The 72,089-nt window shown below is 28.1% G+C and overlaps 6 protein-coding genes and 1 pseudogene across 6 annotated transcripts in view; 3 read left to right on the top strand and 4 right to left on the bottom strand.

Moving 5' to 3' along the window:
• Positions 1-8,691: 8,691 nt before the first annotated feature.
• On the top strand, positions 8,692-10,584 carry LOC113558119 (annotated as a pseudogene).
• A 5,509-nt stretch (positions 10,585-16,093) lies between these two features.
• LOC113558118 lies at positions 16,094-17,766 on the bottom strand. The gene is made up of 4 exons (XM_026963630.1): positions 17,655-17,766; positions 17,414-17,599; positions 17,143-17,333; positions 16,094-16,930 (listed from the first exon to the last, which is right to left on the bottom strand). The coding sequence occupies exons 1-4, from the start codon at positions 17,764-17,766 to the stop codon at positions 16,094-16,096; spliced, it is 1,326 nt and encodes a 441-aa protein (XP_026819431.1).
• A 521-nt stretch (positions 17,767-18,287) lies between these two features.
• On the bottom strand, positions 18,288-18,629 carry LOC113558970 (putative nuclease HARBI1). The gene is made up of 2 exons (XM_026964564.1): positions 18,574-18,629; positions 18,288-18,507 (listed from the first exon to the last, which is right to left on the bottom strand). Exons 1-2 carry the CDS (start codon positions 18,627-18,629, stop codon positions 18,288-18,290), a joined length of 276 nt encoding a protein of 91 aa, XP_026820365.1.
• Positions 18,630-28,491: 9,862 nt separating this feature from the next.
• On the top strand, positions 28,492-28,887 carry LOC113558117. Its single transcript, XM_026963629.1, has one exon. It carries the CDS (start codon positions 28,492-28,494, stop codon positions 28,885-28,887), a length of 396 nt encoding a protein of 131 aa, XP_026819430.1.
• A 1,822-nt stretch (positions 28,888-30,709) lies between these two features.
• On the bottom strand, positions 30,710-39,935 carry LOC113558116 (CCR4-NOT transcription complex subunit 1-like). The gene is made up of 25 exons (XM_026963628.1): positions 39,904-39,935; positions 39,661-39,829; positions 39,375-39,557; positions 39,081-39,308; positions 38,608-38,742; positions 38,377-38,533; positions 36,435-36,691; positions 36,036-36,176; positions 35,823-35,978; positions 35,616-35,756; positions 35,307-35,522; positions 35,032-35,229; positions 34,375-34,526; positions 34,037-34,312; positions 33,852-33,957; positions 33,280-33,408; positions 32,984-33,214; positions 32,761-32,907; positions 32,564-32,698; positions 32,178-32,417; positions 31,949-32,104; positions 31,632-31,884; positions 31,276-31,408; positions 30,881-31,015; positions 30,710-30,803 (listed from the first exon to the last, which is right to left on the bottom strand). The coding sequence occupies exons 1-25, from the start codon at positions 39,933-39,935 to the stop codon at positions 30,710-30,712; spliced, it is 4,200 nt and encodes a 1,399-aa protein (XP_026819429.1).
• Positions 39,936-62,812: 22,877 nt separating this feature from the next.
• LOC113558115 (cyclin-dependent kinase 9-B-like) lies at positions 62,813-63,162 on the bottom strand. Its single transcript, XM_026963626.1, has 2 exons — positions 63,096-63,162; positions 62,813-63,034 (listed from the first exon to the last, which is right to left on the bottom strand). The coding sequence occupies exons 1-2, from the start codon at positions 63,135-63,137 to the stop codon at positions 62,813-62,815; spliced, it is 264 nt and encodes an 87-aa protein (XP_026819427.1). The 5' UTR covers positions 63,138-63,162.
• A 5,717-nt stretch (positions 63,163-68,879) lies between these two features.
• Positions 68,880-72,089, top strand: part of LOC113558762 (Y-box-binding protein 2-like) — a 3,759-nt gene continuing 549 nt past the window's right edge. The window contains exons 1-5 of the mRNA XM_026964289.1: positions 68,880-69,203; positions 70,388-70,451; positions 70,673-70,706; positions 71,367-71,622; positions 71,712-71,851. Of these exons, the coding sequence (XP_026820090.1) occupies positions 69,128-69,203; positions 70,388-70,451; positions 70,673-70,706; positions 71,367-71,622; positions 71,712-71,851 (570 nt within the window). The 5' untranslated portion in view covers positions 68,880-69,127. The remainder of the gene's footprint in view (positions 69,204-70,387; positions 70,452-70,672; positions 70,707-71,366; positions 71,623-71,711; positions 71,852-72,089) is intronic.

The following is a 72,089-nucleotide window of genomic DNA, read 5'->3' on the forward strand; positions in this document are numbered from 1 at the left end:
ATTTTAGATATCTTCTCAGCTAAAATTCCGGGCAACTTATATTGCTCTACCTATAACACTTTAGACTTAAACTCAGACCACTCTTCCGTATTAATTTCGATCTCTGCAATACCGTCAGTTCGTATAGAGCCTCCCAAACTATTCTCCCCCTTAACTAATCGTAAACAATTCCACGATCTAATTAATGAAAAAATAAACTTAAATATTAAACTTAAGTCCAGCACAGATATAGACGAAGCAGTCTATAATCTAACAAATCTCATTCAATCGACAGCATGGGCAACCACCAAGCCCGGCAAAAATAGAAACTTAAATTCCAAGCCACACCTTCTCCCAGAAGAAATCTGTAATCTGATTGTCGAAAAACGCAGGGCAAGAGCAAGGTACCAGGCCTCCCATCTCCCATCGCATAAAATAAAATATAATAAACTTGCAAACTCATTAAAAAAAAGCTCTTGCAAAACATAAATTAAATACCTACTCAAACTACTTTAGCCAACCTTTCAATGTATAAATCAACTAATTAATTCTAACTATTTCTCTTGTACTTTTTTTTTTTTTTTCTGTTAAGTATAATTAATTTATATGTATAGTGATATGCTAATGACCTAGTAGTCGAAGCAGAAATTACACAGCTTGTCGGCTGTAGATGGCAGTCTCTGGCGTGAAACCAAAAGGTTACTAAATTATAAATCTATCTCAACCCCTCTCAGGAAAGAAGATAACTCCTTAGCTATTAGTGACCCAGAAAAAGCTGCAGTGTTTCAATCACACCTTTCAAATATTTTCCAACCCCACGCTGATATTGTTGATAACCAACACATGTGTAACGTTAAAAAATTTCTAGATTCCCCCTTATCAATAGGACCTCCTACAAAATACTACACTCCTAACGAGGTGAAAAACATAATTTTAAAATACTCTAACAAAAAATCTCCTGGCTTCGACCTAATAACCGCAGAAGTCGTCAAGTGTCTACCGAAAAAAGCAATCATACAATTAACTTACATTTACAACGCAATTCTAAGACTCTCTTACTTCCCCTTACTATGGAAATTCTCTCACATCGTTATGTTCTCCAAACCCAATAAACCACCCGACTCCCCTGGCTCCTACAGGCCTATAAGCCTTTTACCGTTCCTTTCAAAAATTTGTGAAAGGCTCATACTTCAGCGCATTTCCCCATATATTATCACCAATAACATCCTTCCTCCATCTCAGTTCGGCTTCCGTACCAACCATAGTACAATCCACCAAACACATCGACTAGTTGATGCCATCTCAACAACTCTCGAACGCAAACAATACTGTACCTGTGCATTCCTAGACATATCCCAGGCATTCGATAGCGTCTGGCACGATGGCCTCCTATTCAAGCTTCGTAATTTTCTCCCCTCGCCACTAATACTTCTTATTAAATCGTACTTAACAGATAGATATTTCAAAATTCGCCTCGGGTCTTGCATTTCCGATTTAGCCCCAATCAATGCAGGAGTACCCCAAGGAGCCATTTTATCGCCTCTTCTTTTCAATATATACTCCTCCGATCAACCCATTTCACAAGACACCCTAGTCGCCGATTATGCCGATGATAAAGCTATAATGTTGATCCATGAAAATCCAGTTACAGCCTCAGCCAATTTGTAATCCCATCTTGATCTACTCTCCCAATGGTATACCAAATGGAGAATTAAACTTAACCACAGTAAATCAGTTCACACTACCTTCTCTCTTAAACATGGTCTTTGCCCGCCTGTCACAGTTGACAATATACCAATTCCTATGTCCAACTCAGTAAAATATCTTGGCATCATACTTGATAAAAGACTAACTTGGAACCAACATATTAAATCAAAAAGATTAATTTTAAGCTCTCGCTCCCGCTCACTTAAAAATTTAATTACAAATAATAAATGTTCAAGCCAATTTGGTCATACGGACTACAGTTTTGGGGTACAGCCAAAAAAACGAACCTAAACAAAATTCAAACATATCAAAATATAACTCTAAGAAAAATCACAAACGCCCAACCTTACATTTCTAATCTTACCCTTCATAACGACCTACGTATGAAATCTATAGAAGAAGAATCTGTAATCTTTTACAAACGATTCTTCTCACGCTAAACAATCACGAAAATCCTCTGATTCAAAGCCTAAATTCCTTAACGCTCCCGGAAAACCCTTGTAGGAGGCTAAAAAGAAAATGGTGCAGAGACCTCTTAAATTAAAAATGAAAAAAAAAAAAATGTGCACCTTACCCACTGCTTAATAAATTTCCTGCCTTCTTACTCCCACCTTCCTATCATCAATTTTATAGGGTTACCATAGGGTGATTTCTTAATCAAGTCTTTTCATGTATAACTACTCTTTTCACATATACTTATTATGCTATATTGTATAGATTGTATATTATCTCTTAAAAAATAAAAAAAATAAAAAGTTTTTTAGTTTTATAACAACAACTTATTAGGAAATTTGTTTTACATTTTCAAATATTTTTACCTATTCATATATTTTTATCGGTATTAATAAAAAAATCAATTGCCTATAAATATTATAGCTTAAAGCAGTGGTCTCAAACATACGGCCCGCGGGCCACATCCGGCCCGCAATAAAAATACATTTTAAACAAAAATATATGAAAAATTGTAAAAATGTTAATTTTTTTCTACGCATCATAAATACATAGAATATTATCTGACGTCCATAATGTTTTATTTTTACATTTATCGTTCAGAAATTCCATATTATACTCGATAAAGTATTTGAAATGCGATTAATCTAATCTACAAAGATAAATATCATTTGTATTTCGGTGTAGGTGCAGTAATAGTGGGTAACAGTTTGACTGTGACCAGTGTTGTTTTGTTTGTACTAGTAACTAGTCGCTATTAGAGTAATTTTAAATATAAGTGTATACGCTTAATTTGTTCGTTTCAATGTCTCATATTAAACCGATGAAAAGTAAAATTGACCAAGAAAGGCGGGCATTTCAAGAAAAATGGTGTTATGCATACTTTTTTACTAATACTAATTCTCTTCCAATATGTTTGATCTGTAAACAAAGTGTATCTGTCATGAAGGAGTACAACATTAAAAGACATTATGACACAAATCATCGTAATATTTACGATAAATTTGTAAGAAAATTACGTGAAGAAAAATTTGAAGAATTAAAAAAAAATCTTTCACATCAAACAAAATTGTTTGACAATATAAGAAAAGAAAATATTGATTCGGTTAAAAGTAATTACGTTATATCAGAAAAAATCGCACGAGCGTCAAAACCTTTTACGGACGGTGAATTTATTAAAGAATGTATAGTTAGTGCGGTGGAAGTATATGTCCCGAAAAGAAACAAGCGTTTATGAATATAAGTTTAAGTGGAAATACTATTGCTCAGAGAATTGAAGAAATGGCTAACAATGTTAAACAACAATTGCATGAAAAAAATAAACGATTTTTAAATTTTTCTATTGCTGTTGACAAAAGTACCGATATTACTAATACCGCCCAATTAGCTATTTTTATTCGCGGAGTTTTCGATAATTTTGATGTAACTGAAGAACTCTTGGACTTGATTCCTATGACTGACACAACAACCGGTAGTGATTTATATGACTGTATTGAAAAGTGTCTTAATGAATTAGAAATAGATTGGAATAATTTTTCGAGTATTACTACTGATGGAGCTCCCGCAATGTTAGGTGTAAAAGCAGGATTGGTTTCTCGATTAAAATTAAAAGCTAAGACTTATGATGTAGATTTGAAAAGTCTTCATTGAATAATCCACCAAGAATCTTTATGTTCAAAAAAAATTAAAATGGAACATGTTATGGATATAGTTATTAAAACAGTAAATTGGATTAGATCCCGTGCATTGAATCATAGACAATTTAGTACACTACTCGATGAAATGGATGCTCAGTATGGTTGTTTATTATATTACAGTGAGGTAAGATAGTTAAGTCATGGAACAGTTCTACAAAGATTTTTCAATTTATTAAAAGAAATTGACTGTTTTATGAAATATAAAAACAAGATTGTTTCAGAATTAACTAATAATGATTGGATTAAAGATTTAGCTTTCCTTGTTGATATTACTACACATTTAAATATTCTCAACCTACAATTACAAGGAAAAAATAAAGTTATCACAAATATGTACGACTCAATTCATTCGTTTACGATGAAACTTCGATTATGGGAAACTCAACTTTCATTAAATAACTTGGTACATTTTCCTACATTAAAACAGTTATCAACAGATAGGAATGATAGTAAAAAATACAATTCCAAATACAAGTCCAGAAAATATATTTTTTTGGTGATCATTTCGAAAAATGCATTCAAATTAGGTTGTAGGGATGTGTCGTTCACAAACGACCTAGTTCAATGAACAATTAGTTGATGAACGAACGAACGATAAGAATAATTGAATCGTTATAATTTATCGAAATTTAATTTTTTGCTTGAACTATCATAGTTTTGAACAGATCAACTGTACAACCACACCACTATAATAGTTGTACTATTGTACTGTTAAGACCAAATGAATGATGTTTAATTTTTATCAAGCGTCACTGCAGTACTGATTCAGTGATTCGCACGGATTTTGAATTGAATTTCTAAATTAGTTATCGCTGACAACGCATTGCAGTCGGTCTTGAGCGACCGTTCCCTACAACTCATTGCTTTATTCATTTATTTTTCTTCAAATTTAAAGGTATGTTGAAGTTTTTTTTTATATCTAATTAAATTGTATTGTCTTTCATTTTTTAAACAATTGCCGATGTATGCAAAATGACTTTCCGAAGCATTAAAAAATAATATTGATTTTGTTATATTTTATTACCTATAGTTACAAAAATTTCACACAGAGGATCTATCTAATGAAGGATCCGAGCCTTTTGATTTCCATTTAAGTGTCAGGCTTGTCAATAGGGGGCGAGGTAGATTCCTCCTAGGCCCGAACGTTTTAAGGGGCCCAAAAAAAGAGGCACCGTAATTAATTATTATAAATTCGAACAATTTTTTTTTGATTATTTACAAATTTTAGCTGACGGTATGTTAACCAAATGATAAAATAATATTAAATGTGTGTATATTTATATAGTTTTCACGAAAAAGTAATTGGTATAAAATTATTTGTTATCGTGTCATATTCGTATCAATACTCTATTCATGCTTTATTTACGGTTTTACCCAGCGAACAGTACAGACTTTGTGTCTTCGATTTCTACGAGTTACAACAATATTATTGAGACATTACGATTTAGGATAACATTATAACAAAATAATAACCAATATTAAATACTGCATTTTAATCGTCAAATCGTGGATTATACGCAATTCATAGCGTATAAGCCATAAACAACCTAAAAATCCGCTCTTTTTCATATGACTTATATATTTACTATTCGACTAACAAGGGAAAAATAAGGATATCTATTGAATACAGTAAGGAACTCCATATGATTTTTGTTGATTTTAAGCAAACTTGAAATGAATAGAGAATAGAGATCAATTATGGATTGCTTTGACGAATCTAGATCCTAGATATTCCAAATAAATTAATAAAAATGATTAAGATATGTAATCTGTAAATTCCGATAAAAGGGGGAGCTATCCCCTCATTTCGAAGTAAAATTAATGGTTAAAACAGGGAGATACCTTTTCTCAATAATATGGAGTGGAATAGTGGATATAGTCCATATTGTTTAATCTCACTCTAGAAAAACTGAGTAAAAGAGCTCAATGAAAATATGACAATGTTGGTGTATGTGAACGACATTGTTATAAAACTATATTAGATTTGTTTCATAGATCGATTTATTTTAAAAATACAATGAAATAATATGTAAAACAGGATTAAAACGGGACCATCTTCTAAAAACGGGATAAAAATCGACCCGTTCAAAGTTTGTCGAGACAACGGGACATGATGATCAAAAAAGGGACATCCCCGTTGTCAGGAAGTCTGGTCACCCTACGTCAAAAGGTGCTACTTATTGTGGAAAAATTAATTGCATCCAGTCGGAATATGAGCCTTATAATTAATGAAGCAAATACAAAATACATGATAATGGCGCACCACACGCCTATTAAGAAAGATTTGATGGTCGGACTATAGACCTTTGAACAGGTCGATGACTTTAAATAATTAGAAGTAAACATCAATCATAAAAACTATATGCACAATGAAGTTAAACCTACCTAGGATAAACTCGGTGATAAACAATGACCATTGTAAATGGTTTTACAGATTGTGTTTTGAAAATAAATGTTTAAAAAAAAATTTTAATAATGTAATATTAATATAATAAATTTTCACTTTTCATAACTACCAGGTTTGTAATTTATATTTTTATTCGATCTACAATTTAATATAGAATCATAAAATAAAATAAATTGTACATAAAGACAATAATATATACAGTGGATTCCACTTAATGTGGGCACGTCGGGACCAGCCTTGTTTGCTCATATTAAGCAGTTGCCCATAAAAACCTACTTGGTTGAATTAATTATTTGTATTAGGACCAAACCAGTTTGCACGTATTAGGCAGAATCCACTGTATTATAAAAAAATACTTTTATTATTAAACAGGTTAAACAATTTGTATTTGATAGTAGCAAAGGATTGTTTTACTTTTGATAGTAATCGAGGAAGGCCCTACTATAATAGTGTTTTAGTTATAATTTAAGGATTTAATTAACTATTGAGAGTAGTCGAGGAAGGTTCCTACTTATTAAAAAATGAGTGTAATAAAAAAAGTTAAAGAAATAGTCCACTTCATTCAACAAAAATATCCAACATTGGAAGTTGGCAGCATAGGTGTATCTCAAGAAAATGAACTAAGCGAGAGTATATTGGTGTGTGTAAAGAGAAAATTGTTTACAAGCGATTCTCTTAAAAAAGAAAAAAATTATATGTACATCCAATGTTATTGCAAATGATTTATGACATTGGTTTGAATGAAAATGTTCTTGAAATCAATAGTATTCCTATTCAAATTGAAGATAATCATCTTGAATACGATGGAAGAAATTGATTATAATAAGAATACTGTTTCTGATAAAGAACTTAATATCAATGAGGAAATGTTTACCACTCATAAACAAAAATCAGTTATTCTCATTTATGGTTCTACAAAAAAATTATTTCGAATCGGTAACAGTTGATAATATTAACATAGATTTGATAAAATAAAATGAATTTTAAATTGATAGACATAGTTTTGACACTTCTATACCAATCGAGGATAATGGATGTTATGAAACAGAAGAAATTAATGGCACTGAGGAAAAGTTAACTACCTCTAAATGTAAATTAAATATTTCCTCTACTGGAGATCATTTGTATAACCCAGAAAAGATGCGTGAATCTATAATTGTTTGTAACAAACCAGAAGAAATCGGCCATAATATCAATACGGTTACTATTAGAGTTTAATGTTGCTGAGAAAATATTAACCACACCTAAATATAACCTACTTACTAGAGATTTGTTTACCTCGAAAAATAGATTTAAATCTATATCTGTTTGTAATACGCCTGAAGCAGATCGGAAAGCGTTGCCTAAGAACTCAAAGAATGTATATCCCTTAAAGATAAGGTCGTTTAATGAAGGTAATAAAATGAAAAATATAATATGTTATAAAAGTGTACTGTTGTGAAAGGAATCAGTATTTTACAAGACGAAGAATTGAAACAAATAGTTGATACTACAATGCAAAAAAATCAAGATATTTCAAATGAAATAAATGATTTGTTAAGTGAAAAATTTGAAACTGTAAATAACTCTTGTGTATTGATGATTAAAAATAAAAATATTATCAAGAAAGGTTTGGCATGTTATGGAGTTTGTCGGCATGAACCTTGTAAGCATTTTAAACTAGTGGTGGAGAAAAAAACAACTGACAGATTAGCAAAAATAACAGTTCTGAGTAACAGCCACAATTACAGCCACAATTACAGCCACTGGGGTAAACTGACTATGTTCTTGAAGAGAAAAAATCGATAAATACAAATGCAAATATCAAAGTACTGCCCACCGATGAGTTTAAGACGAGTAAAAAGTCTTGATGATCTAATGGCTGAAGACAGGGTTGATATGCATTTATTGAAAGATGAATGTTCAGAATTCAATCAATATGTATCTGATTAAAAAGAGAAGGATTTTGAAACTAATTTATTTAGTCGAGATCAAATTAACGTATTAAGAAAGATAAGTTGTGTTACAATTCATATTAATGCGACTGATGGCGTGGTAAGAGAATCTACGAGAAATCATACACTGTTCAAAACAGGAAAAATTATTATTGTATTATGCGGCTGTAACCAAGTGCAATAAGAGAATAATTCGAATAGCAAAATATTAGACGACTACACAAATTGCTAGACCGATAACAAATTGGCTAAAGCAGTTTCGAAACATCTAAGAATGACAGCGTAATACAAAGTTCACGGCACACGTTGTCGGTGACTTTTCAACAGCAATACTAAAAGGGTTTGTGAGAGAATTTAATCAAAGTAACGAGGTCGTAGAATATTTAAATAAATGTTATGAGCTCATGTATATAAAGGGAAAATATTTTATTGCAACGCACTAACTAGTCTTTGTTGTTGTCATTTAATAAAACATATATCTGACGATGCTCATAAATATTATAAAGGAAATGAGAAGATGACCAATGGATCTTTGGCGTACCTGGCAACGGCTTGTATTTCGCCATCATTCAACATGACCATCACGGATTTGTCTGGACAAATGGTTCACTGCAGTTTCAACGATGTTGTTGTCACCCTACAAGACTGTTGATGTGGAAATCTAAGCAGTGTAGCTAATAACAAAACATGAAACCGTTATATTAGATGAACAAATAAAAGATAGGTTAGGATTTTACTAGTATAAAGATTCTATGTTCTTGTCTCGTTTTAAAAAGATAGTTGTTCAGGTAAAAGAAATATTAAAAATGTGTACTAGCTTTGAAGAAAATCTATTGTATAGTGTTGAATTCTACAATTATATGATGGGGTCTATCGTTCCAGTGATTCCAATGTGGACACAGGTGTGATGCGGTTCAAAGTATTTGGATCGACAGACGGAGCAAGCAATGCTCCAGCAGAGTTGGTTTGGAAATTTAAAGACAAGCAAAAATTTCTAGAGCATTAAATGTGAATAATTTGTTCAATTTACTAAAAGTATTATACTGAGTAGATGTAAGGAAGTACTGCTAGATATACCATTCAATTATTGTGCACTTCTTCAGTCCCAAATTATACAAAAAAAGAATGTACGTCATTCATCAATTTGATTTCGTCATAATCTGACAATGACGACAAAAAAAATGTTGGGGACCAAGAAAGAAAAAAATTGTAATACTTTAAGGGTCTTTTAATAGTTGTTTCAAAGCAATTTAAGGTTAGGTTTAGTTTTGAACCAATTGTCTCCGATGAAAAACGTAAAAGATGATATTATTTGTTTTACACCAAATGTAAATATACTCTCATTAGATTCCAAAAAAACAATTGACGAAATTGTAACTCCAAATAAGAATCTTATTAGATTCTTATATTTCTATAAAAAGTTACAAATGTCCAGTAGATGGTCTACGGTATAAAACGGATTTAAATGAAAATAGATTACCAAAGGATAAAAATAATTATAGTTTCATCTAAAAAAAAAAAAAAACGGAAGACAATTGAATTATGATGTTGGAATTAGTGTTAAAGACATAACTCAGTGCTATGAGTTATTGTTAGGAAAATAGTACACTATCAGTATATTATACACCTAACACCTTTGATAATTTAATGATATAGCACTGGGTGTAATGAGAGAAATATTTTGCGAGTTTAAAAATAAAATTAAAATATTGAGCTGTGGTGTATCGGGTCATTTAAATAATGATCTTTCAAAAAATATTTCAAATTTGGATACTTTAGTTCTTCCAAAAGAGAGTTTACTTGCAATGCCATTACATGTAAATAGAAATCACTGGGTAATTATGTTTGCGGACTTTGAAAATCAAAAATTATTTTTCTTTGACCCATTCGAAACAACTGAATATAATAAATGTAGAAATAATTTTGTAACCTTATTAAGTAAACTGAAAAAAATTGTGTGCACGGAGAGGTAGAAAATACGTGGGCAGAGATGATTTTTCAATTATTTTCTGACTATCCTATACAAACTGATGGTTATAACTGCGGAGTTAGTGTTGTACTATGCAGAGCGTATGATGAAAAATAAGACTGAAAACGTAAAATTCAATAAAGATTTCAGCCCAATGGTATATAAAGAGGTGTTGAATGATATTTTGTTGGAAAATTCTGATTTCATGAGATATTTGTTTGTATTGTGAGCGTACAGACAAAAAACACAAAGTGATAAAAAAAGAACAACATTGATTGGGTAAAGGTCGATTCACACATATCAGTCACGAGACAGTGACGTATCCGATCAGAGACAGTCAAGTCGCCGACGATTTTGACTGATCAGTCAAAACAAGACAGATGGATAATACTGCAATGGTTGTCAATACATTCGATGAATGCTTTTAACATTTTTTCTTAAATATTTGTATATTATCAATCATTAAGTAGGTTGTTAATTGAAATAAGTCCAAATTAACTTAATAATTGTAATATAGCTTCTACATGACTATATCTATAGCCTGTATAATAGGATAAAAGAAGAAATAGGCTGGTATGGAGTAAATAATAATTTAAACAATTTGCATGTTTTGATATATCTGAGGCAGTACATGCCGTGGTGTCCATAGTAATAAGTTACGATATTGTGTTAGGCATGTAGTAAGCCATATTATCGTTCAAGTAAAGATTATATCTTTTTTTTTAATTCAGGGACATAATTCCACTTTTTATGTTGGGCTTAATATTTCTAAGCTTATTAGACATAATATGTCAAATTAGAATTATCATCTACATTTGTTTAGCGTAATATTTGTGAAACTCATGTCAGGGCGTCATGAAATCAGACTTTTATGTTTGCAAGGTATTTAAATGTTTATATTTCCATGATTATAAAACCATACAAAATTTGGCGAGTACACGGTTTTAACATCGTACAAAATGCCGTTTTACTGGACACTATTACTCAATGGTACAAACGTACAGTTTCTTTTTTTATTTCAACACAATATTCAGTGTTAGCACAGTTGTTTATTTCATCATTTAACTGTAATAAAATAGTAAGTCACGCGGTGTGTGAACCGACAATAGCAACTAAAGCAGAGCATCACCCATGTAAAACTTCGGTTTTCATTTTGACCGAAAACACGATACACATGATTTAAATTGAACTGACATTCGAACCACCGAACCACGCCAATGCGTCGTTTACATTTTACTCATTCACTGCGCTGTATTGTAGTGACGGTTAAGCCTGCAGTTTGCGGGATGATAATGGATGAAAACGCTAGTGGTTTGCGTGTGAACACTCTTGACGAACTACAACACGTGAGCGGCAGCAATCATAACGATCGGTATCGCGCGGGTGAAGAAAAAAATTAGGTCACAATTTTGGCGCGTTAAACCTTGTGCATGTGGTGCGGAAACAATTTATAAACTATTTTCCTTTACGTCACCAATCCACGAAACGCCAAGTTGAGACACTCCGGGTAAGAAGGTGAAATAAGAAGAACATTTTTATGTGCGACGCGAGAACACAAAATATTTAAGCATATATTTTGAAGCATGAGTTTGCGAAAGGACAAACGCGGTAAAAATAAATAAAATGTACAAAATGTAATATATGTTCGGCAACGTTTGGATTTCGAAAAGGATGATCAATAAGAACGTCACGAGGCGAAAGCGTATGGAAGCATAGAAAAGTAATAAAATCACTCGGGCACTCGGCAAATACTTGTTGACGCAATAGCGCTCCCGATGAATTCTCCCCCAACTAACAAGTAAACAGTAGATAGCGCTTTTTTCAAAATTGCATATACCTATAATTCTATATTTTTGTTGCTATTAATTTTCTTAACTTTTATAGTTTACTATATTTTATACATAGGACATTAAGTAGTACTTAATAATTATATAATAACCAATTGCTAATTTCCTCTTCATAACAAAAGAAACTTATTTAATAGATATATAAAATGTATTACTAAGAAAACCTATAGTAACAAAAAAGATAGGTATAATAGAACAACACTTCACAAAAATATTTTAAATGATTTTTTTTTATATTGATCTTAAATACGTTGGCTGCAAAGGCCATTCGTTACAGTTTTTTTTACATATGTACATTTAGGTAAATTGAGATATACTTAAAAATAAAATATTTTTTTTTTATGGTTATTTTGTATTGAGTTGTGTTGTGTTCCTCTAGATTTTTTTTAAGAATTTGACCATGTTGATGATATATTCTGTGTTGGGTCCTAAACTTTCGTCTATGTTAGATGAGATGTTATGTTTTTTTGGTGTCTTCTGTGTACTTATAGCATTCAGTTATTAAGTGCTTGGCTGTTAAGATGTCACCGCAGGATGGACATTGAGGAGGTTCTTTAGTCATAAGGAACTTTTGGGTTAGCCTGGTGTGACCTATCCGGAGGCGATTGATAGTTTTTTTTTCTCTTCTATAATTCTGTTGAGATTGAGATTAGGCCATTGAAATATTGTACTTTTGATTTCACGGAGTTTTATACATTGTCTGTAATTTGTCTCAGCCAGTGTTCCTGACATCTAATTTCGATGGAGGCTTGGATTTGATTTTTTACATCCGCGTAAGTTGTTAAGTTTATTATAGGAGTGTATTCTTCGTCTGCCTTTTCATTCCCTTCTATGTTGCAGTGCCCAGGGATCCAGATTAGGGATATGTTTGATCCTCTGCTTGTTGCCTGGTAGATTTTTTGTTAGGCGAGTGTTGTTATGTCAGTTGTGTTTGTTTTATTTTTAAGACTTAAGAGTGTGCTCAGAGAGTCTGAGAGTATTATATTGTTTCTGAGGAGGAGCTTGTGGTCAAGTATGATTTTGAGTGTCTTAAGGATAGCTATGGCCTATTCGGTGTAGATGGAACAATTTTCTGGAAGTCTTAAAATGGATGTGAAGTTTTCTCTAATAATTGCTATATCCACTCCTTCTGATTTGGAGGCGTCTGTAAAAAATAGGTTGGTATTTTTATGTCTCTGTAGTATTTCGTTTAAGTGATTTTTAAATATAAATGGTGGGATGTTTTCTATCTTGAATTTTGTTAATTCGAGATTGATATCAAAGTTAGTGTTCTATGGGGGTAAAGTGTTTGGCTGAATTTTGAATTATGAACTGAGATTTATTTCATGTTCATTGGCGCATTCTGTGAGATCACCAATGTGCTTATATGCTGGGTTATCTGGGTTTCTAGGGATGCTTGCGCCGTTCATTAAGCTTCTTTCGATTTTTCTTAGCTCGGAGGAAGTTCAATAGCCAAGTTTCGGATGCTTTCAATGGGAATTGAACAAAAAGCTCCTAAGGCGAGTCTTATGGTTGTGTTGTAGGTGGTATATACTATCTTCTGGTGGTTTGGTTTGGCTGATTGGTAAATTGTTGCACTGTAGTCCATTTTTGCTCTGATGAGGTGTTTATGAATTTTTAAAAACGTGTCTTCGTCGCCTCCCCATGTGATGTGACTTATCGTTTTCATGATGTTGCGGCTTCTAGTCAATGAAATTTTGAGGTATTTTAGGTGTTCTATCCAGTTGATTTTTTTGACAAAGAAAACTCTGAGTATTTTGACTTTTCTTGTTAGTGAATAAAATGCATTGAGATTTTTGGCTAGAGATTTTGAAACCGGTTAGAGTTGACCATTTTGCGATGTTGTTGGTTGTATCTTATAAGAAGTATTGTATTGTCTTGAGATTTGGGCTTTTGCACCAGAAATTAAAGTCGTCTGCAAAAAGATTTGCTTTGACGGGAAATTGTATGGTTAGTTGTGTCATTTATTGCTAGAAGAAAGAGGGTGACCGATAACGACGAACTTTAAGGGATTCCATTTTGCTGGGTGTAATTTTTTGATTGGGTATTTGTGAGTGAGACTGTGAACTATTTCGAGTTGAGAAAGCATTTGATGTAGTTAAACATGTTGCCATCTGTCAGCATTTTTGAAAGTATTTGTAACACTCTGTGTCTGCATACCGAATCGTAGGCTTTGGAGATGTTTATACTTATCAAACCGAGGAATTGATTAGAGTTGAGTGCGTTGTTTACTTCTGACTTGATGATGGTAAGGTTATCGATTGTGGATCTGTGATTTCGGAAGCCACTTTGAAGGTCAGAAATAATTTTTGTTGCCCGTATCCCATCTTATGGGGACCTCTCCCTTTCCCATATATGGTTATATATTTTGAATAGGTGTTTTGTTGATATACCTGAATTGTGTAAGAAGCTATAGGGAATTGTGTCGGGGCCCGGATTTTTACTGTTGCATTCTCTCAGAGTTTGTTCTAACTCATCCATAATGATTTTGAGATTTAGGTTTATCTGGTCTAGGTTGTTTTTATCGATGGTTGACTTAATTTGTATTTTCTCGTTGGGGATCTTTATTTAATTTATAAGTTTCTTTCGTATACTTTGTCACTGAAGTTTTCGTGTAAGAAGTTTCCTATTGTATCTGCTACTACTGTTTGATCGGTTATGGTGCTCTGGTTGATTTTTATAAATATGTCGTTGTTTTGGATTAAGCTTATTAATGATTTTATTTTTCTCCATACTCCTGATAGATTCGTTTTTTCATTGATGGTAAATGTGAATGTGTTCAATGATTCTTTTTTACTGTTTTTTATAAGGAACTTGCTTTTGGATCTGAGTCTTTTAAGTTCAATAAAATTTTCGGGGGTTATATTTTTTTTGTAGTTTATTAGTGCTTTGTTTTTGTTGAATACTGCTTCTTTTATTTTATTGTTCCACCAGGGCACTCTGGGTTTTTTGTTTGATTAGTTGTGCCTATTGACTTTTTTGCGCTGTCAAGGTTTGTAAAAGTTTGGATAGTTTCTTCTATATCAATGATGTTGAGGTCAAGTATTTTTTTGATTTCTTCTTCTAGTAGATCGGTATAAAGTTCCAATTTGGGTTTTTTAAATTCCATCTTTGTTTATTCGAGTATTTATTATTAACTTGTCTTGGTAATATTTTAATTTTGATTAGAACGTGGTCACTGCTGTACATTTCTGGTAGTACTTCTCATTCAAGCTTCTGTGCAATGGATCGTGTGCTTAGAGATACGTCAATGTAGGAAAAATTATCATTTCCTAGGTTTAAATGCATAGGAGTTGAGTCATTGAGCAATACAAGGTCTTCGTTTTGTTTAAGTTTTTCTCCTAGGATTAGAGTTGTTTGAGCCCCAAATTATACTGTGTGAATTGAAGTCTTCTACTAATATAACGGGTTTAAGAAGTTGTCGTATAATATTTTCCAAATCTGGTAATGAAAAATCAATTTGATTTGGTAGGTAAATGTTTCATATTGTGAATGTTTCGCTGTGTTCAACGGATATAGCTATTGTTTCGAGGTTACTGTTTATTTTTATTTCTTGCTTGGGATGTAAGATTTTATGAATATAGTGACTCCTCCGCTGGCTGTATCTGATGTTTTATTTTTGCTGAATCCTTCGTAGTTTTTGAGAAGAGCGGTGGAGTCAGGGCCGGATTACGGTCATAATTTAAGGGGGGCTATTACTTTTATTGAGGCCTTTCACCTAAAACAATTTCCTTTTTTCTTCTGATTTAGCAATTTGTAATAAATATAAATTAAAATAAGTATAATATTGTTTTTAAATAACATTTTATTCTTATATTATATTATACATTTTTCGGCATATGCAATAAAAAAAATATATACATATATTTTTAATCTTATATAATATTATGTTTGAAAAACTTTTTCCTGGATTTTTCCTGAGCAAATTATTTTATAATATTCTCAAATGAAATATTCATGGTCAATTCACACTCAATTGAAATAATAGATAGAGATGTCAGTATTGATTTACCCATCATTCAACGATATTTATTTTTAATTATTGTTAGTGCAGAAAAAGATCGTTCACTTTCACAGTCAATAACTGGTATACTTAAATAAATTCAGAACGCTACATAAATATGTGAAAAAACGCCCGAGAGATTATCTTCAACAATCATTTGTAACATGTTAACCGGGTTTTTTATTAATTTATTATCTTCCTTCACTTTAACTATACCAATGAATTGTTTCAAATCGTCGTATAGACTTTCTTCTAGATCACGAAAGTAAACTTTGACTAAATTATTTACGGATTTTTTCAATAAATTATCATCAATCACGTCCAAGCGAGTCAAAAATCCAAAAAAGTTTGTTATATTGTCATAAGCTGAGCTACGTTTTTTTAATTCGGTTTGCAATTTATCAATGATAACAAAAAAAGTGTTGACTCTAAATGTATCTCTACCTTTTAAACTCTCATGACCTGTAGTACCATCCGAATATTTTTGAATAATTTTACGTTTGTTTTTTCCTTCATTAGACCATTCTTTATTAACTGAGAGACTCGATATTTTTGCTTTATTTTCAATTGCGTCAAAATCATTTCTGAGTTCATCAACAAATGTTATCAACGATTGTAGCATACTATTACCAGTAACCATATCAATTTTAATTCTTTGTAAATAAACACTTGTAGCATTGAATCTGCCTAGAACACATTTCCAAAAAATAGTCATAAAAGCTATTTCTAATTTTATTAACTTTTTCTTAATTAAATTGGCATCATAACGAGTGTAAGCATTTTCATTCATATCTTTAGAAATGTCAGATAACGTATTGTATATCTCATCATAATTACCAGCTAATGCTTCAATAGCATCATTACGACAAGAACACCGTATACTGGAGAGACTTCTTAAAGTCTTACTACTTTTTTTACTGTTTCTTAATAATACTTCCTATCGATGCGTAGAAGCTGCAAAAAACGCATATAATTTTTGAAGAATTTAAAGAATGTGCGACACATGAGACATAAAATGCTAAATCATTTAGATCTTTAATTTGAGCCTGTAGTCCACGATATCTTCCAGACATATTGGCAACATTATCATAAGTTTGCGCACGACAGTTGGCAATATCGAATGCCACTTCGTTTGAGAAATTCTAAGACATTGCAGCCTAGAGCTTCAACAGTAAGACTATGAAAAGAGACAAAGCCAAGAAATCGTTCATGTACTGTACCATTCAAACAATAACGTATGATTATCGACAGCTTATCAATATGGGCAAGATCTGGAGTTGAATCAACGACAATACCAAAATACTTAGATTTAATAATTTCATCAACAATGTGATCAAACACTTTTAAAGACATAATACCAATAAGTTCCTCACATATGGTTTTTGATATGTAAGACACACTGCCCCCCCCCTTTTGTTACCATAATTTTCTATGTGTGCTATCAACACAGGATCAAATTTAGCAATCAACTCAAGTATTCCTAAATAACTACTATTATCCGTAACTCCAATCACTTCATGACTACCTCGAAATGCAAGACCTCGTGTCGAAAGAAAACGAATAGCTTCAAAAACACGTTTTAAAATATCGATCCAATAATTTTCTTCTATTTTTAATTGTTTCGTTAACTGTTTATTAATATTTGTTTTTTTTATTTAAACGATGAAGCCATTTCATCGTGCATACCTGGTGTACAGAACTGTTTTCATGACCACTAATTCTTTCATCGCCCTTCTTCCAATTTGAAAATCCATCTTTTACAAAAGGATTCATTGAACTATTACTATTGAATAACATACAGACAAAACAAAATACGTCCCCTGTTGATTCAGAGTACATCAACCATATTATAGATCTAAAAAGAAAAAAGACTACTGCTGATTGTTTGGGTGAAAGCAATACAGCTGCAACTAGGTTGGGAGATATAGCACAGAATAAATTTGATCTAAAAGAAGCATTCTATCAAAAAAAAAAAATTAAACTTTTGGAAGAAAATAATGTATTGTTGAAAAACCTTGGAACCACTTTTGGAACATTACTGACCAAGCTTACAGAAAAATGACTGAAAACAGAACTTTAAATACTGAACTATATTTTATAAAGACTTTATTTGTTAAACAAAGAAATTAATTAAAAAGGGTATTATTTTATTATTTGCTATAATTAGTTATAAAAATTGTTATTACTAAAGATTGTTTTTTTAATTTTATATTGTTACTTATATTTTTAAATAATATAGAATTTACTTTATTTTATACACCACTTCTATGAAATAAGTATCTTACAACTTTATCTCATTGTTGTCTCCCAAGAGTCAACTCTATATTGCGATTGCTATCTTCTAATATTTCTTGGTCTCCCAGCATACCTAAATTTTCATGTTCCTCAATATCGTATTCATATGTCATAGGGACATTGTTTGCGATACACATATTATACAGAACTACACACGCATTTATTAAGGACGATACTTTTTCCGGTTTGTAATGTAGTATTCTATCCTTTAATAAGCACCTTAAAAAAAAAGAATGTTTTTTGGTAAAAATTATATAAGACAATAAAATTTAAAACTATTGTTACCTAAATCTCATTTTTAACACCCCATTGCAACGTTCAATAATACATCTGGTTGACATTTGTTTTGAATTGAAAAATTTTTCAGCATCTGTTGTAGGATTGGTTATAGGAGTCAAGAACCATTGCCACAAGGGATATCCAGAATCACCTGATTTTTTTCAAACAAATAAATCATTAATTAGAACAACAGTGTTGTAAAAAATACTTTTTATTATATTTGAATATAATCAAAATACTCTAAAAATTTACTTTAGAACAGTGTCTTAATTACTTTAATAAAAGTATTTAAAATTACCACAAATATATTTAAATTCAAATATTCAAATACTTGTGTTTTAACACTTTAGAACACATTATTTATTCATATTTTAAATAAGATGTTAAGAGAAGACTATTTTATCTAGTAAATAAAAATTGTCATAATTGTGTCGGTATAGTTCCTGAAGTACTGGTAAGACCAAACTATTGTTCCATATATGTGTGTCATGAAATTTTTTATAAACAATCGATCTGTTAAAAGAAATGGATCCGAAATTATCTCAAGTATTCGCGTTTGTCGTTCGTTAAGTAAGTGTTCATGATCTTCAACATTATTAATTGCTAACAACATAGCCATTTCGTCAAAGTTAGCCATTTTATAAAACCAAAGGTGAAAGGTTATTAATTTATCATAAACTTCATTATTTGTAATTTTAAAATGAATTTTTTAGAAAATGATTATCAATTATTGGAAACTATACAACTGTTACATCACATATTACACATTATCATGCGAATAATGTTTGTCACCGACTTATACCCAGTCGACAAACAGTCGAATGTTTTTCATTCGACTAAAGCCATACATTTATTTCAAGAATACCAATTATTTAATTTTTAAATAAAGTTTTTATCGCATGCGACAAACTATATCACAATTTCAAGAATTGGCTCCCTGGTTGTTTATTTTTATGAAAGAGTGAGTGTCTATTAAGTTATCTAGGATTTGTTTGCTAAATAGGAATATGTAGAACCGGCTGTTTGAAATTCTAGACACGAATGTGATATTTTTGGGAGAAAATATTTTCCCAACTGCTAACACATATTCTATTTGAGGGATGCCGTCAATAGATTTAAAGACTATCGCTTGGTCTCTTGGCGGTGTTTTATCGTTTGCGGTGGTTGTAGCAAATGTGATATCACTTATATTGTGTTTTGTAATATTCAACATACATATGTTGTATGTATTATTTGAAGCCGTGAGAGTCGGTTAGGTTAGGTTATCGATACTGCAAATGGGTTCATTAACGATAGATCCATTATGCATTGTAGAAAGGAGGCGGAGGTACTGTGATTAGCGACCACATCATCGCTCACTAATGATGTACACCGGCTGGATTGTTATTTTGTGGTTTGCTTATTGAATTTAATTGGCGATGTGATATTTTTAGTAGGCTTGTGTTATATTTTTGGGGGGGATTTTGAGCTGTTGCACCTATGTCTGAAGGTTTTAACCTAGGTGAGTTCTCTTTGGTGGAGTTGGCAGTCATATTGAGGGTTTTACGGTCAAATAATGTTCATATTACCTGAAGAATCGAGACGATTTAGGAAAGTTATGGGAAGCTTAATAAAGGCGCACTCACGATACACACGTGTTAAACGTTCGAAGGTTGAACACGTACTGTTTAAATGATTTATTCAACAAAGTTATACTGTTAATATTATATAATTTTAAAATATCTTAAATATATTATTAATAAAAAACGAAAAAAAAATTGTTTGCAATATTATATAAACAATACAATATTATTCAAATACCTACTCAAAATATAATAAACATAAAAAAGATGAACATACAATAGAACCTCATTAATCCGGACTAATAAGGACTCTAGGTTGTCCGATTTAACAATTTGCTTGCTGTTGATGATATCGTATCCATTGCATCTATTGTTTTTACATTACCAATATATTCATTATCAGACAGAAAAAATGGAGCCAGTAATAAAATACGTTCTCTGTTCATATTTTTTTTCAGTTTAGGACATATCATGTTAATAATAAATTTCGCAGTTTTATTTTACTTTGCTATGCGGAATAAAAATTCCAAAACTTAACAAGGAATCTGATGAGCAGCTGTTGTCTAGAATGATTTTACCTAATTTTGGATGTTGTATAGTTTGTCACGAAATGTATTGCTATTCTTGAGAAATAGAATTACTTTCCCAGAACCTTTTTCATTTAAATCGACATGGTCATTTCCTGGCTGTGGCATAAGACATAATTCAGCAGATCGACATTGTGATATAGTCGATAATTTTTGTTTTTTTTCGCCAATGTTCAACAGCTTCACATTCTTTAGCTTTCTCGGCGCATGTTAGACATATCCGTGATTCTCCAAATCCTTCTTCGCTGTGTATATTCTTTACGGAACAACCAAATAAATGCACTGATTTGTTACAAATTTTACATCTATTTATGCCCGTTGGAAAATCCATTTTCACATGGTAAACAAGACATTTTAATAGTGATTTTTTTTTTAATTGTATTATTTTCATTTTTTTCATAAGGTTCAATACGTAGTGTTATTTTTATCAATTTCGTGTTTATCAAGTAGCTCATTAGATTTTTCTATCATTTCTGCATCTGGGTAATAATTTATACTTCTAATTTCATTTGAGGAATAATTTATATCAACTAATTCTTAATGTACTACACTTCCACTGTATTTTTCAATAATATTATCATCTGTACAATAATCTTTACCAGACACTGTTTGATTGTGGTTCGTCGATTAGTAATTATTATCTTCACTTATATACTGTTCTATGTATTCTTCATTATTAAGGTCGGATGTTGTAGTCAATGACTTCGAGTCTTGTAATAGTAAATTATCTCTATTATAATATTGTAATAGCTTTTCCGTAAAATAATCTACTCTTATAGGTAATTTATCTGCTTCAAAAACTCTATTTTTTAGCTGATTAAAATTGCATTCAACATGACTACTTGAAATGGTAGCATCTCCATACCCAAAAGTTGTTCGGGTATAAATTGAGTGTTGTCGTATTCGCCTTCAATTATCTCAACTTCTAATTTACAATTATTTTCCAATTCATAAACGAACTATCACATTTATCATTACTGTTTTCATCATGAGACTCTTGATCATTTATATTATTTAACACATTTTCTTTGATTAAATGATCAAAAGTTTGTATATATGATGATTTATTTGAAATTAGGGTCTGAAGATATATCTTACTTATAGCGTAAGGTGTTTCTACTTAAGTATCTGTACGTACTAAAATTGGGCCATCATACATATTCAATCGTATTTTAAAAATAGCTTCTAAAATTTCTTTTGTTTCTTTCATCGACCTACAATATATCAAAAGAGTCATTGATCTCACAAATAATTGTTTCGTTCTGAGAAATTTTGATTTATTAGGTGGACTCCATTACGTTATTAATTTTACAAAATACTAACTGTTTTTTTCCAGTATTATTTTATTTTTAAATTTGATTATTTCACTGTCTATAACATTATTGATAAATTTAGGTTCTCTTCCTCTAGTTTCTTCCGCCATTATAAAATCTATTACTTTAAGTTAATAAAATACATTTTACAGCATAATAATACTATGATTATAATTTATAACTTTATGAGTTAAATAAATACGTAATAATATAAATAACTCTTACCTTATTACGTCCAATATCAATTAAACAACAAAATATTATAAGTTATAAATTATTATTGATTCGGTGACAATAATAAAATTAATCAATGTCGACCGTTTGAATCAACTGTTAAAAACAATATTTATTTTTATTTTTGTGAATGATCATCTAAAAAACCATCTATTATTAAATAACATGGTTTACAATGTTCGAACAAGCTTCTGGGGTTTTTCTATTTTGTATTATTGATATTTGCATTCAGCCACCATATACTATGGAAATTTGTAGTGCGGGGAAGACTAATATACGTACAAAAACGTACAGTATAAAATGTATACTGTATCTTATATCAAGCATATTTTTTTATAAGACTATAATAATTACTCGTAGATATATAAATGAGCACTAGGCGTCCCTATATATTATACTGCATTACAATATGCATGGATAATACAATTTTAGATCGCTTTAATAATTAGAGGTAATTGATTTGACGGACGTTTTAACATCGTGCTATATGTCATATTTATTTACGATAGTATGCGCATAAAAAACGATTTTGGTCGTGTTTGAGGGGGTGTACAAAATAGGTTAGGTTAGTTAGGTAGTTGTACAAAATTGTACAAAAAAAAGTGCATAATACTGTATAGTTTACAAATTCAAATTTTCAAATTTTCGACATTGGCAATGCTGGGGGAACGTTTCCCTAGCACGCGCATAGGAAAAACGGTTTTAGTCGTGTTTGGGGGTGTATAAAATTTTGTTTTAGTTGTACAAAATTGTACAAAAAAAAAGTACATAATACTGTCGATGTTTGATATTAAAATTCGAAAGCGGCAGTGCTGGCGAAACGCACCTAATCTTTTCGTTAATTATTTACTATACAATCGAGTAGAAATTTAGTTTACTATTTTCGATAATTATAGAATTATTATCGAAAGTACTTTATCGTTATTTCTTAATCTTCTCTTATCGTATTTCAACTCGTCGATAGCCGTATGTAGTTTTGATTCGTAAGCGTAACCTTGCTTCAGTCAGAAATCAATGTCAAAGTTTTCAAGCATTATTCACTATAGAAAAAACTATTGAATATTTGGAACTAAGTTTAATGAAGCAGAAATCAATCGCAGATTTCTTGAAAAAATAAAAATTAAGTATGTAATAATTTAATTTTCATAGCACTTATAGTTATACTTATAGACTATAGTTTAATTTACATTTTAAAAACAATAAATATACATAACTTTAATACTGAATAATTTGTTGAAATATTTAATAATTATGTATTTATGTATGTACAATAATAAAAAAATAAAGGTTTTTTCTTATGTCTCAGTAATTCGAAATTTTTTAAAAGCCCCACCAACTTCAAATTATTGAGAGTTAACTGTAACTCATACTAAAATAAAATAATTCCAATAAATATACATATATAATTATTTTTATAAATATTTGTATTTCTAATTTGGAAAAAATAATGTATTTATTTATTTATTTATAATAATTAAACGGATGAAGTCCTTATACAAAATTGTTTAAATCACAATAGTAAAAGATTATAATTGATAATAAAATAGATCTGGTACACAACAAGAAATATAAAAAATTATTATGAATATTAATTATAAAACTATTAAGTTAATTAATAAAATACAATAAAAAAGGCTGGTGTCAAACAATATAAAAATAAACTTAACTAGTCGAAATCAAAAGAATAACTATTACCTGCTATCATTAACAGATTAGCAGGACAATTAAATTATAATTTTTGACAGAATAAATAGGATATAAAAGCTCAAGATTTCTAGTGTTAAAGGAATTAATTTTAAAGTTGATTAAATAAAATAAATCTAGACAATCAATCCAGCAAGAAATTAATTTATGGAAAAATTTTGAATATCAAAAACATTATTCACAGAGGCATAAAACGTATATGTATATTATAAAATTTACTATACACAATAACATGTTTAAAACAAATTGATTAATTTTAAGAGGATGTCACACCGGCATGTGATGTCTCCATCTAACATATATACAACATAGCAAGTTTTCGTTCAATAAAATATATTTTATGTTGTTAATTTTAATATTAGATTAATTTTACTTATTATCAAACTTAAAGGTATGAATATTATGCAGGTCATCAAATAGGATTGTATAGATATTATCATTTTAAAGTGAATAGTTGCTATGTAAAATATTACTACTTTAAAATTATAATATCAATAAAATCCTTTCCTCTTATAATTTAAAACATTTAAAATATTATAATTTTCTGTATTGCATACATTTTGATATAAAACAATCAACTGTCACCAATCTTCTAAATACATCTGTGACATTATTTCAGTGTGTGTGGCGTCTTTGAGTCTAATAATTACGATTGCAGTGTAATGGGTTTTATAGTGATAATAAAAGATATTGGCTTAAAATATATTTTAAAATTAATTCTCTTTTAAAAAAAACAGCTTAGAACTATGCATCACAAGAAGATCAGGGTTAAATAGATTAATTTTTAAAAATAAACTTTTTTATTAAGCTATATTGTTTAATTTACTAGTTATACATTTTTAAAACAATCATGATTTTTAAAATAAAATAAATACTTTATAACTGTAACCTCAGCATTTGTTGAATTCCTAAAAGAACTAAATTTAGTTAAATAATGAATATTATATTGTGTTCTGACTTCTGGGGCACAATTTCAATAATAAAAACTGAGGTTGCTAGAGCCCCTCTATTTTTTTTTTTTATGATGTTATCTTATAGTTATAAATACCTGTTACTATTAAAATCTAGATCAATATAAAACAATTTGAAAGTGCTAAACACACCCAAGCCGGGGGAGCTTTAAGGGAGGGCTAATTGTGCCTATGATTGTTTTATAAACTAATCAAATATATTTTGAAATGTAAAAAAAATAATTTTAAATTTTGAATACACGAGTATTAGGTGAATTTCAAAAAAAGACAAGATGCATGCAACAAAATACTTCCTATAATTTCAAAAGTTTCTATTCATATTTTAAAATAAAATATACATAGAAATTACATAAAAGAATTATAGTAAATAAAAATTGAATCATCTATTGTATAATTGGAATAAATTATATTATATTTGTTGATATAAGTAAATTAATGTATGTTATTCTATTATATAGTTATATTATACAGTGATGTTTATTTTTAATCATTAATTAATATGATCAGTTAGGTAAATAAAATCGTCAGTTTTACAGAAATTAAATGAAAGAATAATAACCCATTCAGATATAGAGTAATAAAGTGTCCAGTTGTAAATACGGTGAAAATAAATATTTGCTTCATCCTCAATACTTATGAAATGAAGGCTGGAATATAACCTTTCATAAAAAAAATGTTATAAGCTAAGAATACCATTTATAAATAATTAATTATTTTTAAAATTAATTAAATATTTAATACTAATATAATTATGCCAATCAATGATGGAAAAACATGTTATTGCAAACAGCCTAAGATATTGGATGAACCAGATATTTTACTTCATTTATTTGGACGCAAAGCAGTTGAAGGTGTCATAAAAACCTCCAAATCAAGATGCTTAGGATGCTTAATTTAATTTTTAAATTCTAATTAAAATTAAATAATTATACAATATTGTTTAAAGAACTTTAAATTTCTATTACATTTTTAACAATATATAATTACTGAACTCATAGTTATGATTCAATATTTAATAATCAATATAAAAACAATATCAGTAAAATATTTCAATTTTCAATTTAAAATCGAAATAATTATACAATGTCCATTGTCCGTATAATCTTCAATCGGCAATATTGATTCATTAATTAGCACTCAATATCCATTTAATAATGACATTGCAGAATTATTGCTGTCTGGGATATTATTTAATGATTTCCATTTTTAAATATTTCAGATACTAAGAAATTTCTTTAAGGCCGGCCGCATACCAAAAGAGCAAAACTGTTTTAGTCATCGTTAGTCATTTTTGTCTAAAGTCAACTAAAAACAATTTGTTTTGGTCGTTCGTACACCAAAAGAGCAAAACTGTGTAAGTCATTGTTAGTCGTAAAATTGTAGTTCAGTATTTCAGTCACCAACATGTCTTCCGACGAAGAAGAAGTTATTGTTCCTATTTTGTGGTCTTTGTTGTTAAATATCGAAGAGGATGAAAATCAAAAAAGAATGTGGGTTCATCCTTTAAATAAAAAACGTACAACAAATAATTTAATCAAATGTTTTTTACGTGAATTACGTAATGATGATTTAAAATTTAAAAATTTTACGAGAGTAAGTCCTGAAACATTTGATTACATTTTGAATATAATTTTTGAAGAAATTCAAAAAGCTGATACTAACTTCAGAAAGAGTATCAAACCGGATGAACAATTATTAGTCACTTTGTGGTAAGTAGAATTTAATTTAATTAGTATCGAATTCAAGCTTTAGAGGAAAAATAATTTTTTTGTAGACTAGTATTACGGGTACCTATTACACCTTTATTTTAATGTAATAATCTAAATTATAATTTTATATAATTACTTATGAAATACATTCAACTTATTTATTTTTAAATTATCATATACATCACTTAAAAATTATTTATATGAGTTCTTGATATGAGTTTGAACTTTCTGAAGAAAACAATAATTCTGGACTTTGAGAAAAGAGAAACTATGTAGTTTGAGGTGTGTTTTGATTTAATAGTTGGGACTGAATAGTATGCTGTTGATTTGGCTGTACATTGTTTGAATATAATGTCGAAAAGTTACTTGTATATATCGATGTTGCAGAAGATGAAGTTTCTTGTTCATCAAGTAGTTGATCCAATGTACTTAAAACAGTGTTTTTAAATCTACGCTGGTTTTTGTTATTGAGCTTTTTAAAATCTGGTACTAAACTTTTTAAAAATAATAGTTCTGATGGATCTTCAATTGGATTGACTTTTGGAGTAGTTTTTGATTTTAAATAGCTGATCATTGGTTCTGCAATCATCTCGCTTGTCAGAACTTTTTTAATTTTTTTTGGTTTCTTAAACTCGCGTGAACTTGAACTTTGTTCACTATTTATTTCTTCATCCACATTTACATCTGGGTTCAACTGAAGTGTTACATCAGGTTCTTCCTCAAAATTTGGAACTTCAGATTCTTCAACATTTTTATAGGTTGTTTCATCCAAATCATCCGCAGTAAGGTTACTTGTCATAGTTTTATGTTGCAACATATAATCTTTTAAAAACGCCATGTTATCGTATAAATACCATTTCCTTTTTTTCGTTGCACCGGAGCCAGATGTAAATTTTTTTTCCTCACGTAATTGTCTAGAAAACGAATTACGTAAAGTTGTCCATTTGGTTTTACATTCTGAAACTATAAAAAAAAAGAAAGTTGAAGACCTTATAGTATGTTTTATTTATAATACATTAATATGTACTTAATGAATAAAAAAGTTACACAATATGGGTACGTTTAAAAATTAGAAAAAATGTTTTATATTAATTCAAAATGACTAAAAAATGTAATGGATTTTATTTAAAAAAAATTACTGCGTAATATTAGAAAATTATGTCAAAAAACGAATTTTTCTATGAATTAAATGTATATAAAAATAAAACAATATTGTTGAGTGTGCACAAGTGTGTCACTTTTCCAGAGTTTTGTATTTGTGTAAAAAATGATCCATTATTATTTTATTTTAATTTATTCCTCATAATTTATGTTGTAATAAATGTTACAGTTATTTAGCGTCTGGTGAACGTTTTCAACGATTGCACTACCATTTTCGTTTGGGAGCTACAACCATTGGAATAATTGTTGATTCTGTATGCTCGGCGATATGGAAATTACTATCTCCTATTTATTTGCCATCACCGAAAAAAGAAGACTGAATAAAAATATCGAACGATTTTAATGAAATATGGAATTTTCCAAATTGTGGTGGTGCAATTGATGGTAAACATATTTCTATTATTTGTCCTCCAGGTGCCGGATCGGAGTATTACAATTATAAGGGCTATCATTCAATTGTACTACAAGCGGTAGTCAATGCTCACGCAAAGTTTGTTGTAATAGACGTTGGTGATTATGGTCGATCTAGTGACAGTGGGATTTTTAAAGAATCTTTATTTGGTAAAAAATTAATTAATAATAAATTAAATTTGCCTGAACCAAAAAAAATTGACCAGAATATAAACGAAGACGTCCCTTTTGTATTTGTTGGGGACGAAGCTTACCCACTTTTACCAAACCTAATGAGGCCATTCCCTCGCAGACAGTTAACAAATGAAAAACGTATTTATAACTATCGTTTATCCCGTGCAAGAAGAATAGTAGAGTGTGCATTTGGAATTATGGTAAAACGATTAAATGTATTGGAAAATAAGATGTTAGTTGGCCCCGAGAAAGCTACTAAAATAACTCGGGCCATATGTGTACTTCATAATTTAATTATGACAAGGGAAGTAAACCTTATAGAAATTCATAATGAAATTGAAAATCATCATAATCAAATAGAAATAAGAAACGAAGCAAATATTGTTCATCTTAACAGATCGTCTATAGCAGCTATCGAACAACGTAATAAGTTTATGGATTTTTTCAATTCAGAAGATGGTTCAGTTCCTTGGCAAGACAGATATTTAGTTTAAAAAAATAATTTTAGTTCTAACTTTTAAAATATAATGTAAATATGATAATATGAATAGATTTAATAAATTTATTTTTTTTTAATATAAGGTTAAAAAGTAAGTTGAGATCCATTTTTATTTAGTACATTTGAAGTGCTTTATTTTATTTTTTCTATACTTTTATTTTATAACTATTCAATATAATTTACTACCTACTTATTTCTATAAAAATATATTGACCAACGATCAATTTTATTTTGTCCTATTTACTTTACTAAATTATTTGTTTAATTATGTAGTGTGTATCAGACATATTTCATACCATTAAAATGGAAATTGAAAAAGTGAATTATTAAATGTAAAAAAAAAATCTAAAAATATTTGATAATATATTCGGCTCAGCGGTGTATACCTACTATAAAATATACTATATGCATGCGCAGGCGTGTCGCATTATTTTGTACAATAATAAGTAAATAATTTTGATTTCATATAAAAACATAAAATAATTCAAAATAACATAAGGGCTTGAGCAGGAAGGCGCTCAGCTGCGAAACCTAGAATTATATTATTACCTATAAAATATTATAGGTACCTGGAGCTTTTAGTATTCTGGAGATTTCTGTCCATAATTTTTCCTGAACATCTCGGTTGCTATGTTGTTTGTCTTTATAATTATAGATGGTAGATCTTTGTTGAACAAGTGTTATGAGTGTTTCCAGGTCTATATTTTCAGTGGTCATAGTTAAGACTGAGTAGAAAATTTAAAATAATACGTTACATGTTTATTATTTGTTAATATATTATGTAATATGTGGAATATGTGGAATATAAGTATACAAGATGTATAACGTATAAAAAAATTTTAAAATATATATGATAATATGAATTGTAATTAATTATATTAATGATATTAATTCTGCAACGACTGTGGTATCCAACTAGTTAACCATCTAATACCGGTGAAACTGGAGGTTTGACTGATAAAAATTGTTTTGTTTTGACTGACGGATTAGAGCCTGTTCTATTTCGATAGAACACGATTAGTCATAACTAGAATTGACTGAAGAGCAAAAATGTTTTGTTTTGACTATGACTTGTCAGTGTGCGGGTTTCACTGAATTACATGTGTTCTATTTTTAATTAGTCATAATAAAGCTGCCTCAGTCTGCTTTAAGCAGTTTTGCTCTTTTGGTGTGCGGCCGGCCTAAAGAGTAACTTACGAGTGGAGCAATAAATGTATTTATTTTCATTTATAATTATACAATAATAAATGAATAAATAAACATTTATGTAACTTGTTTCACATACATTTTAAACCAAATTCATACTTTAAAATATACATAAAATTAATATATATTTATAGTTATGAATATTAGCATATAAATCTGATCCCTATAGAAATGTTGCTTCTCTCAGCATAAGTTAATTAAATCCTGTTTAAAATATTACCTATTTACATATATTCTTAATTAGGTGCCAGTGTGTTTATATAATATAATAATTTGTTGTATGAAGCCAAATGTATGAAACAGCTCAAAACAGAGTATGGAGAAAATCAATATTTTATTAATTACAAAAGATAAAGCAAGAATTGGGACGAATAGGTAGATAAATATGAAGTATTAGAAATTTGTGATATTAATAATTATACTCACCATGATGGACTAAAGGAGGAATTGTAAAACATTAGAAAAATTGATACTATTATATTTTGTATTATTTATTTACAAAAAAAAAATTGTATTGTAATTACAGTGATTAATAATAAAAAGAACTCGAGTAAAAAAAAAAAAATAAACTAAAAAAGCTAAAAAGATGATCAATGTGTCTTCCTGGTGAATCAAAGTGGTAATTTTGCAGAATTGCTATCTTGGAAGCTTTCATTGTCCATTCCAATTACTACCTTATATGAGCGGGCTATAGATTTAAAAAGTCTACAAAATCAAATAAGGAGTATAAGAATACTTTTTTACTATTATTTATATTATTTTTTTTTTTTATAAAAGCTTACTTCTCAATTTCAGGCGTACAGTGTATAAATTCATGAGTCCAAAACTTATAAGCTGGATTTTTAATTAACTCCTTGAATGTTAATAACAAACCCCAAGGATGAGGCTGGTATACAATTAATCTTTCCAAAAGAACTCTGAAAATAGATTTTAAAAGCATATTATAAAACATTAATAATAGTAAGTTAACAATACAAAATATTCATAAATTAGTTTTTGGTCTTACACATAACACATATAGAATATAATGATAAATTAAACTAATACTAAAAAAAAAAATGTTTAATGAGAACATTTTGAATAGCACATACAAGAATGTAATAAAATAGTTATTAAAACTAATGGGTTATTAGTTAAATATAATAAAATGATGAACCAATGAAAATATTATACTAACCTTGTTATTTGTTCTTGAATAACTTCATTTTTTGCCTCGGAAAATAGGTATAGAAGGGTACAGCTAAAATAATAAGTATGGATATTTGGGTAACGCAATTGATTAGCAATTGCATTCAAAAACAAGTAACGACCTAAATCAAAAATATTTAAATTAGTTATGTTATGGGTGATACCTGAAACTCATATTTCGATGACAGTTAACTTTAAACATATAAAATTAACTTAAATAAATGGGTTTTGAATACCAAAATATGTATTAATTAAGTTTTTATTATTGAGGCTTTAAATAGATTTTCTTTAAATAATTTTTTAATTTCAGAATTATTAATAGATATGCAACCAAAGTAAATTAACCTTCTGTATCAAGATCAACAGATAAATATTGAAATATATCCATGTGAGCAGAATGAGTAATTGTAGATGTATTAAGTGCTAAGCCTTTGTTGCGTATTTGCTGTATCGCTTGAGTTCCAACATACAAAACAATGGCATTTAAAAGTGACAGATCATAGCGCATGCCTGGTTCACAGCAACTTTGTTGCACAGCAGTTTGAATTTCAGACAAAAATATCGCCGGTGACCGAGTTTTCAAATAAAAGTCTAAATCCTATAGAAAAATTAAACATTTTAAATAAAAATTAATTATTTTATTTTTATTTACATTCAATTACTTTTTTAAAACTAATAGGCTGAATAAAACTCTGGAAGTCTGGGATAATTTTTGGCACCACAGATATTTCTTGAAGAACATGAACTTTCATATTTAGTGTAAATGGGTCTGGAACATGCATGTTACGTGGAAAAGCTGATAATATTAAATTTCTCATCTGTAAAAAAAATTATTGTTATTCAACAGTATTTTTTTAATATCTATGCATAAATAGATATATTGTAACTTACTTGAATGCAATTTGGAGGTATTGCATCACAAAAACCATAATAATACTCGCACAAGAATTCTGGAAAGTCGTGTAGCAATATTAGAATCACTCTCAATGTTCCTTTATACAACAGATTAACAAATTTGGCAAGTTCGGGGTTGCGTAAAAATGGTGCTAGGTATTTAAACAAGTCAACTAATAGTTGAGCATAGATAGTCCATCCTTGATGATCATTAGTTGATGTTTGTTCGTAAAAACACTAGTATAATAGTATAATATAAATATATGTCTTAATGTATTATGTGTTATATAATATAATAAGTTTTACACATATATATAACAATACATGAAAATAAAACAGTTATTCAATTTTAATTCTTATTTTTTTTATAAATTAATATTTACTTTTTGTTGAGAATTTAATCCTAAAAGACGACCAATAAATATACGATGCGATATGAGCTCCAGCCATGCGTATGTGAAACCTGGTACTTTACTTGGACGGAGAAGATGAAAAGTATGACAAAAAATAGCAAGTATCTAATAATAATAATACAATTATTATTAGTTTAATATTTTTCTAAGCAGATCTTTAAACTTACAGGGTAGTTGATTGATTCAAGTACTGGATCAGGTGCATTCAAGTCAAGAAATAATGTAATCAAAATTCTATGGTATGGTAAATGATGAAAATCTGTTGCATGAACATCTTGATCATGGAGTAAGACATCCACAATAATCTGTAGAATCTGTAAATTATTTAAATTATTTAAAAAAAAAAAAATTAAAATAATCATATCACTTATATAGAAATGATTATTATACCTTGTTCAAAAGATTAGTTTTAGTAGTAACATCATTTGCATCACCCGAATGTTTAATTAATAGTACTATGAGTTTAACGTAAGCATCTATCGTATGAAAAAATTCAGCTCGTGTAGTAGAAGAAGATAGTGTTTGATTGGGTATTCGCCTATAATATAATTCTACCATCATCTGGATACTGAAGTGGAAGAAACGAGTTATAATACCATCAGATTTCAAAATTCCTTGAATCTATAAACATTATAAAATAATATTACTAACAAATATTTAATATATAATTTTAAAAGTTAACAAACTTGTTGAATATAACTGCTAAATGTTTTGCTAGGAACTGTATTAGGAGCTGTATTATAAATGATCAACCATTCTTTCAGTAAAATTTCAGTTTTTTCTAATAAATCTGGGGGATCATCATTGTCTCTACCCTAAAAATCAATAAATAATGTTAATTCTTCAAAATAACAATAAATTAAAAGAAACCAATGTCACAAGATAAATTGGTTTAAAAAACTATGAAATATAAAAAAAAATCACTTGGAAAATATCAAATTTTAAATATATCATTAGTATTTGTTAAATTTAGTTAAATCAAATTAAATTAATACTAACAAAATATTCAGTAGGGAAAATTATGTTGTTTTGCTTAAAAATAATATTAAGAAGAAAATTATTTAAAAATGTATTGATATTAAATTAATAAAAGCAAGAAAATTTAACAAGTTTAAAATGAATACATTTACCGTTCAATTATTGTAATAGATGTTTAAAATTATAGGTAACTTAAATATTCATTTAATGATATACTATGTGTAAAAATGTATTAAATTCATTATTTTAATTATATTTTCATTTGTCATCAATAACTCACTTGTAATGTACTATGCGATATATTAGTGGATATACTAGCTACCAACTGATTTACAAAACTATTATCTGTCTGTGATGGTCTTATCATTTTCAATAGAACTGTTAAACTATAACATAAATTTATAACTTAGAAACAATCAAAACATACATTTAAAATCAGAAATATAAAAAAATATAAAAATATACCCATCTGGAATAAGACATCCACTAAACACAATAGTATTTAATGCTTCAATTGTAGCTTGAAAATGACTTTCATTAATCAATGAATTAAATCTATTATCTATTAAATAATGTTGTAAAAACTGTTTAACATAAGCTATGGATACATAATTAGTGCCATTATCCATTGACATAGCTAAATGCATATCATACATGCCAATATTCAACATTCCAGCACAAATAAATATATCAATTGCTTTAATATTTAAACGTATTTCTTCTCTAGATTCCATAACAGCTCTAAAAAGAACATAAAAAAATTATTATACATTCATAAACACAAATATTTTAAATAAATATACTTGGTTAAAGTTGTATTAGTCCAATGCATATTGTAAGCACGTGAATCTTGGAATGCTCTAATTATATTGAGATGTATGTCACAGAATCTAATACTCATATTTAAATCTTGGTTAGCAGGTGGACAAAGTCCTTCAAGGAAACTTTCAACAATCTAATAAAAAGTTCAAGAGTATATTACAAGAAAGGGTATATAAAAAGTCAATTGCAATCTTATATCTGGTTTTCAATACTTCAATACTAATTCAGATAGTGTTATCAATATTTTTAAACGAATAATCTGATTATTAAATTAATACCTACTATATTTTATACGGAATCTAAAATAAATCAAAATATCTAGTTACAATGCTATAAGAGCACTGGAAAAATACCAGCTATAATAATTAAACTACAGTAACAAAAAAATTTGAAGTCTTATGATGTAATTATTTACCTATTTGTATTATTAAAATATTGATGTTTTAATAAAAAAAAAAGACAACTTATTAAATTCTTCATTTTTGGAAAATAAACTTTAAGAAAGAAATGATTCGTTAAATGTATTTATATTTTCATATTTTGGAAGAAAATATATTTAGTAATTGTTGTATAAAAACAATTTATAATTTCACAAAATATTCAATGTATTTGTACTATGTGTAATTTGTGTACTTTACTTTGTGGATAATATTTGTTGCATTATCAATACTACGAGACTTTCTTAAAGAAATCATAGCTTCTAATACATTATGAAGATTTGCTGGTTGTATTGTATTGTTCATCAGTCTTTGATTACTCGTGAATAATTGTAGAAGCACTTCAATTTCATTTATAATATTTTCATACAAAACTGTCATTTCGTCAAGTTGGTTTGTCTAATTTAAAAAAAATTCACAATGTATTAAAATTATATAATCAATTTAAAATTATATTTTAATGAAAAAAAAATTACAGTTTTTGGCAAAATTAATGATATAGCTTCTCTGTCATGCGTTAAAAATCCAGGAATGTTTCTAGCAAAATCTTCATATATTTCAATTGTTTGGAGTAATGGCAATCCTATTTTATTGTGAAAAGAATCTGGAAGATATTCAGCTTGGCCAATCATTACCACTGGATCACAATACTGCTGTCCTTTCAATCTTGATACATTACGTCTTTCAAATTCCTATATTATTGAAAACAATAAAAAAATTTAATTATTATTACTTAATAAAATTGTAGGTAGTCATAATTTTAAATAAATATAAATAATACATACAGTTTTCAAATATTTATCTATTTCAATAACTGCTTTTTCAGTAGCAGTTTTCTGTACAAGAACACAAGCTAACTCCAAATTATCGTTAGCACACATTGTACAAGCCTGATCAATCATTTCATTTTGACTCGGGGTGTGTTCCTAAATTCAATATAAAAAATAATTACAAAAACTCAAAACTGTTTTAATCATTATTATTCAGGATACCATTAAGACACTTAGAAAATATTTTTTCAAGTTAGTTGTTAATAATTGTAGAATTTGCTCTCTGCAGGATATCATTGCTAAGCCAGAAGTCAAATTTCTAATCATACAATGAGCTGCTTTTCGTAAATATGATTCGTCTGAGTCCATACCAAAATCCTAAACATTCATTTTATACTAAGTTGTTTATGTCATAAAATTAATAAATTAACATACTTTTTTGACAATATTTTCTGTTGTAGTAGCTGCTACTTTTACAGATCTATCTACAACAGGATTTAACCAATCTTGAATTGAACATTCCATGACATATGGTACATAATTTTTTAATGCCGGTTGATAAGTAAATAATGGAATCTAAACAATAAAATTTATAACTTGTAATAATTCGATTATAGTTAACAAATAAATATACAGTTATGTTCAATAAGTCTAAACCATCAAATATTTTTTCAATAACTATTTTTAAAATTAAAAATGTAATTGTAATTTAACAGGAAATTTAAGATATCTTAAGATATATACCTATGTCAAAAACAAAGCGCAATCTAAAATATCATTATTATAATGATATGATGTAAATATTTTCCATTTACTTTTGTAGAAAATACTAACTTGAGGATTTATGATGATCATAGACATTAATTGTGCTGAATTTTCTGCGTTAAAAGCCACATAGTTGTATTTAGGCTCAAATGAAGGTAATGTTGGAGATATTTCTGGCATATCACTTATATCATTACAACCATTTGATGACATTGATGTAGCACCACCTGTGGACACGACATGACCAACTAGTTCATCACTAAACCAACTATTAGAATTCATTGATGAAAATTCTGAGATCATATTCTGTCGTTGAGAAGAAATTGCTAACAAATTGTCTGTAAATAATAAAAAATAATATAACTTCTAGCTAATTATTGTAGATACAAATATTAGCTATCTGAGGCTCTTATATAATCAATTTAATCAACAAATGATTTTTTTCAAACGCTATCAACCTCAACTTTTTTTATTTATACAACAAATTATTTTGGTTTTTTTTCAGATTTTTTATACAGACATACAGTCATAAAATTATTGCAGTTTGTTTCTAAATATTATGTGTATACTAGAACACCAAATAATTCCAGACATTCTTGTATAGATCATATTTTTGTCAAAAATAATAGTGTAATAAATAATTTTGAAACAAGGGTTATAGAGGCAAATATCACTGATCATTTTTTAACAGTATTAGCAATACCAATCAATATAAATTTAAAATATAAACTCAATAATAATAATAAAAATACAATTGAAATAATTAATCATGGTGAAAACTAAATTACAATTCGAACAATGGGAAGAGATGTGTTTAGTAATAATGACATAAATAAAAGTTGTGTTATATTTTATGACAAAATAAAAAATGCTATTAGCTCGGCAACCATGACCAAAAACTTAGGCTTTAAATATAAACGTATTAAAGAATGGATGACAGTCGGTTTACTATGCTCTGCACGTAAATACAACATCTCTCAATGAAAATTAAAAATACCCAAACAATACAATATAATATCTTTATTATTATATTATGCTAAATATAAAAATATTTTTACTAAAATATTGAGATTCACAAAAATAAATGAACAATGTTGAATCTAATCCAAAATTAATTTGGAAATTAATAAATGAAATCACAAATAAAAATATGGATAAATCTAAAGAAATCAATTCAGTACTAATAAATAATCAAATGATAAATGCCACAGACAAACCACATAAGTAAAATAATAAGATGTTAAATTTAATTGTTACTTTTTTTTTTTTTAATAATTACTTTTATACTTAGTTGTTATCTTTTGTCTTTATTTACATTTTGTTTCTGATATTATATGTTCTTTTTATATCCTATTTTTTCTTTTTTCTCACTGAGAGTAATAGTCTAATGTTTTTATGCTATTAATGCTATATGTCTACATTATATGATAATTTGTAATTAATTTAATCATTTTGTAACTCTATCTCCAACACAAGCATAGCTTACAGGAGATAGATAAATCAATTTAATATTTTATTTAAAATGTTATTCTGTCAAATATATTTCTGATAAAAAAAAAATATATATATCTATCATCATGACAGGTTCAGTTTAACTTACAATTGAATAAAGATTTTTATATACCTACTTAATGTGTAGAGACAACAGTAATGCATTTTTTAGTAGGTATCTTCCTTAAATACATATATTTATTTTTTAAGAATGATATGCTCAATGATTAGTCTTAAGATAATTGAAAAAGTATTATTCAAAAATACAAGTATTTAATAAATAAATAATGATACTATTATTATCAAACTTAAACTAAAGAACCTTGAAATTATTTTTAATAAGATATAATTGATATTTTACTTTTAAAGTGAAATGAATATTTTCCTTGACTTCTCATTTATATGTTTAAATTTAATTAGAAATGTATTATAAAGTTGTAGTTGAAACAAATGCATTTATCATATTAAACCACTAATATTTCAGTGATCATAGATTGATTCCTAAATACAATTGAATTACTTTGATAAATAGGAATATGCTGCTGAGTAGTTATTTCTGGTCTAGGTAGATCTGGAATACAATGAATTTGTGGTTTTGAACTTTCTTCATCAGAAAGCTGTGGTATTAAATTTTTTGCATTTTCGGGATTTTTAAATACAAATCCTGGTTTTAAATCCTGGAATATGAATGTATTATTAGTTATATTTAAACATACATTCAGTATTTTGTAAAACTTGAAATTTTAATTACTTTAATATCAATGTTCAACGCTCTACATAACACTTCAACTTCAAACTTTAAAGTTATTTTTAATTCAGGCTCCTGATGAAGTTCAGATAAACAATTCATAATAGACATTGTCCACGGATTTCTTGGTTTAAATACCTAAATAATATTAATATTATTTATAAAACTGATTCAAAAACTATGCAGTGAGTCATCAAACAATGGGAGGAATATTGAAATCTAATTGATTTATATACTAAATCTAGCGTATATTATAATAAATATAGATACATTAAAGTATACATTAATAGTTTTATTAACTGATTAGATGCGTTTTAAATAATAAATCTTAAATAAGAATATTAAAAATTAAACTTATATATTATAATTGTATTATTAAAACCAACATTTGATGCATTCAAAAAATTTTTTTTCAGGTTTGAGAACATAATAAAACCCCTAAGGAATAATTCACAAATTTATCATTTAATACATACTCTACTTTTAGCGCAAGACTCAAGGACTTTAGCAATAAATGGAACGGTAAAAAGTAATTCCTGATATCCTTTGTTATAAGCCTCCACCAGTAGCATTTTTAGATTAATATCATCATGTAGAAGTGGTTTATTTTTGGCTAATGTGATCATACCAAGCCAGTGACCTAAATTTTTTAACAATGATCTCTTCGAAAAATTTTCCATTCCTTTATCACCTTTTAATAATATCTAAAACATTAAAAAAAAAAGTGAATTACAAATTATTTATGAACAAACAATGCTATATATACTAACTCTGATATTTTTAAAAGTTTCCTTATTTATTAGAAGATTTAATTTTTCATTATTAAAAAAGTCCAAAAAATTAGAGTATAGTGAATGGAAGTTAAACTCAAAACTGACTCGTTTCATGACTAAATACTGCGAAAGCCACGGTAAATAATCATTGTTGATGATGATTTTTCTAATTTCGTCACACTGTAATATATATATATTATCATTTATCATATTATATTATATAAAATATAAAAATATTATATATATAATTTTTCTATTAAATATGGAAAAGCTTTGATTTTACCTTAATTTGAACATTAATTTGGCTTAAATTATTAAATATAAACGCAATCTGATCTTGTAAATTTTTCGGTGGTACAATTAATTCATCATATTTTTCAGTTACAACTAGTAAAGTATCATCCATATTTATAGTGGTTGCAATTGAAGGCTGCAAATATAGTAAAATGTTCAATAAAAAATTATAAAAAAGTATTATGTGAGACATTTTTATATAATCTTACTCTAGGTATTAAAAAAAAAGTTTGTGGTTATTATTTTAGATGATGTACATGTCATAGGAATGAGCAATTTAAATAAATCTTTTTGTAACTGATTTTATACAAACTATTTATGTTTATTTTTAATAATAAAAATATAATGTTTAATAAACAATGTATAACTATAATTTTAAAAAAACTAATAATTTTTGATATGTTTTTAGATAATTTGATTTTCTACATTATGTTTGTAAGGCTTGAATGAATCAATTATTTTCATCTTTATTTTATATACAAATGGTGTTAAGTACCTATTAAATATTGTAATTAAATATTAGATCATTTTTTTTTTAACATTGAAATAAATATATATATATTTCTTAATATGTTAAGAAAGCTCTCTCTACAAGCTTGCTAAATTCTAAATTTATATTGTAAACTTTACTTCTCTAGTTTTAAAAGAATTTAGTAATTTAGTATAGTAGTATATACAAATAGGTAGAAACCAAAATAAATTAAAAATTTTATTTCTACATAATTGGCAGGATATTTATAAAATTCTTAAACCAATTTTTTTAAATTATCTACCTAGAATAAATTATAATAAATATAATTATATAATAATTTAAACATACTTTAATAAGATGTTGAGGGAATTCTTGACAGCTGTAAGTACGTTGAAAATAACTATTTGTTTCATCCTCAATATCTTTGGGAACGGAGACTGCCATATTACTATCTATAAATAAACTGTTATCAACTAAAAATAAAATGTATACATAATTGATTACTTTCAAAATTAAGTAAACATTTAATATTTTGTACTTAATTTCTAAACAAAATAATTCATTTTTATAAAACAAAAAAAATCTTTTATACATGATTAACTTTATCAATTAATCAAACTTAAAAATAAAATTCCAATTCTTTTGCAGATGTACAAATGCTTTAAAATATGCATATAAAATGTTAGTTATAATTAAATTATATTTAATACTAAAAATCTAAATAAAGTGTTATTTTAACTTACCTAGTAATGGCACGTTAGCAATTTAAAATTATAACTTCAGTTTATGGTGATAAAGAATGAAAGGAATATATTTTAATGTATTTTTTTTCTTTAACTGATGTCGACTTAATTGAGGATATTGTTTTTAGTAATTACCTATGTAATTGGTTTTTTTGAATAAAATAATATAGTTTTAAACAATGGTTGAATTTTTATAATTACTTTATTTCTAAATGCACAATAATTAAAATTAAAATATACTATGAAAAACACACCTGTATAAATTTAACACAATCTGATACAAATTCGTCACTTTGTTCAAGCTTCAAAAAATGCATACAAATGTCTGAAAAATGACGTTGAACTAACTTTGTAATAAACTGACACAGTAAATCAATGTAACGGAAAATCAAAAAAGTTACTAACGCGCTGTGTTTCGGTCGGTTTATTACTGGCATTTATTGTTATAGCGAGGCGCAAAGTGAAATCGCGATCGTCACGCACTCAACCGTCCCTTTTTCTTGTTTTTAATGGTTCTTAGGTGATATGGGAACACACAAACACAGCTGGGAAGCTGGCACGCATTTTCAAAACGACAGGTCGTATTGTAGTAACTACCCAGGTACTATTCAATAATGATTCCTCGTATTTTTGGAATACATTTTCGTTTTTTTATCCATGTAACACTAGTAATATTATTATTACTTTAATTATTATTATAGTTAGAAATAATAAAAATAGTTAAAATAATCTTCATCATTAGGTATATGATTTGATTTTTTTCCTCGAAAAACCTAGTCCTCGTATAGCATTTTTTTTATTTTACATAATTTATGTAAAAACTATTTTTTTAACCGTGCAATTAAACAATTATACAATTATTAGTAAGCATTAACTCTTCAAATATGTATTTAGATACTTTCATAAAATTATACTGAAAATATTATTTTACTAGTACACTGAACGGATCAAATTTTCATATTAGAAAAAATTAATTTTTACGCTAAATAAAAGTTTTTCACAATCAAAATATATTATTTTTAAATATCAAAATGGTTTTTTCTGGCCTTGGTTGAAACAAAAATTTCAATCAGCTCGTTTAATTAATTTTAAGATATTATATCTCTTAATAGTATGAATTATTGTTCACACTTTTCATTTATTTAAAGTAGGTATTATTACCTCAAAAGTTAATAACAATTTATTCTACCATATGGCACAAATATGTTTATATTATAATTCTAATTAAATAGGTAGGTACTTATAATATAGTAAATACTATGTTTTCGAGAAAAATTAAATCAACCTACGTACCGTAATATTAATAACAAAATATATGACTTTAATAAGTTAATTAAATAACACATCATAAAATATGTTTACCTAGTGATATAGGGTGATAAACCGTATCCGAATTTTTTTATGTTTTCGTATATAATGATATCCCTCTTTCCGATAGTATTAATTACAGTTTCTTAACACATTTTAAAACTTCATTCAATAATGATTATAAATACCAATGTTTCCATCGTTTCTTGAGAAACAATTTATCTTAACTTTGTTTTAATTTTAAAAATGATCTCTCACAAGTAACTTGGGTACTGGCTAACGCTAATACAATATTATTTGTATACTATATAGTCAGTGGCGGCTCGTGCATATGTACGATAGTGCAGTCACACTCCCTTCAGAAATTAACAATTTATAGTACAAATATATTTACAAAATAAATAGGTACATATTTTAGTACATAGTATATTATACATTAACAAATTAACAATTAAATATATTTTTAATTATTTTCATAATTTATTAGAATATCGTTACGAACTCGCGATTATACGGGTATATAGATAGCTATATAGGCCTATGCAACGCTGCAACTTGTGCGACATTTTGAATCGCACATAAAAATACCGGTTTCCCGTATAAACTGTAGGTATAATATTAATATCCGAGTAATTATAACATTATCACGTTGGCGCGGCGGCTATAGAAGCTTATGATGTGCAGTGAATTTTGTCGCTCAAATCAGACGGCAACGACACGCGCGTGTTTAATTTTGTATTATTATTTTATCATTTTAATTTTTTGTGTGATGTATTATTATTCTTACATTTTTTCATCGCACTCCTGTACTAAACTACTACGAGCCGCCACTATTATATAGTATATACTATTAAAACAATCAATGTTGAACTATATTATGTACTAGTGTACTGCATTGATAACATACCTTAAACAAGTAAACAATTATTAAATGTTTTACAATTATTGTATATAATAAAAAATGAAATGGGTCTTGGTTTAAATCTAGTTCATGTTCTTAATTAAATGGTTGGGAGTCTTCAGTTAAAAATGTGTGAATGTTTATTTAAAAGTATTTGTAATAAAATTAAATTGTTAAGTGGGCTGTTGTAATTCATTATTCATAATATGTAAATGTATTTTTAATTTTTATCAATAATTGTTAGAAGTAAAAGTTCTAATAACACATTTGTAGATATTTATTCGTTTATGGTTTGTAGAACTATATAATTATAATATATCATAATAATATCATACAAAATAATGTTAATATACACAACAATGAATTTAATAATCATTCAAATTATGTATCAAACTGATATTTTAAAATAGTACATCAGTCTAAAATGTCAACAGATAATATTATTTGGATTAAATATATAGACAATTAAATAACGATTGAAATAGCATAATGTTTCTCTAAAAATGATTCGTTGTTTACACATACAATTGTTATTTGAATTAGTCATAAAATATATTGTTAAAAAAAGGTCATGGTCCTTAATCGGCTGTGTTTTTTTGGTATATCTCGTCATTGAATAGGTCACGATAATGATTGTTGACTAATAGCTGATATTGAGTTCAATTTTAATTGAGTGATAAACTGTTAAATAAAAAAAAATAACTCTGAGCAGAAATGTACTTTTAACCTATGTAATAAACTTATAAAGGATATTATATTTTTATTTATATTACTATTAGTTGCTATTATCGTAAATATTTTAAAATTTTCATAGTGTTAACTGTCAAGTTAATAAAAATATACGTAGAGGTATGAAAAATCTCTGCATGGTATTACGTAGATAATTTTTTATTAATTTTAGTTTTGAAAACGACCTTTCAGCAGAAGCAGAAGTGACTGGCATAGTATTTAATATCATTGTATCTGTAAATACATTAGGAAAAATAGTTGATAGATTTTCAATCGGAATAAATAATGATAGATTTTCAATCGGAATAAATAATGATAGATCTTTCATAGTTATTTTTTTTTAAGATCACTAATACCATCCTTTGAATAAAAACAAAAACAATAATATTAAAAAGTTTTTGTGAGTAATCTAGCTATACGTTTGTAGTGTTTGCTTCAGGTTGGGCCCGGGGGCCCTCCAAATGTACGTAAGCCTTGGGGCCAGTGTGCGCGGCACGCTCTGCACACCCGATTTTTGCGGCACTGAATTGATATAACTACATAGAATTAAAATTTAAATCACCCATTACAGTGATCTACTCGACACCTAATGTACAATTGAGAAGCCCACCTTTAAAAAAATAGTACAGTCTCTATTAGTTAATTTGGGTAATTAAGTATTGGTATAAGTAAGATATGTGTATAATGTATATAACTTATTTACAACTTTACAAGTAGGTGGTAGGAACTGAATTCAGAAATACCCCTCCCCACCAAAAAATAAAATAAAAAATACATAGGTATATACATTTAACTTTTTTTTATATATTTTTGATATATGATATGCATATCTATGTAATTGTGATATTTTATAGATACATATAAATGAAAAAACTTTGTTAAGATCGATAAGTAAAAAACCTGTAATCGAGCTGCATTTTTTAACTTTCGATAATACATTTTTAAATAATATATTAATACAATTAATAATGTATACATTTTTCAAAATAAATAATCAGTAATCACTATTATACATTTGCGCGGACAATGAAAAAGCGATGACAATTACAGAAAAATAAATAAAACAAAAATATTAAGGGCGTGACGCGTTTCATCGCGATATAACAACCTCCGCATACTGTTTTCGAAAAAGCTATACGGTGCAATGCATCGTCTCATATTTATTTTTATGGATTTAGGGCAAAGGACTTGTATATACAAACATTTAAATATTTGTTTCATACAATCGCAAAGAAAAAAACAAATACGTTTTATGTTAAGATAAAACTAGAGACCTGCAATATAATTGTATTTTACATTAAAATTTTTTTTTATAACATTAATTCTCCCATCTTCAACTTTTCATAATTTTTGATACATAATATTTTAATAAATTAATAATTTCATCAATTAATATATAATCATAACAAGTAAAGTTATTGCTTATTGTTTATTTTTTATTTAAAAAAAAAATGTATTACCTAGGTACCTATATCATATAATATGATTGTTGAAGTGGATAAAAATAGCATCATCACAGGATTATATAGCGCTCTGTTTCTGTGCAACTGGTTCACATATCACGTAATTCTATGTATAAAATAATTACTCAGTATTGAAATTATAAATTATGATGTTATGTAAATATATTTCCAGTCAAAATATTAAGAAATACTAAATATATACAGTATTCTGGAGGATTTTACCCATTGCGATATCTCCTGAAATAATGGAAATATCAAGAATAGAAATACACTTTTTTCTTTATTTTATACAAAATTAAAATTCACGAATAGGTGCCTACTTATTAAATTATAAATAAAAAGGACTATGGAATAAACAAAAATTAGTGCACATCATACTGTACTAGGTACGTCATGTCTATAAACTATTATAATATAATATAATAGTACAGTATTATACTGTACATACATATAATATACATTGCAGTCGCAAACCATAAATTAATACTAACACTGATTTGCTTTATGTAGGTTACAATAAAACAGAAATTTGGAACAGAAAATATTTTTTTTAGTTTTGGGAAAAATAATGAATACTTAACATATAAGTGCCAATGTCAATAAACATATGGCCGCGGGCTCATACTACCCGTATAACAATACAAAAATATTCTTAAAACTAAAAAAAATTAAAAATCACGATTCTAACGAAAATAAAGTTAAAAATCAAAATTTTCAGAAAAAATTAACCCTTCAAAATGGCTACGTTTGACTTTTTTGAAAATAATAAAAATAAAAATTATTTTCCTTAATTTTTTTACCAAAATATTAAATTAAATTAATATATGAAATACTTGTAGTACTTTAGAGTCTTTTAAAAAAACATGATTATGATATATTCTTTATTTCAGGAGAAATGGGTAAATCCTCACGGGACATCCTGTTTATATTTCTTTTACTTTGACCTGTATGATATTCTACGTTGAATTTTACCGTGGTTTTAAGAAAAATAACTGAATTATAAATAATCCAAATTTCTGTTTTATTGTAACCTACATAAAGCAAATCAGTGTTAGTATTAATTTATGGTTTGCGACTGCAATGTATATTATATGTATGTACAGTATAATACTGTACTATTATATTATATTATAATAGTTTATAGACATGACGTACCTAGTACAGTATGATGTGCACTAATTTTTGTTTATTCCATAGTCCTTTTTCTTTATAATTTAATAAGTAGGCACCTATTCGTGAATTTTAATTTTGTATAAAATAAAGAAAAAAGTGTATTTCTATTCTTAATTGTTTTTCTTTGGTTTTTATAGTCAGGTTACCATTATTGGTCTATAAAGGCATATACTATGAATTATGAAGCGATTGATTTTTATCATTATGTCTCCGATACCTACCTATATTACGCATAGGCGTGCTATCACCACGACCGATCAAAAAGTCCGTTTTAAAAAAAGTTGAACTAAAAGTCCGGATTCAGTTTTTATAGTTGGACGAAAAGTCCGAGCACATTTAGTGTTGGACAAAAAGTCCGAAAATACAAAATATTTTATATAATTAATTTTTATTTTAAAAATTTAAAAATGTTTGCATTAAATTGTGTAAATAAAAATAATATCTTTATCTTTATATTATATAAATATATAATTATATAATTTATATGGTCTATTCTCCTACTCTCTTCTTTTTTTTTTTTATTAACATTTGTATAGTTGGATTCACTATGATATAGTATATAATAATGAGATTTTAAAATGTAAATTAATAATTATTGACAAAAATTGTATATCATTTTTTTATTTTTTATATAATATTGTACATATTGTGACATATTAACATACAAATAATGTTAATATAAATATATAGATATTCTCATATTTAAAAAAATTGTCTATATTTTATTTTACAACATTTTATGCAACTTATAAAAAATTATATAGGTATACCAATTATTTTATTATTTTACATATATTATGTAAATTTTTGTTCTGGCCGAAAAGGGAATTGGATTTTTTTAAATTTGATCGAAAAACGAATCGACCGAAAAGCGAAAGGTATGCTTTAGATCGAAAACGGTCTCACCCATTATATATACGTTTCATTTGTCACGTTTAAAATATAAGTTGACCTCGAAATTATTATTTTGTCCTTACAATATTCAAGTGTACCTACTTAGAAGTATACAAAAAACCCCACTGAGTTAGATGGCTTATTTGTTATCTTAATTCCAACTCGAATATATATACATAACACGGACTGTACACATATTATGTGTACATGATATTATCATGTTTAATGTTTCTACTCGTTGACAATAGATATTTGGTGACTGGCGCCACAGTTATTGAAATTCCTAAATTCCTTAGTACAGATAATACTGTTTGACATTCGACCACCCACGTTTTTAATACACTGCAGACTGCAGTAAGCCAGTAGGTAAAACTGTCCAAGTATAAATGTATAATACATTATAATATACAAGTATTATATACATAAGCATTTTGTAAATTCAACGATAGCGATTCATTTAACCTCGAGTGCTTTACAGCATGAGTTTCTGAAGTCTAAACTAAGGCTTATAAATTTCCATGAAAAATAAATATTTATTTAATCTAGCAGAATATAAATCATGTATTAAAGGTAATTTAAACGATGGTCATAGAAAATTTAGATTAATAAAGCAAATGAGTTGAGACAGTAAAATATATAATATATTTAAGGCAACAAAAACGTAGATACTACGGTAGGTACCACGATTTGCAGGGGACATTAATATGTGTTTTTATAAATAATAGAAGTTTTTAAACATGTTATAAATCTTTGAGTTTTCTAAATATCCGTAACACCTCAGTGTGTGTCGACACAATTTATAATTTTACACTCAATCAAGTTGTTATATCTACTTGTTATTTCTTTTTCAGCCTATCTTAGTAAAAATATTGTACTTTGTTATTAAATATGATAGAATGGTCATGAAGACACAATTATACCTACGAGTATAGATCGATAATCTTATATAACATCGATTTAGTGTATTCAATATGTAAAAAAGTTATAGATATAATGTATATTTTATAAAGTGAGTTTTTGTCTGTAATACAATAATAACAATAATGATGATGAAAAACATATAAGTAAATAAGAGCCTGCAGTTGCTAGCAACAGTAGCAACTATTCTAGTGGCAAATATTATTTTTATAAAAATAATACGCAAATGTGTAAATTGCTTTGCTTTTAGAAATCGATTATTATGACTGATTAAACTTACTATTAAACTATTATTCACACATCGATCTTAATAATAATACTTGTTTAACTATCACTAAAATTATATTAAATTTTATTGTATATTATTTATGATGAATATTTTAGAAGGTGGTGGTGGTGCAAATATATAAATATAAGCAGATAAAAAGAAAGTGGTTCTATATGTGCCAAGTATTAAAAATATTTTAAGTCACACAACACTCATACACACACATACTATAAATGGAGCTGAAAATATTCCAAGTATTTGAAATATTTTACACTAAAATACTAATAGCATTTAACCTAATGGCTAATTGAAATATAATGGATTTTATAATTACCGCCATTTGTCGACTGACTCGACCGTTTAAATAATTACCCGGTAAAAACTGCTCTAGCCAGTAAGCATAGTTTGTACACACGAACACACAAAACCGTGTTTACGAGCATGATGTATAGGATTTTTAGTACACACAGTAACGACCAATTGACAGAAAAATTTGCAGCCAAAAAACTTTAATTCGCACTTAAAATCATAATAATAGCATACTACTTATTCATCGAACTTAAATTCTTATATTATTAAATTAATAAATTATTGAACTATATTGAATAATGATTGGGAGGTGGGACAGTGGTACACTGGTAGGTAGGTCATAGGTATATACTATTATATTAAATTTTTTATTAATTGTTTTTTAAATTTGTTGAGTGAAATCGAATATCGTGTTATTATTACTGTCTCGGTGATATTAAGAACTGAGTATCCAAGCCTAAATATCAAATATCTTACGAGTTATTTCTATTTAACGAAAAAGTTAAAAGTAATTTGATTTAAGTTGTATAAGGAATTTTTATTTTATAAATACGTTTGATTTGTAACGCGTGATCAATGAGCAGAGTAATGCACTATTTATATATAAAAATCGTGGATTTATCAAATAAAATAAACATGAGTATAAGTACTTAAATTCTAGTTTAATAAATCCCAATTATTTTCAATAATCTGTATATAATTTAGGTAATAGAAAAATAATTATTAAAATTATAGGTAGTAATATAAATATATAATAAAATATCCTTTATAATATTCGCTGAAAACTATTTTAATTTAACAGAATATCCACTACGGTCTACACACACTACCTACTTAATGATTTTAGTGAAAACCAACGACACCCACTACATATTCGCAATAATATTATCGTTAGTAAATAAGCTCGTTAATACGGCGTAAAAGCGGTGTTTAATTAAAAAAATACAAAGGCCCTTTTATTAAAAGGAGTCACGATGTCTAGTAAATAACTGTATGCGTATAATGCATTAATAAATAATTATAATTTTTTATTCATTACTTCGTATAGTAATTAGTAAACCTTAATATAATATTATTTAATGAATAGTTTGATATATAAATAGTTATAACTTATTACAATTGTAAATACCAATAATTTATTTGAAGACTTAAATTGTGTGCATGCAATATCATTAAAATAGTCCAACATATTATTATTATAATTATTTATATACAATTTCTAAAATTCTTGCCGCACTATCTTTTTTATACCTATTTGAAGTTTTTTCGTTTTCGCTGTTGACCAAATATAAAACATTTCAATAATACAGTATGTGTTTTGATTTCAACTAAATAGTAATTTGATCTTTAATAAAAATTTAAATTAGGGAACTTAATAATTTAATATTAATGTTTTTGATATTGTCATTTTCGGATATTAACTATAATAAACATGATGTACGAGTACATAGTGCATTGTAACTGTAAGTATTATTTTATTTTATATTTTACAATTTTAGTTTAAGTTGGTGGTACTGAATTTAATCTACGAAATGTTAAGTGTTATATGGCTGTGGTCGTCAGAAATCCACATTATTTACAATGTGCATACATCCGACACCTATGGCGCCGACGACCAACCCTTGGTCTGTTATGATTAATGGTTTTGGGGTTCATTGATATAATAGAATTGTACATACACAATTGTTGTGTACAACTACATTATAATATTATAAGAGGATGGGTATTATAAAACGGGTAAAAACATGTTCCTGTTACAATGCTAACCTTGTTTGTGTTGTGTTACTCGACAGTCGATGCACATATTGGTATTATATTATACGTTATAGGTTTTTTTCTTTTATAAATTATAAGAATACGCATTCCAATGACTTATCTGAAATAGAATCGACGGCGGTCGATTTCGATGTCTCTTTATATTATTTACTATACAAGTGTAAAATACCGTAGTGTATCTACGGTCGATCCACCATTATTATACGAATACTGTACAAACATTTGAATTCGAAGTAAAATCTACTAGCGATCGACAATCATTTTCAAATTTATTTACACAAGTCACACGCATTGAATTTTATTATAGAGCTGGGAAATATAATTTGAAAACTGGAATCTGATGTAAAGGCAGTGTATTGATTCGAAGTATACGTAGTACGCACCTATGTAGTCATTATATAAATCCTTGTTATAGATAGGTAAAAGTTGCAAGTTCCCACGAATAATGTTTTTGATTTATAACAAAGTAATTAATATCGTAATTCACTGTTTAAATACATTATTTTTCTGTATAAAAAAAAATAAAAATAAAAAAGTTTACATTACTCGTTTAGTACAACTATGTACAAGCGTCTATTTAATTATTGACGGATATTTACTCACGTCGATTCTGCCGAACTTTTTTATTTATTGATACTGTCGGATATTTGTTTATATTGATTCCGCTGACTATTTTTTTTAATCAATAGTATAGGTATAAGATACACCCAGTTTACCATAATTTTTTTAAATTTAATTATAAACATTTCAAAAAACAATTAACATTCTCGTAAGTAAAATGTATTAAAATAGTAAAATAATATGTTTAAATGTTTTACAATTTATTTAGTTAATGCTAAAAAAGACAAAATAATTAAGTAAAAATAAAATAAATAATAATTTAAATGTAATAATAATATTAATTGATTTATTTTTCAGAATAATGCTTTGATGTCAGTTTTATATACTTAAATCTATCAATTTTTATATTTAAATAGACTTAAAATTGTATATTAATTTAAGCCTTTTATATTTTGTTTTTATTAAAATAAATAATTTATAAATATTAAGCGGCGGAATCAACAAATAAAAAAGTTCGGTGGAGTCGATATCCGGCAGAATTTAATCAATACATAAAAAAGTTCGGCAAAGTCGATAGCCAGCTGGATCAATACATAAAAAAGTTTAGGGAGTCGATAGCCGGCGGAATCAATAGATTTTTACAGGTAAAAAGGTTATTTCGGCGCAATCGATGTATGCCCTTTTTTTTAATCCAAAATATGGGACAAGTGTGTTTTTTTAACCTTTTGTTGGGACACCGTGACGCTTCATTTATGCACGGTAATTAGAAATAATAAATAAAGGTACGGGAATAAGTATGGGATCTCTAAGGTAAATTTGGTAATATTATAATGTGTAATCTGTAATTACCAATTCAAGAAAGTATATTTTAAATTATTGAATCAGTTCGTATAATTATCAAAAATCTTAATATATTTTATATAATTAATTTAATTGATTGAATCATTACTAAGTTAGGCTAAATATTAACTATTAAGTACCTATTGAAATTACACTAAAGGTACTTAATTAAACCATTTTCCCCAACTATTTCTGTGTTTACACCATTAATAGTTTATTATTATTATTTAGTTAATTTCTTTATACGCCACTGCTAATTTATGCCATATAAATGTCATAGTGAAACAAAGACAATAGGTATATGAGGAAAACAGATTGGCTACGGTTGAAATTCGAGAAATCAACACTATATGATGTATCACATGTTCATGGAGAGTGTTAAAAACTAAAATCCTATATGAAAAATGCATCAGCTGAAATTTCGCCACGTAATTTAGTTGAGGCATGGTACCGATCTATTAACAGGCAAGATGCAATTTTTAAAAAAATTTTAAGTGATGTACAAAAAGTGTAATGCTAAACATAATTTAATATAATCAATAATTTGTAATAATAAAATAACCTAATTTTATGATTTTAAATATGACTTGTTTTTTAATTATTTATTATTTAATTATCGGTCCAGCAGGTCACACATACAAAACGAATATCCTATACGGTAGGTAGGTAATATACTAAACAAATACCAAAATATCATAATTTGATAATTTGAGATTATGCTATTTACATATCATAATATAATATATTATGATATAACTGTAGTCATTTATTATCGCCCGCGCAATACGAACGAAACGACGAAATAATATCACGACGTCTGTCGTATGACGGACGCTACCGATGGACTCATGTTCTCTCGCTGCCAACCAAGTCCGATGCATCATCTAATTTTCATATTTACGTCGGATGAAATATACTTTCCAACATTCGTCATCCATTGCATTTTGAAATCGTTGTTACTTTTAAATGCATCATAAAATATTAACGTGTTTTTCGCCACTATGTTTTATTCCATAGTTGTGTTTACTTTTAAATAAACAAATACTAATACTGAGATCACAAAAATATGTAAATTAGTTGGACAATCTACCAGGGCTATTGAACATAGGAACGGATAATGATGAATTGATGAATAAAAAGTATTACAAAATAATACAACTTTTATATTTTTATGCCAAATACAATAATTATACAAGTAGGTAGTTCAAGAAGTTTGGAAGCGGTCATTAGACTAATCGAGACTAATAAATGATAATACTGAATTAGGTGATTTGATACTGTACTTAATACATGTGTAGCAGTTATATTATATAAGTACTAAAATACATGCTAAAATTGTTGACAAAAATGTGTGATTGGTCCCGAGTTGATAATACGACTTTTTATACGGAGTTGCGGGTGCCAAGACAACGCGGTTGCGGTACCCAGATTCGAAGTTTGATTTATCGGAAATACTTTTAGGTTACAAATTGGTTACAAAAAAATGGAATTGATCTGGACTTAAAATTTTGATTTGCGGGTGCTAGACGACTCATCTTAATAAAAGTGAATTGATACAAAGAATGACAGTAACAATAACGACTTTGACCGAACAAAATTAATTATACAAAAAAAAAAGAGAAAAGATATAATGACAAAATAAATATGATTAACAAAATGATAATCAAAAACAATATGAATAATATATTAAAATTAAGATAATTAGGAACGGAAGATGAGGATGTTGTGCGTCGTCGTGCTCATTAGCCTATCGCGTCCGCCTAATAATATTCGCTTCGCGGTATAATGCGATTCACACGGTCGTCTTGGAGTAAACATATTACTTTAAATTTCTTAACAGATATTTGAACAATTTACGTGGGATTTTTTATTGAATTACCCTACAATACATTTAATTTAATATTAATAATAAAATCTACTATTGGTTATTCTGAAATTAAATGAGTTTTTTATTTACAAATATAGTATTACGTTTTTTTTATATGTATAGAAGATTAAGAGCACCCAAGAGTTAATAATTTTGTCTTATAATGCTATTATTGCTATTTAGGTTTTTTTATGAATTTTTAATATTATTCATATGTCATTGCCTAGATAATATTTTTACCTTTAAATTTGATAATAGGTATATTTACTCTAATATTAAAGCTGACATCACAAAATGTATTCTACTGAACAAAAATTTATTATGATGTACGTTAGTAAGACAGAGACAACACATGTGGGTATGGCGTCCTCTTAACAATTAAATTATTAATATGTAAATCCCACCTTAAATTAATATTAAATATAGTACGTACCTATAAATAGCGGGTTCTCGATATTTCTATTATTTGTTTGCAAGTTTGAGGAACACATTTCAGTCATTTCACATATTTATTACAGTTATGCATAACTATGCACCACATGTAGTCAACATTTTCACTTTTTTTAAAAACAATACGAAAAAATAAATAAAAAACTAAGAAAAACGGAAATTTTCAAGCAAACCAGTTTTTGGTAAAATCGATTTTATTATTTTTGTATTGTAATTCAAAATTTAAGAAAAGTAATAGATATACTTAATAAATCATTAATTTTATTCATATTAGAATCTATTAGAAATTATATAATTTAAAAAGTATGTTAATGTATTAAATTAATATTTTTGTATGATTAAATTAAGAAATATGTCTAATTTATCAGCTGATAAAATTGTTTTTACCAAATTTTGTCCCAAAGTAAGTCTCACTAGCGTTTACCGGTGCATTTTTAAAGTAATTTTTACTGGGTGACAAAAAAAAAATTTCTCAAAATAAATAATCAATTATAATATTATAGAATTATTTCATCAGTCTCCAAAAATTAAGTCAGCTGGACGACAAAATATTTTAATGTAGTTTTGTCCAAAGTTGAACTTAAAATGTCTATAAAAACAACTTATGATTACACCTTAATCCAGTTAATCCGTAATAATATACATTACGCCAGTTCATCTACAATTATTCTAAAACTACCAGCCAGTTTACGGGAATTACATAATGTTATATATTGATACAATGATATACAAGATTATAAAATAATATATACAAACTACAAACTACAAACTAACCAATATAATAATTTTAGTTGACAATGGAAATAATCTGTGTAAAATGTGAAGAAAAATATTGTTTATTTTGGGATTTCTTGTTGCAACACTGAAAATAATATACTTCCTACACCGGCTATACCCACAAATAAGTGCAGATCGTTTGTGTACAATCAAGAGTACAGACGTACTTTCTTCTTAGAGACTAACGATTTAAATTATGTTGACTAAATTATATTTATATTAATATTTACAATATTATATACATCATACATGACAGGGCCTAAAATAGAGTATTTTGCTACTGCACACCTAATTTCACACACAAAAATATTTTAAAATAAACATAAACCTAGTAGTGCACAATACACATCATGCCACATTTCCACAAATTATATAACTTTGTTGCATAATTATTATTAGTACTTATTTATAATTAGACAATTAGGGCACGGATGTTGTTGCATTTGCAACTTTTTTTCTACTTTTTCAATATGTTACTAACTACGTTTTAAATATGTGTCATGTAAGTACGAACTAAAATCTAAAAGTTTTAAGTGCGATTTTTTGAAATTTTTGTAATTTTTGGATTTGTATTGTAATTTTATTGACTTTACTCATTTATATAGGTACAACTATTTTAGTTATATAGTCGAAATTCAACCGTCGTACCTGTTATCATTTTAAATAAACATAATTTCAAGCAGGTATTAATACAGCACAAAAATAATTCGTGAAATATGACTAACAATTATTATGCGTTAAATTGTTATAATTTTTTCTTAAGCTATTTCAAATAGAAACTGAATTATTTATATTTATATTTTTGGTAGAATTTTAGATAATAACAGTAAATTTAAAACATTTATAACGAAACACTGTTTTAAGTGTAATTTTTGGTATTTTTAGTGTAATACTGTAATCAATTTTACTAATTTTTTAGTACCACAAGTCTACAACATCCGTGCTCTACTAATTAATAATTTTCAATAATCAATATTAAATATTAATCTAATAAAAATTTATAAAATCCCAAAAAAATACTGCACACGATGCACACTTTTAAATTTGCTACTGCACATAGTGCGTCACATAGTGCACACCATTTTATTTATTATATGAATAAATGATGTAGAGTTCTATTAATATGAATTTTTGCTACACCTATATGCATATAAATAACAATATTTTACATACATATTATAATGTACCGGGTGTTCCGTGAGAATTGTAGAGTTCACTTTTTTGAAAATATTGACGTTTCAATATTTTATTATATTTTAAATTCATTTATCTCCGATTTTTAATATTTTTTCTAGTTTCGAGAAAAACTGTGAATTACACTGAAAGTGTTCGCAAAGCGTACGAACACGCGATACATTGATACCATTATTCGCAGTTTTTCTCAAAACTAGAAAAAATATTAAAAATCAGGAGATTAATGAAATTAAAATGTTGAAAGTCAATATTTTCAGAAAAATGAACTTTACAAAATGGCCATCTTCAATTTTTTTGAAAATAATTAAATAAAAAATATATTTTTTAACTTTTTATCAAAACATTAAAATAAATTAAAACATAAAATATTTGTAGTTCTTGTCCCTATGAATTTTATTAAAACATCAAAATTATGATATCTTCATTTCAGGAGATATCGCAATAGGTAAATCCTCACGGGACATCCTGTATTATGCTTGTAGATTCCCATACCTTTTACGACTTTGCGTACAAAGATTATCAAATGTCTAAATCCGTACTATAAAATATATGTATGGTAAAATTCTAAAATAATATGAAGCTTTATATTTTATTTATTGGAAATATATACATTGATTGTTATTTGTATATTGTATAACTTTTACATGTATATTATATTTCATAATTTCGCATGAACCTTAAGCTGATTACACGCAGAGCGATTCGAACGCGCGCGTCCTCGTTTTTAAATCGAGGATAATAATTGTCCAAAATAGTACACATAGATGTCTATATTCTACGGTTATCTACTCCGAGTAGATAACCGTGCTGTATTCAAACGGGGAAAACAGGCGCGTTCGGTCGCGAGCGCGTGCAAAGAATTACGTCTGTTTAATTTAAACGCGTTCGGTCACGAAAATTTAATAACTATAATATTTACTCACATAATTTTGACTCATCTATACGAATAGTACGAATTACGTACCATGACGATAGTAGTTCAAAAGCAAATGAAATTGTTATCGATAAATCGATTAATTTATAATAATAATGTGCACTATGCCTACGCTATAAACAATACTTACTGTATTCGATGAAAATATAATGCTATAATTAGTACATGATATACTTCTATTAGGGCAATCTAACGCTGTGTCACTGCCTAACTTTGTTATCGGCCATAATTTGTATTTATAGCTGGACGACAATAATAATCAATGATAATCACTTTAACAATTCAATATTCAATTACAATTTTAAAAATACGGGCATCACTAAACGATAATACGTAGAATGTTGTTTACCGACTTACCGTATACTTACGTAGGGCCCCGACAACTTAATAAAAAAATGCAAAAATAAACATTCATTTGGCGGCAACATATTTTTCGCGTGTACCAGATGGCAAATTTTGAAGCGGCCGTCACTGGGTACCCGAAATATATGTATAATGTTTTCAATTATTCAAAATAAATGTTTTACAAAGAACATATGATATGAAGACAACACAGTCATAGCGAATTATTGTTTGGGCGAATAAATATGAAAATGCTTATAATATACATTATACACTCAACAGTCAACATTTCAACAAGTAAAAATCATGTCTGAATCGTAACCTTGTTTTCAATAATAGTGATTAATAAATAATAATGATTAGCAACGATATTATCCGTAACTGTCACCAGGTTTTTACCTCGCATAGGTAAAAACAATTTCACTCGTCCAAACGATTATTATTTTTTTAGTAAAAATTATTACCTCCGCCCATTAATGTCAGGCGATTGTTTATTGTAACATTTGTAACAAGTCTTCCTACTAGTGTCCAAGCTTTTAATTTTTACGAATTCTCCAATCCCCGTGATTTCGTCTAAACATGGCTGGAAAATTCTTCTTGGTACCTTTCGTTCGAAAATCAAACTTACAGAGAACACGGGAAACTCGTGTCTCGTTAACATTACCCGTTCAATTAAAATTAGGTGTTTATAGAAATATATAACTCTAAATGTAGCCGAGTTATTATCGGGAAAAATTGTTACTTGATTATACTCGATTCAATTAATATGTTTATCTTATGGAAATGTTTAAGATAAATAAGAAATCGTATCATTAAATTGCATTAGTCACTGCAAGTTACGATATTAGTCTAAATCGAGAACGAAATTTGATAGTTGTACGAAAACAAGTCGTCATTTTTCTTGCCATAATTCGTATTAGTGGGTTTTCACGTTTTCGTTGTAAACAAATAAGTTGTCACAGATAAAAATGTTGTAGTGTGCGCATACGATTATCACAGTGCAAAACTGTTGGTTCACATGGTTCACATGGGTCGCTGACCGGCTGTACTACATATTATTTGTCGTATACGAGCTGAATTTCTCTTTTACGCACACACACACACACACACACACATACACAAACACCCATTTAGTTTTATCTGTAAGCAGTGGAGTGGCGAACTAAAATTTTTCCTGAGCCAATTTACGCGTGTGTCTGCCAGTCATTATAATTTGGTTTATATTATTTAATTAGTAAGTATTGCGAAAGAAGTGCGCGAATTACCTTTGTAAATTTTTATGTTTTATATAGTATTGGTAACAGATGGACAGCAGAGCACCGTATATTGTGAGTTTTTATTATTTATTTTTATTCTCATTATTATTAGTAATATTATATTATTAGTATTTATATGCAATATTGCTGTACCGAATAATCAAATTATTTTTTTATTATTATTTATTTGTAAAGTTTGCAGAAGGGCTAAAAATGTATAAGTATGAGTATTTTAGAATTTTCTACTGTGTTATGAATTATTACTTTATATAGAATTTATTGTATAATTAATTTTGGCATACACCATACAGAAAATTTAGAATTCATAAAATTTATTTAAAATATAACAACATTACTTATCAAAAATCCAAGCAAAATCCTTGTAACCACTTAAACTTTAAAGTCTATTGTAAATATTGTATTATAGTTCTAAGTTTACACGAGTTATGTATCATACGCAAATATAGGTACTAAAGGTACTTAATATTATATGATTTGCAGTGTATATTATACACATAAATTATACATTTAACATATTAATTCATATTTAATATTCGATTACACATTACAACAGACAATGCAAACATACAATATACAAATACCATTAAGAATGCAACTAATAATATTTAAATTAAATTAACCTTTTTAGTTATTTAATAATATATAAAAATCGCGTGTCAAAATTATAATATTTTTGTCTTTTAAAAATAAAAGCCAGCTAATTATAATGTTAGCAGTTTCGTATTTATACATTTTGCGCCTCGGTGTAAAAAAAAAATTGGCGGCACACGGATTCGGGATTACCCAACAATAAAATTATATTCTAACATAACTCAATTTCTTGGTAAATAGGGAATAAACAAATGATACGTGTCAAAGTTACATTATTAATTGATAAATAATAAATATATTAGTAAAATATTCAAGTTATTTATTTTTACATATTGCACATATGTACCTACTATTTACTCGATTGATAATACAATTCTAGTACAAATTCAATTTTAATTTATCTACACTGATTTTATCAGGTTTTAATATGTAGTTGGTTTATTATAGTTTAAGGTTTTAAATATTTTAAACTATTTATTTTTGCACATTTCAAGCTTTATAGTGTAAATTTAAGAGCTCTGATTAACACATAGGTAGTTATATTGTAACTTGTAAGTGTAATTTATGTTATATAGTTTATTAGTGTATATTTACATTCAACTTTTGAGGGTTTTTTACGAAACAAGTCTTGAATTTATTTACATTTGTTAATAACACAGTTGTTTTTTGTGTTTTAACAAAGTTTAAATACAATTTTGACAACCACTCAACTTTTTTTAACTAGTAATTATTAAAATAATATATAAGTATAAAACAAATATAATAATAAATAAATAATCAACACTCAACAGCGCCAAATAGTAAAAGAAATAATACGTAATCACTTTGGCATCATTGACAAATACTGCGGCTTTAAGGTTTGGAGTTCAAACGCTTGAGTTTGTTGAGTAATAACTAATAAGTAATAACTAATAAGTAATATTGCATTTTGCGAAAGAGCGCGCCGTACATAATAACAAAATATCCCGTATTGCTCTTATTAATATAAATAATTTATGTCTATTGACATAACTACAACAAATTATGGGACTATTATTAGCTATATTAATAGTTCTATATCGTTGGTAGTTATAGTCTATATTGTTATAAATACATTGGTTGTTTAAATTTCAAACACTATAATACTAAATTATATTATATTATATTATTTAATACTTTTATTAAAATAATTTTAATTATAAAATTTTAATAATTCACATTTCTGACCATAAAATTTTGGAGCCCGGGGTAGTTGTAGCCAGTGCCCTCGCCCCCTTGATTGTTAGTGAATTATTATGATCACTTTATTTATTTTTTTAAAACTTAATACCTATTATAGGTGTATCAATCCGCAATTAACCTACTATGACCGATTGCATTTAATATGATTATATGAAAATATATACGTTCAGTCGTTGTGCATCTGCTATATTTATGTATTAATAAACCGACAGCTAGTGGGAAGTAAGCGATAAAAATAAATTACCTTAGATAACAATAAAATGTATAGATAATGTTATTATTAAAAGTCCTATTACAAATTAGGTATATCGTATATATTATGTCCTATATGGCTATATTGTGCGTGACAAGTCAGTATATCCGCTGCCACCGACCTGTACGTTTACGCCGTGTTTGCAGTGTAGTTTATCATATACGAGTAGTTCTATTGTAACAATTTGGGTACGAGTATATAAAAAATATACATTTATGATATTCGTTTACCGTTTACTTAAAATCATAATTATTACTTTAAATACATTTTTAATTCGTTCTGTTTAAGTGTTAACGATACTACAGTAAGTTAGTCAATCATCAAAAAAAAAAAAAAACAACCAAAATATAGTAATATTCGTCGTAAGCAGTATCACGACGATTACTTAAAAATGGATTTTCTTGTACTGGTGAATTGTGATACGAATGATCATCGTCCACAGTGCCTCGTATGTGGTGAAAAATTGTCGAACGAAATAATGTTGCCATGGTGCCCAGTAAACTTAAACGTCTTTTGTCTTTAAATCATTCATATTTGATTGACAATAATGTAACGTATTTTCAAAAAAAAAAAAGAAGGCATTTGCCGTGAAAATGTTGTGAAAAGTACTACGGTGTACTTAATAAAAGTTTAAAAACTACTGATGTTTGACATAGACAATAAATCAGGATCATATTTTGGGATGCACTCCGGAAAAACCAGTGTTAAGTCAATTATAACGTTATCTATCTTTGGTATGATATATTATCAGTAATAGTTTAAACTGTTTAAAGTTAACGAGGCGTTATCAGAGGTTTTCGATGTTTATAATATTAGACAAGGCATATAATTATACTTTGTAAGATTTAACGCATATTGAAATAAAATGATAATTGATAATTATATAATTAACTTAACCGATAATCTGGTAAAAATACACAGAGCAAGCGGTAAAACAAGACTCATTCAGCACATGAATAAAAAACAAGTGCAGTAATATGTAGTCAAAATAGTTGTCCCTCTATCAGTGCCGTCTAACCATCAGTGGTGCCCTTGGCAATTATATTTGGTGCTCTTAATTACAGACGGACATTGGGGAGGAGCGATAGGGGCTGTTTTGCCGCCCTGGGGCTAATTCCTTTAATTATTGGAAAAATATATAAATACTGTAATGATGCAGAACACTATTACAATAGGTAAGTACTTCCTTTAGCCCCTTTAGTCCTTTCTATTTTATTTTTTTCTATTTTATTTTATTCTAATTATAATTTTATATTTTTGTATTAATTGTTTAATACAATATGATTTTTAGTTTTTATTTTACATTTTTCATGAAACTTAATAAAAGTTAACTCTAAATTAATGTCAAAAATATTCATAATTCTTACCTAACATTATTTTTTTTATACATTTTGTGTAATTTACATATTCATTTTAATGTTGAAATATTTGATAAGTACCTATTGGTTTTTGATGTTTCACACCATTATATAATATATAGTGTGCATTATCTGTTGTTAATTTTCCGTACTTACCTATAACATAAATATTTCAATACTTAGATAAGATTGACATCCTAGTTGTCACTTGACTTACACGTAAGGTGTAAATAGATAAAATAATATAAATTATTATTTTTTAGTATGTGTTGAATATTAAATAATGGGAATGAATATGAAATTGTATGTAATGACTGATGGTTATAGATAATTTTCTATATTCAGTGAAGAAATAATGTAATCAGCAATTTTCTATATTTCTCTTTATAACTGTAAGTGCTACACAAGAAAAAAAAGTATCATATATTTAGATATATATTAAAAAAATGTATAAACTATAGTCATATGGTACTAGTTACTATATCTGATATGTCTTACAATATTTCTTAATTGTTGATTATTTTAAAAAATTTGCTGTTGAAGCATACTATTCTCATGGCAATGATTTTTAATTTGAGATATAGCATTAGTTAAATTACTTGGCATGGGATCTTTCCAAAAACAAAAATCATGGTTCAAAGCTGTGTCAGCATCATATCTCTTACCCAAGTCAAGTATTAATAATTTATTAAGTAGATCACATCCTGATTTGTTGTTAATATGATGCATAAGAAACATCTTTACCTGTAAATAAATGTTTAGTTAAGGTTTAAGAAATAAAGTTTGAAAAATTTAAAATATCTACCTTTTGTGTATAATGTTTTGGAAGTGAAATATTTTTATGCATCTCATAATTGACACTTCTGATGTTATTGACCTACATGAAGATGAAATCAACTCTATCTACAAAGAATGTTGCAGGATTGATAACAAGTCCAAAATTCTGCCATTTCTCCACATATCTATTGCTGGTCCGTAATTATGTTTACCAATCAGTAGTAACTCAAGAAGATGATAGTGCTAATACACCTTTAGTATAACTGCATGTAATTAATAATGATATATTAAACAAATAGTAAGTATTTGAAAGATTTTGTAATTACTTATTTGGTTTATTTTCCATCGGTATACTAAATACACAAGATAGACCAAAATCTACTAATTTTAGAATTCCTTTTTTTTAACCAAGACATTTGATGATTTTAAATCTCGATGTAAAATCTATAAAGGTATATATTAGTTAAGTATTAATTACATCAATTTATATCATTTTTATTATCTGAAGAATATATTCACCTTATTTAGGTGTAAGTAAAAGAGACCATTGAGTTCAACAAGACAATTGTTTGATGTCAGATAGCTCAAATTTTAATTCTCTATTAGGCATTAGCTATTAGGCAAGCTAGTTCATGTTCACAGAATCCAAATACCAAAAAAAATGTCGACTGGTGTTTACTTGCTTTATAGGCTATAAAACATTTATATTATATTTATTTTTTAGAAAAATATATTTCTCTTTATTTCACTCTCAAATAAAATTTACCTTTAGTATGACTAACTTTTATCATTTTTATCACATTTTCGTGATTTAATTGTTTAAATATTCAAACTTCTCTTAAAACTGTTGTCGGAAACTGTAATTTGAAAATATATCAACATTTATAATTAACATCACGAAATAGTTTTACTAAATACCATTAAAATTGTATATTTTTATATATTTAGTATCTAAACAAATATATAAATTTAAGTAGACAGGAATTAAAAGTACAAATATTATTTTTAAGTAGAACACTATTGAACATTAATGACGTCTGAAAAATTTGCTAAATATTTAATGAATCAATACCAAGCTAACGAAAAACAGTCTAAAATAAGATTTAGAGATCTGTGATTGATCCATCATATTTTATTTAACCATTAAATTAATCAATTTTTCATACAACCCAAAATAATACATATTGATGCATAAATGTATAATACTAAATCACACCACACAAACTACAAACCATAAAAATGTAGAATCCTGTTGGGTTATGTTATAACTTTAAATGTTATAACTCGTGTAATTTTTACGGACCACTATCGTAATATATAATAGACAGTAGTGAATAGTATAAGGTTGTAAGTGTTGATACTTGATATCCTGTATATTCTATTATAATATATTAATTGACTTTTGCTAAAATGCCTTGAATTAAAATGAATGTATTGATCCATATTATTATCATTCAACACCCCAGAACCAATATTTGTTGTACTCTGTTCATTTGAATCTGCCATAGAAGACTGAGTACTACTGACATTTTGCATTTGTATTGGAGACCCAGGTAATGCTGGGAAATTCTATTTCTCATTTTAAATTCATTTGAATTTAATGTTTTCATCAATTTTGCTAATAACTATAAACTAATTATTACAGAAGTTATTGAGATTTATTATATTGTCAATAGTTAATGGACAATCTGTTAGTCATCTTTTGTTGGGAAAATAAATTAAAAAACATAGATAATATCGTTTATATTTTTCATTACATTTTCATACGCATATTGAAAAAAGTCAAAATGTCCCATAATATGCTGACCATGCGCACGTAATTTCGTCCCACCTACATCCGTTTTCGAAATAATATTATTAACACTCCAAATGTCCATTCATAGATGAAATCACACATGACAGTATATCCCATGGATTCCTGCTATATTTGACACACGATACACCATACATAATGAGTAATGCATGCAATAACGATTTGTGATAAACATAATTTTAAATAAATTTATCTTTGTCCTTGGGAGTGCCGGTTTTGATTTGTTAGTGGATTGGATTGAATGCGACCCGTGAGCCTTAGTTTAGTCTTTGGAAACCTTTGCTGTGGAGCAATACTGAGTTTAAGGCTCAAGGTTTAATGAATCACTACAGGTGTTGGTTCAAGAAGTCTTAAGGGCCCTTCGCTGCGGAGTACCAGCAACTCGTGGTGACATCTGACAAGGTGACATGGTGGACATTGCATAGGTATACCTGTCATTTGTGTTTGCAATGATTGTATTGGTCTTAATTTGGAATAAACATACTGTTGATTATATTATTGTTATTTTTCTAATATTGATATATTAACAAATGAGTTATGAAGTGTTGGTCTCCACTTATATTATCTTCAAATATATTTAAGTCTACTGCATTATCCATAGGAAACTGATAATTAGACATTTAATTTATTAAGGAATTTGTTTTACCAATTATTGGTTGATTTTCTAAATGATATTGGATTGTTTCTAGTTGCTCTGAAAGAATTAATTGGTTGTTTTGGATATTCCTAATTTTAACTTTTAAAAACGCTATGTTTCGGTTCATATATTGTTGAAACTTGCAATCTATCACATAAAATAATACAATACGAGGTGTGATAAAAAAAATACCGGGATTTTTTTTTTTTTTTGTTTATTTAAATGTACAAATAATATTTCAAATATTAGTCTCCTTCAAAGTATTCACCACCCGATGTTATACACTTGTCCCATCTCTCCTGCAACTTTTTGAAGCAGTGTATACGTCTTAGAAAATCAGATGATATATTTACATATCTCGAAGGAGTGATGATTTGTACTATGGTGTTAAATTTATCTTCAGGATCAAGTCCTACATTCAAAAATTTACGCTCGGTGAAGTCGAGAATGAAATTGCTACAGTCGATGAGCTCTGCAGGCGGTGTTGGTGGAACATATGTAAAACTTTTCTGATTGTAGTGTTTTTTCATGTTAGCGATTGAACCGGCCATGATTAAAAGTATACGAGAAATGAAGAACACTGAATAAAAACGTTTTAAACACGGAGCGCGAGAACGGTTGTGGTGCGAAGAGCTATAAGGCTGGAGATACCCTAAAGAGCTGTCGGCTCTTTCGGTCAGGCTCTTAAATTGGTGCATTATATATAATATTCATGCTATTAAGTATCAATACATTAAATATAATACATTCTTTACATTTTCGGTGGTATAAATGCTAGACTTTAGCATTAATGTGTACATTCCATAATGTATATCTCAATGACTATCCGGGATATTACAAACAAATTAAGAAGTATGAATACATTTATACGCCCGGCCGTGTTGGCGGATGTGTGTCGTTTGCTAATGACATGATATGTGTCTATGCTATTAAGTATCAATACATTCTTTAAATTTCAACACATTAACCTAACTGGTTGTGTTTGAATCAGGGATACTAATGTAAATATACGCTATGAAGAACTAATGCTTCTTGTGGTAGATACTTGTATAATTAGTGTATATTAAAATATAATTAAGTAATAGATTATTATAGCGAATAACTAATGTCCAGGTGGTGTGTGAATATTTAATTGAATACATATCATAGTCTCTTAATGTTTAAATGATCTAACAGCGAAAAATATAAAGGTAACGATAGTGTCATTTAGTTCATTGAATAAGATGGAAGCTATTAGTATATCGAATAATCCTAATGGTAGGGTATTTTCTTTAATTGAATACATATAAATATCGTTCAATATAAATGGACAGTGTGTGAATATTCAATTGAATACATATTATTGTCTCTTAATGTTTAAATGATCTATCAGCGAAAATATAATGGCAGGAAGTGTCTTTATCATTGTGGGGCAGTGTATATTTAATTGAATACCTATTATCGTCAATACGGCGGAAGTGCCTTTCAATGAACATTGCTATGGTGTTTTTCAAAAATAATAGTTTTCGCTAAGAAATGTGTTTGAATATTGATATTTAATCCTACTGTACCTACTAATGGTAGGAAATGTAACTTATTGTACTTCGAAAGTGCCTTTCAATTTATCGATATTTATTTGAACACAGATAAATGACTCTTATTGTAAATACGTCAGTGATATATATATTAAAATAATTAATATTAAAAAATATAATGTTTGATAACACATGATAACTGATTAAATGTGTGATAACTGATTAAATGTATGATAACTGATTAAATATATATCACGCACGTATATTATACCATGCGAAAACAAATGATAACTAATAACATGTGATAACTGATAACAAATGATAACTGGTTGTATGCATACGTATATGATAACAATAATACAAGTCGCGCACGTACGCGATCGGGCGTCGGCGGCGGGTTGCGGTGGGATCGGGTTCGAATCCCGGTGTAATGAATAAAATGTTTTAATTATTTTCCTCGCGGGACGGCAGTGTTGGTTTGCGGCGGCCAATTGATATGGAAGAGCGGGGTAGCGGGGTATATCGTAAACGTCATGGATCGGGCGGCGGCTCAGTTAATGAGATGATGAGAATGAGGATGAGGATGAGGCTCCAGAATCCAATTTGTACAAACCTTGATTTAAGCTAAATAAAGGTGAAGCGAAAGGTAACATCTAGATATTCAATTGAACCATTGAATGATAAGTTGCCACAGTTGATTTGACTAGTGGATGAATGATTTATTGCTGCTATAAAAATTTGTTCAAATACGTTTATAAAAATATATGGATTAATCGTTATATTAATTGCTGCTTATTAAATATTATCAACATTTTAGTGAATAATAATTATTAAACTACTAGAACTGTATTCAAGTCGCACACGAAAATTCAATTCGGATCAACTTATAATCCAAGAAATTCTTAGAAATAAATAAATATTCGATTGTTAAATGTATTCTTTATAACACTGTAATTTTGAATACCTATGTATGGAAACACTAAATAAACATGATATTATTACTTAAGTCATACATATTAATACATTATTATGTATAGGTACACATTTTAAAAAAATTAATAATTACATAAAACACTGAGTTAAAAATCTATCTACATTACATAAGTAAACTTATAACATGATATTATTAACTTCCATAACATTTTTTTTATTGCACAAAAACATTAAATTCATTAACTATTTATTGTTATAAGCAGATAAAAAAGCAATATTAAAATCATGAATAAATTAATAATATTATCTTTACTAGAAGTTAGTGGTAGGTGCCTTTATTACCTACGCCACATAAAATCTCGGCACACGTATTAACCACAATTTAAAATGGAAAATAAATACTTGGCAATTTCAAACAGGGCAATGAGCCTTTTATCAGCCGTGTAGTTCCAAAACTATAACTACTACTGTCAAAGTGTCTACAGCAAACTAGGAATGTTTTCCTAACATACTTCTTTGTGAGACACTTTAACTTTTTATTTCCAGACAGCTGAACCCACGTCGCATATTCGCCATCGTCAAGTGGAAAAACATGTTTTCTAACTGTACTGTCGCTATTACACCAAACCACGCAGCATTTAATAGAAGCCATTATTTAATTAATAACAATTAAACCTTAAAAATAATAATTCTCGTGGCCGTCGCAATAGCAAAAAAATGAGAGGGCAGTCAATTCTATAATTATTAATTTATCAATTATCATGGAAGTACAGAACGTAGATAATAGAATTCGATACTAGCGCAGCCATTGCATCTCTTTTGAGTTACACCAACAGGTACTAGAACTATATTATGTACGAGTTGACACGGTCTGCCCCGCCTTCGCACACACGTGCCAGCAACTCGCCACGTTATAGCGAGTATGAAGTTACGGACGGTGCGCGCGCATCCGTTGACCGTCGACCGTCCTGTGCCTGTTGCGCGTCGTGTGCTGTCGGTGGCGGTCGGCACCGTCAGTTCGACGCGGCGGACCAGCAGCCACCGCCAACCGCCAATCAGCCATCAGTGGAGCACAACGCAGAGAAGGTGAACGTCAGGCAGGAGATAGCGTTGAAGTAATTTTTTTCCATCATAGTTCGATCCTTCTTCGTCTTAACAACAAAATGGCGGAACAAGTCAGTGAAAATAGGAGGACTAGACGGCCACCGCAGAAGCCTGTTGCCCAAAAGCCGGTCATATGTAAGTAATCTACCGCGCGCACGCTCTCTGAGGGGGTGTCAATCGTCCCACGCACAACGGCCGTCGCCGCCATTGACGATTAAGAGGCGACACGTATGATTCACGTGCCTTGTCCGAAGCGCGCGTCATGTCACCATGAAATCGTCGTTCTTAGCCCTCCCCCCCCCTCATGCCCACGCACGTCTCGGGATGATTGTTGTTAGTTTTTTGTTTGTCTGCTCGCTGCCCGCCGATCGCCGATATGACTGCACGCCGCGCGGTATACGCCGTAACGCGCGTCGCGTTCACATCCCCCACGCTATAGGAAGCGTCTGAACTTTGAAATGATAATTTCAATGAAGTTTGAAATCAATAATACTTTAGCGTTTGTTGTCATTTTCGTCATGTAGTATTATTATATCGTATACACGCCGCGCATCGAGATCGTGTCTCCGGACATGTGAACCTCCACCCACACCTCAACCAGGCCACTGCCTCCAATATCACCGGTGATCGGATTAGGTTATGTTAGGTTATGTTAGGTTAGGTTAGGTTATCTGATCGATAAATGAACGTTTTCATACCTATTACGAATGTACGTGGTCGTTGTTATATCTATTACCTTTGTTGTTGTAATGTGTCGTAATGTTGATAATGACGATGTTTATGATGATGATGATTATAATAATAAATAGCACCCGACAACTTACACTCATCTCGGGAATCATTAAATAATAATGACGCTCCCCGTATTTTTAGCCGGATTGCTCGTTAGGTTAGAATAGTGGACAAAACTAAAAATTGCTCCATCCATAAATACATGCGCAGATAATAATATTTAATGCCCTCTCCCCCTTCATGAATAAATAACTTCCGTCACCAAAATCGTATTTACGACATATTTTGTACTTTTGAACCAACAATCGTAAAATTTTTGTGTTCTTATATTAAATGTTTCTCCTATCACAATCAAGCGAAGACGAAGACCAAATTTAATTTAATTTACCATTAAAAACAAACATTAACTAACATTCGCATGTATACTTCATATCACTATAACACTAACATATAATATTAGTATTTCGTAATTTGTCATTAATTAAAAACTGTTGACAAACTTGTAATAGCATGTACAATATGCTAAAACATTTTAAATTTTAATAAATAAAAAAAAAAATATTAAATGTGGACATTTTTTATTTTAGGTATGAAAGTCACCGGCGTAGTTAAACGTTTCCACATCAAACGCGGTTATGGTTTTATTATCCGGTTAGTGTTAATTGGATTTTTGATGCTTAAATAAAATCAAAAACACAAGTTCTTGGGTTATTCTATTTTTTGATTAATATTTTCATAATTGTTTATTTATCAAAAATTATAAACATTTATCTAAATTAAATTTATACATTAAAAACTTCAATATATTTATATATTTATATTTTTATGGTTAATGATAGATTTATTAATTTTTTGTGTTATGTTATTTTTAGTAATGATACAAAAGAAGATGTATTTGTACATCAGGTAATTACAAAACTATGAATATTTATTACTATTTTATTATTTATAAAACTAAAAATGTGCAAAAATTACAGTAAAGATACACTAAATTATGCAATTTAACTTCTAGAAATTTATTATAATTAACATGTACTGTGTTATCAGTGTTTAGTATATAAATATATTTACACAGCTATATTTGAATGATTAAAAAAAATCAACTATAATAGACAATTTTCAAATCATCCAGATACCTTTTAATATACATAATTATTTTATATTTAATCTCAATCTGCACAATTCATGAATATTCTATTTATTTTTTGTTGTGAACGTTCAAATTATAATTTCATATACATTTACAGTTACCTAACCTAACCGAACCTATTTTTCTTTAAATCCAAATTAGTGTTAATTACAATAAATACTCAATGGCAAATAATATTTAATTATTTCAATAATAAATTACTGATTTCTTATAAAACCAAAACAAAAAATTGTATTAGATCAAAATATTGATGAATGGTATTTTGATTTTAGTTATTTAGAAATTATGAATTGCACTGCTATCAGGTTTAAGTTTTTTTTTTATATTGTCTTAACTATATGATATTATTAATAAAATAAAGTTTGAAGTATAATTATAGAAATGTTTTCTCAAACATATGCTCTAATTAATTTTAGTCTGCTATAATCAAAAACAACCCAAATAAAATTCTACGAAGTCTTGCTATTGGGGAAACCGTAGAATTTGATATTGTGGAAGGTGAGAAAGGTTATAATGCAGCAAATGTTACTGGCCCTAATGGGGACCCTGTAAAAGGATCACCTTATGCAGCTGAAAAAAAGGAGAATAACCATGGCCAGTGGTCTTATGGACGTCGTCCTAATACTCTTACAGGATATGGGGGTCAACCTTTAAGAGATAGTAGTCCAAGTGGTATGTACCAATATTATCATTAATGTATATAATTATTTATTTTTAATTAATTCCTTCATTTATGTGATTTTTAAAATCATATTGTACAGGTTGCAAGGAAGAAACTATAAATGAAAAAGGGGAACAACCAAGACGTTATCGCCAACCATATCAACCGAATTGGTATAATAGCTATCGTGGACATCAAAGAGGTCCACCGCCAAATAGAGGAGAAGGTGGTGATTGCAATGTAAGAACTATTTATAATATTATAATTAATAAAATACTTATTATTTCTATTTATAAAGTATGATATAAATTTAGGTTTTATGAATTATTGATTTATTAGTTCATTATTAAAGTACCTAGTTTCAATTTTTAAAATCTTAAAATTATAAAACTAACATTTATATTGAACATTTATTAGGAAATTATATATTCAGGGCTGTTTGGTTTTTTGATTTGCTGACTTTGTTTGAGATGCATGG

The sequence above is a fragment of the Rhopalosiphum maidis genome, chromosome 3, assembly GCF_003676215.2.
Source record: "Rhopalosiphum maidis isolate BTI-1 chromosome 3, ASM367621v3, whole genome shotgun sequence".
NCBI lineage: Eukaryota > Metazoa > Arthropoda > Insecta > Hemiptera > Aphididae > Rhopalosiphum > Rhopalosiphum maidis.

Bases quoted from the DNA above. Each gene is read 5' to 3' on its own strand.
- LOC113558118 (XM_026963630.1), bottom strand. From the start codon at position 17,766: ATGAATCCTTTTGTAAAAGATGGATTTTCAAATTGGAAGAAGGGCGAT. The intron at 17,600-17,654 runs GTTTAAATAAAA...AATTAAAAATAG, and splicing joins CACGATGAAATGGCTTCATC to AAGAAAATTATTGGATCGAT. The intron at 16,931-17,142 runs GTCTTAGAATTT...ACGCATCGATAG, and splicing joins TTGAAGCTCTAGGCTGCAAT to GAAGTATTATTAAGAAACAG.
- LOC113558116 (XM_026963628.1), bottom strand. From the start codon at position 39,935: ATGACATGTACATCATCTAAAATAATAACCAC. The intron at 39,558-39,660 runs GTAAAATCAAAG...TATATATTACAG, and splicing joins AAATTAATGTTCAAATTAAG to TGTGACGAAATTAGAAAAAT. The intron at 32,418-32,563 runs GTAAATATTAAT...CTATTATACTAG, and splicing joins GATTAAATTCTCAACAAAAA to TGTTTTTACGAACAAACATC.
- LOC113558970 (XM_026964564.1), bottom strand. From the start codon at position 18,629: ATGTCAACCAGATGTATTATTGAACGTTGCAATGGGGTGTTAAAAATG. The intron at 18,508-18,573 runs GTAACAATAGTT...TTTTTTTTTAAG, and splicing joins GTGTTAAAAATGAGATTTAG to GTGCTTATTAAAGGATAGAA.
- LOC113558117 (XM_026963629.1), top strand. From the start codon at position 28,492: ATGAGGCCATTCCCTCGCAGACAGTTAACAAATGAAAAACGTATTTAT.
- LOC113558115 (XM_026963626.1), bottom strand. From the start codon at position 63,137: ATGCATAAAAATATTTCACTTCCAAAACATTATACACAAAAG. The intron at 63,035-63,095 runs GTAGATATTTTA...ATTTATTTACAG, and splicing joins CAAAACATTATACACAAAAG to GTAAAGATGTTTCTTATGCA.